The 71,668-nt window shown below is 45.4% G+C and overlaps 2 protein-coding genes across 2 annotated transcripts; one reads left to right on the forward strand and one right to left on the reverse strand.

The window, feature by feature from the left end:
- Window positions 1–5,137: 5,137 nt before the first annotated feature.
- MUC4 (mucin 4, cell surface associated) lies at window positions 5,138–31,225 on the forward strand. The gene is made up of 24 exons (XM_054574960.1): window positions 5,138–5,175; window positions 8,082–8,234; window positions 9,534–9,667; window positions 10,448–10,612; window positions 11,390–11,548; window positions 12,570–12,700; window positions 14,349–14,437; window positions 16,233–16,412; window positions 16,572–16,697; window positions 17,510–17,629; window positions 18,014–18,222; window positions 18,749–18,824; window positions 19,232–19,399; window positions 19,968–20,069; window positions 20,463–20,696; window positions 21,783–21,923; window positions 23,395–23,576; window positions 24,796–24,955; window positions 25,845–26,024; window positions 26,461–26,534; window positions 27,677–27,741; window positions 27,824–28,062; window positions 29,772–29,934; window positions 30,909–31,225. Exons 2-24 carry the CDS (start codon window positions 8,105–8,107, stop codon window positions 31,099–31,101), a joined length of 3,420 nt encoding a protein of 1,139 aa, XP_054430935.1. The 5' UTR covers window positions 5,138–5,175; window positions 8,082–8,104; the 3' UTR covers window positions 31,102–31,225.
- Window positions 31,226–41,999: 10,774 nt separating this feature from the next.
- MUC20 (mucin 20, cell surface associated) lies at window positions 42,000–57,741 on the reverse strand. The gene is made up of 3 exons (XM_054574961.1): window positions 57,660–57,741; window positions 43,638–43,729; window positions 42,000–42,085 (listed from the first exon to the last, which is right to left on the reverse strand). Exons 1-3 carry the CDS (start codon window positions 57,733–57,735, stop codon window positions 42,017–42,019), a joined length of 237 nt encoding a protein of 78 aa, XP_054430936.1. The 5' UTR covers window positions 57,736–57,741; the 3' UTR covers window positions 42,000–42,016.
- Between the last annotated feature and the right edge of the window lie 13,927 nt (window positions 57,742–71,668).

Below are 71,668 nucleotides of genomic sequence, written 5' to 3' on the forward strand. Positions count from 1 at the left end.
GGCACCCGCTTCATCCCCCTCCACTGGCAGCAGCACACACCTGACAACAACGGAAGTGATTACAGCCGAAACCACAACAGTCTCCACTGGTAGCAAAACGGAGGGCACGTCAGTGTCTGTAACTGCAACTCCCACTCCAGTCTCTACAAGGGTGTCAGCGATAACTGGACGAGAGACAACGCCAACAGGATCGTCTTCCAGCCCCTCTGCTCAGGACACATCGGCTTCTTCACAGAGCCACGTCACTAGCAGTGCTGAGACCACCAAAGCGCTACATCCCGGCGTCACCACAGGACCGACCACAGCAACTCCTTCACCATCAACTAGTGGACATCCCGTTACTTCCGCTGTTCCTGAGCAGACATCCCACTCAAGTGAGACCCCGGCTTCATCCCTCTCCACTGGCAGTAGCGCACACCATACAACGTCGGAAGTGATGAGACCCGAAACCGAAACACTCTCCACTGGTGGCGAAACGCAGGGCACGTCAGTGTCTGTAACTGCAGCTCCCACTCCAGTCCCTACAAGCGTGTCAGGGATACCTGAACGAGAGACAACGCCAACAGCATCGTCTTCCAGCACCGCTGTTCAGGACACATCGCCTTCTTCACAGAGCCACCTCACTAGGAGCACTGAGACCACCAAAAGACCACAGCCCAGCTTCGCCACAGGACCGACCACAGCAGCTTCTTCACCCTCAACAAGTGGAAATATTGTTACTTCAGGGGTGCCTCAGCAGACATCCGACTTAGGTAGGACACCCGCTTCATCCCCCTCCACTGGCAGCAGCACACACCTGACAACAACGGAAGTGATTACAGCCGAAACCACAACAGTCTCCACTGGTAGCAAAACGGAGGGCATGTCAGTGTCTGTAACTGCTTCTCCCACTCCAGTCCCTACAAGGGTGTCCGGGATACCTGAACGACAGACAACGCCAACAGCATCGTCTTCCAGCACCTCTGCTCAGGAAACATCGGCTTCTTCACAGAGCCAACGCACTGGGAGCGCTGGGATGACCAATGGACCCCAGACCGGCATCGCCACAGGACCGACCACATCAGCTCCTTCACCATCAACAAGTGGAAAATTTATTACTTCAGGGGTGCCTCAGCAGACATCCCACTCAGGTAGGACACCCGCTTCATCCCCCTCCACTGGAAGCAGCACACACCTGACAACAACGGAAGTGATTACAGCCGAAACCACAACAGTCTCCACTGGTAGCAAAACGGAGGGCACGTCAGTGTCTGTAACTGCAACTCCCACTCCAGTCTCTACAAGGGTGTCAGCGATAACTGGACGAGAGACAACGCCAACAGGATCGTCTTCCAGCCCCTCTGCTCAGGACACATATGCTTCTTCACAGAGCCACGTCACTAGCAGTGCTGAGACCACCAAAGCGCTACATCCCGGCGTCACCACAGGACCGACCACAGCAACTCCTTCACCATCAACTAGTGGACATCCCGTTACTTCCGCTGTTCCTGAGCAGACATCCCACTCAAGTGAGACCCCGGCTTCATCCCTCTCCACTGGCAGTAGCGCACACCAGACAACGTCGGAAGTGATGAGACCCGAAACCGAACCACTCTCCACTGGTGGCGAAACGCAGGGCACGTCAGTGTCTGTAACTGCAGCTCCCACTCCAGTCCCTACAAGGGTGTCAGGGATACCTGAACGAGAGACAACTCCAAAAGCATCGTCTTCCAGCACCGCTTCTCAGGACACAACGGCTTCTTCACAGAGCCACCTCACTAGGAGCGCTGAGACCACCAAAAGACCACAGCCCAGCTTCGCCACAGGACCGACCACAGCAGCCTCTTCACCCACAACAAGTGGAAATATTGTTACTTCAGGTTTTCCTCACTGGACCTCCCACTCAGGTGAGGCACCCGCTTCATCCCCCTCCACTGGCAGCAGCACACACCTGTCAACAACAGAAGTGATTACAGCCGAAACCACAACACTCTCCACTGGTAGCAAAACGGAGGGCACGTCAGTGTCTGCAACTGCAACACCCACTCCAGTCTCTACAAGGGTGTCAGCGATAACTGAAGGAGAGACAACGCCAACAGGATCGTCTTCCAGCTCCTCTGCTCAGGAAACATCGGCTTCTTCACAGAGCCACTTCACTAGGAGCGCTGAGACCACTAACGGACCACAGCCCAGCATCCGCACAGGACAGAGCACCTCAGCTCCTTCACCCTCAACAAGTCGAACTATTGTTACTTCAGGTGTTCCTCAGCAGACGTCCCACTCAGGTGAGACACCCGCTTCATCCTCCTCCACTGGCAGCAGCACTCTCCGGACAACAATGGAAGTGATTACAGCCGAAACCACAACAGTCTCCACTGGTAGCAAAACGGAGGGCACGTCAGTGTCTGTAACTGCAACTCCCACTCCAGTCTCTACAAGGGTGTCAGCGATAACTGGACGAGAGACAACACCAACAGGATCGTCTTCCAGCCCCTCTGCTCAGGACACATATGCTTCTTCACAGAGCCACGTCACTAGCAGTGCTGAGACCACCAAAGCGCTACATCCCGGCGTCACCACAGGACCGACCACAGCAACTCCTTCACCATCAACTAGTGGACATCCCGTTACTTCCGCTGTTCCTGAGCAGACATCCCACTCAAGTGAGACCCCGGCTTCATCCCTCTCCACTGGCAGTAGCGCACACCAGACAACGTCGGAAGTGATGAGACCCGAAACCGAACCACTCTCCACTGGTGGCGAAACGCAGGGCACGTCAGTGTCTGTAACTGCAGCTCCCACTCCAGTCCCTACAAGGGTGTCGGGGATGCCTGAACGAGAGACAACGCCAACAGCATCGTCTTCCAGCACCGCTGTTCAGGACACATCGGCTTCTTCACAGAGCCACCTCACCAGGAGCACTGAGACCACCAAAAGACCACATCCCGGCGTCACCACGGGACCGACCACAGCAACTCCTTCACCATCAACAAGTGGAAATATTATTACTTCAGGTGTTCTTCAGCAGACATCCCACTCAGGTGAGACACCCGCTTCATCCTCATCTACTGGCAGCAGCACACTGCGAACGTCGGAAGTGATGACAGCCGAAACCAAAACATTCTCCACTGGTGGCAAACCGCAGGGCGTGTCTATGTCTGTAACTACAACACCCACTCCAGTCCCTACAAGGGTGTCCGGGATGCCTGAACGAGAGACAACGCCAACAGCATCGTCTTCCAGCACCGCTGTTCAGGACACATCGGCTTCTTCACAGAGCCACCGCACTGGGAGCGCTGAGACCACCAAAAGACCCCAGCCCGGCATCGCCACAGGACCGACCACATCAGCTCCTTCACCATCAACAAGTGGAAAATTTATTACTTCAGGGGTGCCTCACTGCGACATCCCACGCAGGTAGGACACCCGCTTCATCCCCCTCCACTGGCAGCAGCACACACCTGACAACAACGGAAGTGATTACAGCCGAAACCACAACAGTCTCCACTGGTAGCAAAACGGAGGGCACGTCAGTGTCTGTAACTGCAACTCCCACTCCAGTCTCTACAAGGGTGTCAGCGATAACTGGACGAGAGACAACGCCAACAGGATCGTCTTCCAGCCCCTCTGCTCAGGACACATATGCTTCTTCACAGAGCCACGTCACTAGCAGTGCTGAGACCACCAAAGCGCTACATCCCGGCGTCACCACAGGACCGACCACAGCAACTCCTTCACCATCAACTAGTGGACATCCCGTTACTTCCGCTGTTCCTGAGCAGACATCCCACTCAAGTGAGACCCCGGCTTCATCCCTCTCCACTGGCAGTAGCGCACACCAGACAACGTCGGAAGTGATGAGACCCGAAACCGAACCACTCTCCACTGGTGGCGAAACGCAGGGCACGTCAGTGTCTGTAACTGCAGCTCCCACTACAGTCCCTACAAGGGTGTCGGGGATACCTGAACGAGAGACAACGCCAACAGCATCGTCTTCCAGCACCGCTTCTCAGGACACATCGGCTTCTTCACAGAGCCACCTCACTAGGAGCGCTGAGACCACCAAAAGACCACAGCCCAGCTTCGCCACAGGACCGACCACAGCAGCTTCTTCACCCACAACAAGTGGAAATATTGTTACTTCAGGGGTTCCTCACTGCAGACATCCCACTCAGGTGAGGACACCCGCTTCATCCCCCTCCACTGGCAGCAGCACACACCTGTCAACAACAGAAGTGATTACAGCCGAAACCACAACACTCTCCACTGGTATCAAAACGGAGGGCACGTCAGTGTCTGCAACTGCAACACCCACTCCAGTCTCTACAAGGGTGTCCTGGATGCCTGAACGAGATACAACGCCAACAGGATCGTCTTCCAGCCCCTCTGCTCAGGAAACATCGGCTTCTTCACAGAGCCACCTCACTAGGAGCGCTGAGACCACTAACGGACCACAGCCCAGCATCCGCACAGGACAGAGCACCTCAGCTCCTTCACCCTCAACAAGTCGAACTATTGTTACTTCAGGTGTTCCTCAGCAGACGTCTCACTCAGGTGAGACACCCGCTTCATCCTCCTCCACTGGCAGCAGCACACTCCGGACAACATCGGAAGTGATGACGGCCCCAAACACAACACTCTCCACTGGTAGCAAAACGGAGGGCATGTCAGTGTCTGTAACTGCTTCTCCCACTCCAGTCCCTACAAGGGTGTCCGGGATACCTGAACGACAGACAACGCCAACAGCATCGTCTTCCAGCACCTCTGCTCAGGAAACATCGGCTTCTTCACAGAGCCACCTCAATAGGAGCGCTGAGGCCACGAAAGCACCTCATCCCTTATCCTCAACAAATGGAAATATTGTAACTTCACCTGTGCTTCAGAAGACATCCCATTCTGGTGAGATACTCCCTTCTTGCCCCTCAACTGGGAACAGCACACACCTGGCATCTTCAGAAGTTATGACAGTTTTATATACATCTGTCCCCAATGGTAGTAAAACATATTTTATGTCAGTGTTTATAACTACAACATCCACTCTAGTCTCTGCAGGTGTGTCAGATACAACTGAACGAGAAGGAACCCCGGTAGCATCCTCTTCCATCACCTTTGTTCCAGAAACTTCAACTTCTACCTGGAACCACCTCATTCAGAGTGCTGAGATCACAAGGAAACCAGAAAGCAGCTCTGTCACAGGTTTGAGCACATTCGGGGGTTTTTTTCCATCAATATGTTGTGTCTGAAGTATTTCTCAGGCCACCTCCTCTTCTGGTGAAACAACCCCTTCATCTTCTTTCAGTGTTAATAGCACAACTCTGTCAACATTAGAATTTTTTACTGCACTAGCCTCTATGTATGCCTCTATAGGTAATACCAGAGAGACATCACTATCTCAACCAGAAGTTTTTTCCCCGTTCACTTCTATAGTTTCTACCCTATCACAGTCCGATGTAGCATCAAAGTCACCCTCTCTCAGTTCTTCATCTCCAGCATCATCTACATTGTCCACTGTCACTAGAGCAAAGGGACGGAGATGACAGGATGGCCGCATACAGGCAGCTCGATCTCTACAGATATTTTCAGGAAACATTCACTTCAGGTGAAACAACAACATTCACATCATCCCTCTATGTTAGCCATGCCACATTGTCACAAAAAAACTTGTCAACATCGATAGCTGCTGCTATACTGGTCACAGAAATCATATCTACTTCTACAGCTAGTACTGTTTCTTGGATTACTTCTCAAGTCTCAAAAATAGACACACAGGGGAGAACCCACCACATGTTCTTATCTGAGAGCTCCTCAGGAAACAACAATAACATTTTCTCAGATTCACTGGTCACAAGCACAGGAACCACTGGAGATGTTCACGTCAGCAGCACAAGCTCCAGTGTGACTCAAAGCACCAAAACAGTCACATTTGTATCTCCTTCACCCATACTAAGTGAACACACTTCTCAACAATATGTAATAGTAGGCACAACAAGGCAGTTAACACCATTCTCTACCACCACCCCTCCTTGGGAATCATCAATTATTTCCCAGATAGATCACACCAAGGCACACAGACTGCACAAGAATCACAAACCACAACTTCAGTCTCCTCCGTGACAAACACAATCAAGACCTTCACATCTGCAACTTCTTCATTCAAGCCAACTGGATACTCATTCTCAGAAAATGTTCCTCAGTATACATCCAATGCAGGTGAAGTGACAATATTCACCCCAGCCACCCTCCAGAGAAATTCACAAAACTCAGGTTACTACTACTACCACAGAACTGTGGACAACACTAGCCAACCCAGACACCACCCTTGGAGCCTCAGGAGACACATCATTTTCCATAACAAGCACCATTCCTCGGGCCACGTCTGTAGTATCAACATTGAGAGGCCCAGGAGGAACATCAACATCTCCTGTTACCAGCACTTCACCTGACACAACATCAACCATTTTCCAGACCCACTGGGCTCAAGGCACAGTGGCAACTACAGAACTGCTCACCAGCACAGTGGTCTCTTTGGTGATGGAAACCACCTTGGTGGGCACAGCTACAGCTTCTTCCTCCAGAACAAGTAGCCAAACAACTGCAGGAAATGCTTCCCCAGAAACATCCTCCTCACATAAGATCAAGAGTTTCTTATCAATTTCCTCCAGGGAAAGTCATACAACTCAGTCCACAAGTGAAGTGCTGTTCACTGCAACCAGTCTTGACACTACTCCAGGAACCATGGGAATCATGCCCACTATTGTCACCACCACCATTTCAATCATCACCTCTGAGGTCTCAACAGCAGAGACCAAAAAGACAGTCAATCCTAACTTCTCCCAGCACCTCTCCTCAGGGCACATCCCCTATATCCCAGTTAGCTCAGACTCAAAGTACAGGAACCACTAGAGGATCTGAAACTGTCAGTTCAGTCTCCCAGGTGACTAATACCTTCTCAAGAGTCACATCTCCATTTACACTGAATGTGCACACACCTCCACAAACTATTACCCATTCTCTGTCACCTTCAAGCAGCAGCAAAACAATAACCTCAAACCCAGTCAGAGACAGCCACAGGACTCAAACATTGGTGCCAGCCTTGTCCTCTTGGGCAACTGAAGGGCTAACTATAGTCAGTTCTACCACCCTGTGTGATGCAGCCTTTTGTTCTCCTTTCACTACTTTGTTCGCAAGTGGAGAAGTTCTGACAACAACTTCAAGCTCAGTAATCCATGAAAACATGGTCGCAGCGGTCATTCCCACTGTAGGCTCTGGCAGTAACTCTTTGACAAATACCGTGCAAGCCCCAGCTTCCTCAGTGAGCAAGCCAAAGCACATCCAGCCCTGAGCATCCTGCAACTATTCAAATGGTCGCCTCCACCACCAACCTTCCTACAAGGCCAACATATATGAGTTTTACAAGTAATCACAACAGCATAGATGGAATCCACACTAACTTTGTCATTTCCACATGCAACCTACCCTTTGATCAAGACTACTCCTGATGCTTCTTCAACATCTAAGTATTCTAAAAGTACATTGCCTACACTACAGCCATTAATAGGCTATGCTTACTCTGACTACTTCTTCTGGTAATGTGAGCAAAGCTCAGACCATACTGAGTTTCTACACTTCAACCAGTAATTCTTTATTATCTCAAGCAGCCCCTGTCCCTGCAGTCACATGGAACTCCACCACCACCATATTCACAGATCATCCCACACTTCAGTCTGATACCAGCACTTTCTCACCACCCACAGCACCCTCAGGCTCTACCGTGAAGACTGAGACATCAGGTAGGAGGGGATTCCAGTGTCTTGGCGTCTTACAGTGGCCCCATTGGCTCAATATGGCCTAGAGGAGTGCTTGAGAGAGGATGGTGAGTTAACACCACCAGGCTAGGACTGGGTTGTGGTGGGTGACAAGGTCACCATCCCCTCTGCTCTACCAGACAACTGCTTATCTGCAGGGAGTGGTTTGGGTATGAGTAGAAGACAGACAAGAGGATTTCTAGTTGTCTCTTCCAGCCCATTAAGTCTATGACTCTTTTAGATTATGCTCTTCTGTGACTGTAAGACCCACTCCAGTCTTCTCTCCCTGCACGCCAGGAATAATCGCAACCTCACTGAGGATGGACAGTGAGAGAAGCACAGCAACCTCACTACCCTCAACAACTCTCCATACTCTTACAACCTCAACTCCCAGCACATCCACAGGCACACACTCAACAGCTACCCCATTCCCTATCAACCCTGAGAAAGGTAAGTGATGTCATAGAGCTGGGACTTTTCCTCCCTGAGGTAGGGAGGATTGAGCTAGATGTGGAGCTTGTAGTTGTAGCAGCTGAATTGGATCTACCAATGAGGTCCCTTGTAGTAAGTTCTGTGGATATCGCCACTGCCCCTCCTGGGCCATGGGAAGTCAAGCTGCTCCCCATATCTTCTATAGGATGATGTAACTGAATGTTCAGTCCCAGCCTGCTTGCTCATAGACTCTGCTCTTTCACATCAGAAGGGCCTCCTCACAGGGAACAATGAGATAGCATCAGAGTTGGGTGCTGAGGGCAGGCTTTGTACATGGCATCAGAGTAGGAGGTGAAGGTAAAGAAGTGATCAAGGTGCTTTCCAGAAAGAGACAGATCTGCTGCCTCAGTAGGTGCAATTAGAAGAATAAGCCCACAGTATTAGGCACACACAACAAAAGGCTCCTATGGGATGTGGGGTGGGTTCAAGGTGAAGAGGAACCTTCTTAGAAAGGATTAATAAGAGCTGGGAAATAAGAAACACTCTAAGCCATCAGGAGGGCCTGAACAGCTGGAATAAAGGTATAGATGTGAAGAATGGTCTCAGCATAGCATGGGGAGAAGATCCCCAAGTCATATGGGGTTGCTGGAAGTAAGGTGAAAAGTGTTGAGAAGTGAGGCTGTGATGTAAGGGAATCTTGTGGATAATGGGAACCAGGGAAGATGTGGTTAGATTTGCATTTATGAGTGGTGCTATGGTGGCTGGGGTTGAGGATAGATTCGCAGGCCAGGGGAAGAGTGTAAAGATTACTGTAAGTTCCAAGCAAGACCAGGTGAGTATGGAAAGGAGGCCCATTTGAGAAATGCTTAGGACAAATTTTCTCAAAGTGCCCAAACACCTCTAGGGGGTCCTAGGACAAATTCTAGGGCATCTTCAAGTTTATCTAGAGAAATACCATCTCAGGAAATATCTCATTCTATGAAGTGATCTTTCAATTACTCAACTTCACTACATTGGAGGAATTTTGTTTTTCCCCCCTTAAAACAATTATGAGTGCCATAACAGAGGCAGAATAATGTTTTGGTATTCTGACAGAAGGACTTGATTTTCTCCAAACTGGGGAAGGATGACGATACCAGTTTAAAGGGTAAAATGAGGAGATGGGTATAATGCAAATAGAAAGGGAGAGAGAACACAACTTGATGGCTCCTAGTTAGGGGAACAGAAGACAGGGTACAGGAGCAGCTGGGGGTCCCTGTCAGTGCGAATAAAGTGGGAGCCCATAAGAACTTTCTGCTCTTCTTTGTTTTGGCCCAGGTGTTTCCCTCTTCCCTTACGGACCACATGTTGGAGACTGGGAGTTTGTCAAAAGGAAAGTAGACTTCACCTCGCTGCTCTTCAAGCCCCAGATTGGATTCCCTTTTGGCTCCACTCTCCGAGATTTCCTCTACGTGAGTCCCTGGCTACAGCCCAAAAGGCAGGACTTGTGACCTGTGTTCCCTGGGCCCTGGTTGACTCTCTGGAGCTCCAAGATGGCCCTGTGACTATGACCATGATCTTGATGAAAAGGAAGGGAGAATGAAAGCAGCATTTGATAGGCACCTACTGTATCCCTGCCTCTGTCTCAGTTTGAAATCAGTCTTCAATGTCAGAGCATCAGCAAGGAAGACAGGGAGCTAGGCAAGGCTCACCTATCTCCATGAGCAGAAGTGTCTTTACCACAGTAAAGAGGTTACTGGGGCCCAGTAAGCTCTCTACTGTTTCTGCAGGGCCCTTTTTATGAACAGAAAGCTCCATTTGGGAAACAATAGTTTGATGCTGTTTACATTTTCTGTAATTCTATGAAAGTGATGATGTGAGGGTTTCAGTCCTTTTAACCCCATTTGTTGTGGCACCAGCTTCAGGATGCGGCCAAGGGAATATACCAAGAAGAGTCTGCTCTGTGACAGGATGGTCTGGAGATGGAGTCTGCTCTTGAAGCAGGATAAAACATACCACCCTAGGAAGGACTTGAGGAGGAATGTCCTGAGGGTGAAGTGTAATTTGTGTGAGAATTAGGTAAAGGGGCTCTCCCAGCAGGCAGGGAGATGGATGACATGACCTTCCAGAGGTTGTTGACACATCTGAAGTTCTTCCCAGAGAGGCCCTTGGGGGTCGCACTTCTGAGGAGCTGTCCCAAGGCTGCTCTGCTTCCCTCCCTGAATGCTAACTGGAAGAACTTTTGTGCTCAGTTCACAGATAATGGTCAGATCATTTTCCCGGATTCAGAGTACCAGATTTTCTCCTATCCCAACCCTCCCCTTAGAGGCTTCACGGACAGGGACCAGCTGGCCATTGTGGCTCCATTCTGGGATGATGCTGATTTCTCCAGCCACCAGGGAACCATATTTTATCAGGTGGGCCTTTCAAAGTATGGCATTCAGGATCCCCCAGAAGCCAGCAAGGAGAGACAAAAGGCTGTGTGGAGGGAGATGCAAGTACAATTGCTGTCAGAGCTCAGCTCAGTTTGGGCAGGGATTGGTGCTTAAATGTGAGAGTGGGGAGGAAGCAGATTAGGACTATTACACAAACTCAGGAATATCCTGACACAACCATGAGAAGACCTACAGGTGACAGGGATGGGGGTTGGCCATCCAGGGTTTTAGTTTAGAATAAGGTTGTAGGGGTGTTTTCTACTAAGCCTGAGTCAAGCAGGGCCCCTGCGTGTGCTCCTGGATTAGGTTAATGATTCCAATCAGTGGGAAGAGGTAACAAAAGCTTCTGCGGGGGAATGTAGACTCTGCCCCTGCCATGGACAAGGCACTGTAGAAGGTCCAAAGATGGAGGAACACCTGCCTGTCCTCGAGGAGCCTTGGATATGGAGAGGTTCAAATAGGCACAGGTGGTTTACGCTGTCCAAGCCAGTTTGTCCTGAGAGATACATGAGTTCAGGTCTGTTAAGACTTGGATTCTGGGCATTGACTCCATTCTACACACCCCAGGCTTCCCTGCTGCCACATTTGAATTGATCTTAAGGTCCAAGGAGCTAACTGAAAGTGTAGGTCTGGAAAAAGGAAGGATGTTGTATGTGGGTAGACTAAAGTGGTCAGGATCATCATGCAGAAAGTGCAGTCCCTAAGGGGTGTTGAGCTGGGACCCTCATTTCCTTGTCCTTATCTGTCTTCCTTTCTTAGGAGTATGAGACACTCTATGATGCCTACAAACCACTTGTAGTCCAGCAGGTAGAATCTTGGATTGAAAAGTTTACAAACACCTGGAACTACAAAGCCAGGTGGACCCTAAAGGTCACATGGGCCAATGCCCCTGCCTATCCTGCCCAGTGGACGTATGGGGTGAGTGGACAGCCCCCTATGAACATCTGGAAGCCAGACAGTGCCAATCTTCTAAAACCCTCTCTGACTCAAGGACATATTGTTGATTACAGCACTCAGCGCCCCCCTCCCCCACCTTGATGCTGAGCACTTACCATGAACAAGGCTGCCCCAATATTTTACTTTCATGAACTGAGCAGCTCAGGTCACTGGGTACTAGGAGGTTGGATGTAGGAAATGGAATTTTTGTAAGTCAAAATGGCTGGCAATTGGCAATTTTATATGGCTTGACCTGATAGTATTATCCACATTTTAGAGATGAGAAAGATGACAGAGAGGTTAAGCAACTTGCTCAAGGTCATGCAGCTAACAAATAACATAGCCAGGCCCAGAACCAAGGTTTTTCTGCCTTCAAATGCTGGCCCTCAACCATAAGACTTCCAATGGAAATGGGCATACCACACAGTCCACCTGGTCTTCCCTTTGGGAACTCACAGCTCTTACAGTCAGAAGTTCTCCCTCATGTCTTGTTTAAAGTCTCTTGTCTCTTGATTGGTTCAACAAATTCATTGATTACCTACTTTGTACAAGCACAGTGCTTGGTGTTCACCTTTAGAGAACCTACAGTCTCAACTGCTATGGTCCTCCCCACTATTCAGGTTGAGGAGACATTTGGAAATCATCCTTAAATGTCCCTGAGGAAGCTCCATAGGCCTCTCCCAGCTCTCTTGTGTCTTGGCTAATCTCTCAGGTTCCTGATTCTTTCTTACACAAATTGTCTTCCAACTGGTTTCTAACCCAGAGCCTTTTATGGCCCCTTCCTGGAAAGAAGTCACAAAGAAGGCAAATCTACCATGCTAGGTGCTTTGACACCAAGGGTGAAAGGTGTCCTACACTCTCCCATACTTGTCAACATTTTAAGCCCATGCCTTTCCTCTATGTGTGCATCGAGCCAGGGATGTGGGATGAATGATGGGACATCTGGGACGACACTCCAGATCTCTCACAGGCATCTCTTTGTTTGTCTCCAACCAACCTCCAGACCAGTACCTACCAGGCCATCCTCTCCACAGATGGAAGCAGATCCTTCGCCTTGTTTCTCTACCAAAGTGGTGGGATGCAGTGGGATGTGACCCAGCATCCAGGCAACTGGGTCCTCATGGGCTTCTCCAGGTAGGACGGGGAGGGGCTGTCAGCACTAAGCAAATAATAGGAAGCGGTGCAGAGCAGTTTTTTTGCTGCACACACATTCCCATACCCCAGAACCAGGCCGATTCCTCATTGCTGATGCTTCTGACTCATACTGGCACCAGTTCCCATTAAAAGATCTTATTTCTTGCTGTTTCACATGAAAAGATCCCTATTCACTGCCATTTTCTTTCCTCCCCTAGAACCTATGCAATGTATTAATTTCCAGAGCCTTGATTTCTCTAATTTCTGCTGATATTGGCTGGTCTCTCTTGACTTCTCAAATATTACAATAATGATAGCAAATATTTATTATACTAAGTACTTAATACATGTTATTTCATTTAATTATCACAACAACCCCGTGAAAGAGATATTATTTATTACACATTCTACAGGTAAGAAAACTGAGGTACAAATAGATCAGTAATTGCCCAAAGTCACAGAACTAGGAAGGGACAAAGCAAGAATTTCAACTCAGACATCTGAGGCTGAAATCTGCTTCCTGACTTCTGGTGCCCTTGGTGGAGAATTAACTCCTCCTCCAGGGCCATCAATAGCTTGTGTGGGGTCACTGGGAAAGACATAGAGCAGAGGGAGAGAGCTGTAGAGGGGGGCATAGGTTCCTATGTGTGAAGGTAGCTTAGTCTCTGATACAACAGTTCTCAATGACGGTATTTCCTGGTCCTGGTGTGTGTAATCAGTTGTGAATGCCATGTGTAATTTGTTACTGGTAATTACTGCAAATGATTTTCCTTTAGAGGGTGTTCAGGATTGCCCCTATAATTACACTGCTTTTACTTGATTTTTAATGCACTGTGAAAGAGAAAGGAATGGAAATATACAACTACCTAGGAATTTCACATCATTCTGAGTGTGCCTGACCCCTCCCCCAAGGTGCCAAGCCTGTGTGAGTCACCCATCCTGTGCCAGACAGGAGTAAAGATCAGGAGTCACTGCTCTGAGACATGCACCCAGAGTGAGGCCACAGGCTCTGTTCCTGGATTTTCCCCTTCCTGTATTAGAGAGCTTTGAACCCCACACCTGGGATGAGGGGCGCACCTATTGCATCAGGTCCTGAGTTTTGAGGGATTTATAAATGTTACTACATTTCATCTTTGCAATACTGTGAGGTAGATGCTACTGTCATCTCTTTTACACAGATGTGAAAACTAAGAATCAAAGAAATTAAGTAACTTGCCCATGGTTACCAACCTACTAAGTGTTGGAATCAAGGATTGAATTCATGACTGCCTAACTTCAGAGACTGGCTCTTAACCTAACCATCCCAACATACTGTCCTCTTCAATTCCTAGTTGAAGGGAAACAAACCTGAAGGCAGCCTGAACTCTGCTGTTTTCACACCCCTGCCTCATGAGCAGTTTCTGGCCATTGTTGATCAGATGTGGAATGGGTTAGTCTCCCCACCTACCTCTTCCCTTTTCCCGCTTAGTGGAGGGTATCAGTGATTCTGGCTGGCTGACTGACCAGCTCGTTGAATAATTGCCTAACCAGTAGATAACTAATGACTAGTTAGACTGAGTGAGCAATTAACTGGCTGAATGAATAACTTGCCAATTGAGAGGAAAGACTCTGTGTGACAGAGGCCTACAATTCTTTCCTTTGCCTGCAGTGGAGATGGGCATTTTGAAAACAGTCCACTGACATTCCAGCCAGCATGGGAAAAGTATCGTCCGGACCAATTCCTGAATTCCAAGTCAGGTAAAAGTGCCACTTAATCACATTTGAGCTGGACTTAAATTCTCTTCTGTTCTCCACTTTGTGGGCTATGTCAGTCCTAGAGGGGCAGCTCCTGGCACCTCCACCATCCTGAGGGGTGTCACCGCCACAAACTGACCTCCTGCCGATGTAACTGGGGCTGGGCACTGCCCAGGGGTACCTCATTTGGGGCTCTGCCTCCTTCCTGGAATGAGCCAAACTTGGGAGGTCTCTCAGTGGGGGCCCAGATCCTGACAGTGAGGACAGTGGTATGGCAGGGTGCAGGAATATGAATGGGTAGTTGGAACAACACTCCAAGTGACCTGTCCCAGAAGTGGAATGTGAATCCAGATGAGATCCTTTAAGGGAATGTACCAAGAGAGAGCCCTGATGGTCATTTAGTCATTATTTAATTGAGCATCTGCTACTTGCTGGACACTGTGCTGAGAACCAGGAATATGAAATAAGAGGGAAAAGATTGACTATATTTGCTCTCAATAAGCTCTTACTCTGGTAAGAAAGCTAGTACTTTAGTGTCAGGAAGAAGCCCTTAGGGCCTCCTCCATAACTCAGTGTACTGTCCCAAAGGGAAAGAAGTATCATTTGCAAAATGAGATAGAACAAAGGACATTTTAACATTAGAAATCAGCCATGTAAATTATGAAGCATAAGTCCAGTTCTATTTGTTCTGTGGCAAGAACTTTTGATAAACAGAAGCTAAGTCAAATCATGGGTGCCGTCTTATGGAGAACGCCGCCCGGTCGGATTAGGGCTCTTCTATCAAGATGTATTGGCTTGTGACCGAGGGGACACAATACAATAGAGAGGTGTGGGGAGAGAAAGAGAGAGAGAGAGAGAGGGAGAGAGAGAGTTTGGGGGAAGAGTATCTGATATGTTTTCCCTGATACCAGGTTGTTGTGGAGAAGATACATGAACAGATAATCATAAACAATGATTATCCTTTTCAAAACCTTAACACATTGTAGTTATCTTGACAATTACTTCTTTTGTGTGAGAACAGGGTAAAGATCTAATGTCATATCATATCTTATTGGACTCTGGAGCCCTCCTTCTCACTCACGGAAGCTGGGGTGGGCAGTATGTAACTTATAATTAATTGAAGGTCTATTTAATGTTCAAACTCCCCATCAGGGTTTCTTCTCCTGCCTACTTTCCCCATCCAAGGATGGTGTCTGGACACAGAGGACTCTTCCTCAGCCTTGTGGTGTTAGAGCAAGTCCCAGTGTCACATGCCAACTTCTCTGTGGCTCCCCAGCTGGCCTCTGAGCATCGGCCTCTTCCCTGACTGCTTTGGCCACTGACATGTCTGGGCTGGGGGAGCCGGAGGTCAAAGTTAAAAGCCAAGTGTCTGAGCAGATAGCTAGTGGCTCGTGGTATCATTCACTGACATATAGGACGCATGAAGAGGAACTGTTTTGGGGGGACTGGAAGGTGCTAGAGCTTAGAGTGACAGAAAAAAGGGTAGAGGGTGGGGTGAGCTGAAGTTCAGGGCCAGGCTTTGGCTGAGATGGGTCCAGGTGAGGCCTCCTTGCCCAGTCCTTGTCCCTGGGTTTTGCCTTAATATCTAAGCTTTGAGGGCTTTTGGAGGTCACATCAAATGGGGCCCTTGGGGAGGAATTGCTGCCAATCTGGATTGGGTCCCCTCTGTGGAAAAGCTGCCCAGGGAGGGGAAAGTGGCATACAGAGGGTGCATTTCTGAGTTCGGATTTTCCCTAAAGCTAAAGCAGAACCTATGGTCCTAAGCCCTGGGATAACCCCTTCTTCCTTTACTCCTCAGGACTCAGGGGTCTACAGATCTATAAACTACATAGTAAAGAAAGACCCAACTACCGTCTCAGGTGCCTGCAGCAGTTGAAGAGACAGCCTCAGTTGCCCAGTTTGGGCTGGGACCACATCTCCTGCCCTTGCTCCTGGCAACAGGGACTATGGGACTTACGATTCCAGCCCATCCACATAGGTGACAACTCCTTCTGGTCTCTTGGAGCATCTCCATTGTCCCCACAAGCCCACTCACCATCCCTCTGGTCAAGCCTTCCCCAGAAACGCGCCCCCGCCCCCGACACTCCTGTCCTTACCACAGGCATCCTGGGCCTGAGTGTGTCTGGACTTGTTGCAGGCTGGTGGGACCTTGGCAGCAGGCAGCTGTGCAGCTTTTCCTCCTGGCGCAGGGGCGTGTGTTGCAGCTACGGACCATGGGGAGAGCTTCTCCAAGGCTGGAGAGTGCAGAGTCCTTGGCAGCTTGGTATGTGGGTCCACAGAGACCTGAGCCCTTCCTCTGGAGTTCTCTGCTCTTCTCTCTCAGAGACCAGCCCTAGGTTTCACACCAAGCAATGGGACTCACAGAATGATGGCTTTTGACCCCATTTTCTCCCAGTTCCTTCTCCTCTCTGGCCCTCAATTTCCTGATCCTGTAACCTTAGGCAGCTCCCAACATCCTGTCCAGCTGACATCTTAGGGATTTATGACTGAGTGCCTCTTGCCGCATCTCCACTTGGCTCCATCACCCCAGCTTAGAGTGGAAGCATCTTTCTAGGGAAGGAGAGTGGTCTAGTCTGACTCTGTTCCTCTGGACCCATATTAGCAGGCTGTCTAGGAGAAGACATGGGATCATCTCCCTCAGAGACTGACTCTTGAAAGGAGCTAGAGGGCACGAGTGTGGTGGGGCAGGTAATATGTGCACTCCCCCTCCTCCCCGTAATCTGAGCGGCCTCCACAGTCCTAGACCATCGGCCAAGCCCTCCCACTCTAGCTCTTTGAGACTCAGCACCCCACCCTTGAAGAAAGAAAGTTCTTTATCTCTTACTCTGTACTGGCCCACCTGGGGGCTTGGCTGCAACAAGCCTACAAGGGAGGCAGTAACTGGTCGATGGCCTAAGGTCACTGAGCGGGGTGGGATCTGCACAGAGGGATGCCTGATTCCCAAGCCGTCCCCTTGCCACCCGTCTCATCCTGCCCCATGAACCTTCCATCTGGGTTCTGCAGGTCCTCTGTGTCTCGTCCCACCCCTGCTCCACAACACCCCCACACCCCTCAACACGCTGCTCTTCTCCGCAGAGCAAGAACTGGAACTGCAGGACTGGTGCTGCCGCAGGACTGGCCAGCCCTCCTTCTGTGCCCTGTATCACCAGAGGCAGCCCCGCATCAGCTGTGCTTGGTACCATCCCCCAAGGCCCGGTGAGGCTGCTGGGGCTGCCCTGGAGCAGATCTGAGGAGGGGTAGAGTCTCGGGGCCCGGGCCAGGGCAACACTAGATTCCTGGAGCAGGGCTGTGACCACAAGGGAAGGTGGGGATGGTTCTGGTTTTTGGTGGACGGCAAACAGAGAGACTTTGTACATGGTATTGGGGACGGGGTGGCAATGGGGGGTGGGAGTTAATGAGGAGACATAGGTAGGGCTGGGGCACAAAAATGCAAGAGGGCTTCCAAGGAGGATTCTATAAGCCATGATAAACACCTCCCCAGGCTTCAGCCTACCTGAGCAAATGCCCTGCCTGGGGGTGGTGGGTAACCTCAGGCCTTTCCCTTGTCTGCCATGCCAATGTGGTATCTCCTTTTTCTAGCCTGGATGTTTGGGGACCCCCACATCATCACCTTGGATGGTGTCAATTACACCTTCAATGGGCTGGGGGACTTCCTGCTGGTCCGGGCCAGGGACGGAAACTCCTCCTTCCTGCTGCAGGGCCGCACTGCCCGGACTGACTCAGCCCAGGCCACCAACTTCATTGCCTTTGCTGCTCAGTACACCGCCAGCAACCTGGCTCCCATCACGGTGAGTGAGACTAAGGGTGTTAGACATACATTCCTGCTGCCCTCCTGCCCCTACACCCCCAGAGAGCCCTCCAGGACCTTCACCTGGAAATCAAGGCCCAAGAGGAGAAAGAGAAGGAAGAAGGGAAGGGGGCAAGAAGTGTAGAGGATGCCTCCTGCCACTGTACAGTTTGAGAGTCAATCCTGGAGACACAAGGTTAAGGTTCAGATTCCACCAGCTATGTGACTGAAGAGATGACTTAACTTCCAGTGCCTTAGTTTTATTACAGAAAAAAGGGGATAATAATATTGCCTACCACACAGGGCTGTTGTGAGATTTTAATGAGATGATCTAAGAAATGTGCCGAGCTCAGAGCCTGTCCTATGCTAAGCAGTCCATAGACGTTAGGTAGAAAAACCTTATCATCACACTCTTTATCACCTTCATCTCCATCCAGGGCTCAGGTTCTTAGCTCCTTGCAGCCTCCTTTCTCAGCCTCTGGGACCATCTTCAGGTCAGGCTTAGTCCTCCTCCAATTTCCTTCCAGATTCAATGGCTCCTTGGTCCCAATGACACAATCCATGTGCGGCTCAATAATCAGACTGTGACCTTTGAAGATGAAGGTAAGCTGGGGACAGCCGTGAGGTTCAGAGCGTGCCCCACGCCTGCGAGCAGAGTGATGAGGGTGGAGGCAGCGGGACTGGGGCAGAGGAGGGTGGCCTCCCCTGTGCCTGAGTAGCTTCTTCACCCAGGAGCTGGGCATTAAATGTTCAGAGGAGGTCCCTTCTCTCCTTCCTCCAGTGCTGTGACAGCTTGTCTGTGGTAGCCCCTGTCTTTCGGTAGAAGTGGGTGGTGCAGCCTGTGAGGTGTTCTGTGGGTTAGTTTCGGGATCCCTGGAGAAGGCACCTGCAGGATATCCCAGAGCTGCTTACGGTCTCCTCTCTGCATCCTGAGCCTTCATTACTGCCAAGTTTTGGGCCTGCAGGGACCCAATGCTGGCTTCTTCCTCATCTGTCTCCCAACATTGCAGACCAGGAAATCTTCAATACCACTGGAGTTGTAATGACCCGCAATGGCTCCTTCGTGTCAGCCAGCTTAGATGGGACAGTGGTCGTCTCAGTGACTGCTCTCTCCAACATCCTCCATGCCTCCTGCAACCTCCCAGAAGAGTATCAAAACCACACGGAGGGCCTCCTGGGTAAGACGCAGACAGGATCCTGCCTCTGAGGCAGCAGCCACAACAGGAGCTCAGACCCCCAGGCTCCAGGTGGCTCCCCCTCCCATTGGCGGTGGACATCCCAGGCTGTATCCTTTTCTCAGCCTCCTTGGAACAGGGTCCTGTGGGCACAGAGTGGCAGGGCAGGACTGGGACCTCCTCAGCAACCTTTGAGGCCCACGTCCTATCCTCCTAAAGCTCCACTTGGGGGGCAGCCAAAGGAACATCCAGGATGGGCTCTGAGGAGGGTGGGGCCAGTAGCTGTCCCTCTTCTCCCTGCCCCTCACACCCTCCCATCCCTCCCTCCATTGCCTCCATTCTCCCCCTTCTTCACTCCTCCTCCCTCCCTGAAGCAGACGTGTGAGCTCTGAGGTTATGGTCCATCCTCTACCCTCCTCCTGGAGGACTGAACCAAGAACAGATGCAACAGAAAGAGGCTTCCTGGGCCCCCTGCTCCTCCTCACATCTCGACTGTGACCTGCGGGATACTCCCCAGGGAAGGGGGAGAGCCATAGTCCCTGGCGGGCTGACCTCCTGCTCTGTCCCGCAGGGGTTTGGAACAACTATCCAGGTGACGACTTCAAGATGCCCAATGGCACTGTTATTGCCCAAGGGAGCACAGAAGAGGACATTTTTCATTATGGAATGACCTGTGAGTTTGGACTTCCGAGTGCTGGGGTATATGGGACAAGGCCAGGTTGTCTCCCTCAGGCCTGTGGGAACCAGACCTCTGTCCTTCATGACAGACGGGTGGGAAAGTGAAGAGGAGATGCTGAGAATTCTGGTGCCACCCCAGACTCGTCCCTTCCGCCCACTCCCACCCATGTCTCTCTACCTGAAAGAGAGGATGAGGGAAGTGGGCAGCCCTCAGTCCCCTCAGTCACTAGAGCAGGTATTTCCAGGCTCAGAAACTGGAAGCCAAGCTGTCTTTCCATGCCCCCGTCCCCCACCCCAAACCATATAAAGCGAGGGTAAGGGGACACTGCAGAAATATAGCTGGAGTCCCACCTCTGGTACCACCACCATTGAACCTCATGTGTTATAGGGGAAATCAATGGAACAAGCCTCCTTGGCAAGAGGGACAACCATCTGCCTTCCAATTTCACCCCAGTCTTCCTTTCCCAACTGTTGCTAAACAACACCTTGAGTGAAAATTTGACTTCCGAATGTAACGGAGACAGACAATGCATCTATGACACCCTGGCAACAGGAAACACAGGGACTGGACTTCATACTAGGATGCTCTTGGGAAGATACCAGGAGATGAACAACACTCTCAGTAAGTGGCACGAAGCTCTGGGAGGTGTTTCAGAGTTAGGGGGCAGATGAGGCGCCCTTTCTGTGACATTCCTTTAAGGTACGCCTTTTTAAAATGTACCAGATTTTTTTTTGACTCATGTTATTCCTCTGCTCAAAACCTCCCATGGCTCTCCAGCTCATTCTGTCCTTAGAATGACCTTCAAAGCCTTATCCAATTTGCCACTTGAAATCTTCTGGTACTGCCGCCTCGCTCCCTTGGCTCCCGTCGCATGGCTTCTTCGTGTCCTTCAAAGTGCCAAGCTCACTCTCAACTCTGAGACCCCACATATGCTGTTTTATTTGCCTGGAATGACCTTCCCCCAGGCAAGCCTCAAGCTAGCTCCTCACCTCTTCAAGGCTCTATTTAAATGTCATCTTTCTTGGTTAGCCTGTCTAAATTCCACATTCATCCACACTCCCTATTTACTTCCCCTGGTTTATTTTTTTCCTTAGCATTTATAATTATCAAACATATTTCCTAATTTTCATAGGTATCTTCTTTATTACGTGTTCATTGCTGTGGCCTTGCTACCTAGAACAGTGCCAGCCATATAGTAGGTGTTCAGTAAAGACTTGTTAAGTGACTGACTGAATTAATTAACACAAAATCAAATGGAAATAGCAGGAGTCCAAAAACCAGACACAACTGAAAAGGTTTAACTTCCTATTTCCTGGCAAATGCAATGTCCATTTAGATACTGTTCTCATGGTTTTCAGCCCTCTTCCAAAGGTAAAACTCTGTGGTGGTCTGAACAACCCTGTTTTCGGATTCACCCCACACCAAACCCAGCATAGCACTCTGATCAGGAAAGAACTTGAAATGAATCCTGTTTGAGCGGAAGAAAAAGGGAGAATAAAGATTTGGCCATGTGGGCAGTACAACCCCAACCTGCCCTGCATAGGTCTGAGAGCATGTACGCAGAATAATTCCTGCTTCTGGAGGTGGGTCACAGTCCTGCGAATGCCTCACACAGGCTAGAGGACTAGAGAAAGAGAGAAGAGGCCCGCAAGGCTAGACAGTGTCCTGCCACAGGCCCCACCCCTCCCCCGCCCCTCTGTATTTCAGATCAGTATCCGCCCTCTATCTACGGTGCCCAAGAGTTGAAAGCCTACGTGGGGAACACCATGCTGATTCAATACAACAGCAGCTCTGAGAACGTCACATTCACTCTCAGAGACAATTCCACTGAAGACTTCAAGCTTTTTGGTAAGGTTGCTTGACTGGGGTCATAGGAGATGAGTTCAGAGTCAAACTTTGGATGATTTTGCATTATTATACCCTTTGCAATTTCATGTCATTTTTCAATTTGAATATCAAGGACCAGCCATTTCTTGAGAATGACTCCATAATTTAAATAGATACCTATCCCTATGTGAATAGTGACAGGCTGATTGAGATTTGGCTGGCTGGTCCAGCTAGCTAGACTGACTCTGGGCATGTACAACTGATGAAAAGGTCATTTCATCTCAGTCTAATAATATGCAATCGCCTTTAACCATCTCTTTGTGTAATCACCTGATTTTTAGAATAAAGTGTAACAACTAACAAATTTCTACATTTCAAGATGTTTTCATACCTACATTTTTGAAGGACATAATGTGGAACAAGATTTAAAGAAAAAACAAACACCATGATTTGAACCGTTTGTCACTATTTTTGTGTCTGTCAACCACATTTACCTAACTTTGTCTCTCGTCTTTTATGTGCTGAGACAAGGCAAAGCTTCACCTCTCTTTCTCAGCAATGGTGTGGAAACCCCCATGCCTGCAACCATGATCTGGGTCAGCGTCAAAGCCTATAGGATGCAACTTGCTTTCTGCTGCCAGCTCTGACTACGCTGGTGACTGTTTTTTGCTAAACCAAAGCTCTTGGTTACCTTATTCTGAGCTCTGAGCACCTCTCTGCCTCATTTTCTTTCTTCTGAGCATAAGAAGGGACTCCTTTGTCTGTACCCTTTTGCTCCATGTGGCATCCTCTCAGGGGCTAGACAATAGCATCAGGAGACTTTCTCCTCCACTGGACTCTTCTCCTGAAGAGTGATGGCCTGGAAGTTACTCTTGTCTTACCTCCTCTCAGTCCCTCTTAATTTAGTTTTGAGAAGACGTCCCTATTTTCTTGAAAAACATAAGGTAGGTTCGATCAGAAAAGTCCTAACTGATGTAGCAGTGTTTTTAGTACAGTCTGGTGTCTGAAGGGGTGGCTGGTCTAAATTCCAGGAAGTGAGTGGAATCGGCAAGACACCAGGGCAAGGGATGGAGCCGCTGTGAAGGTGAAGCCAGTTTGGCCTGCAGCGTAGCCTGGGGATGTGTCAGGAGGATCCAGACCTTCATCCTCCATCCCCTCCCCTCCTCACCCCACTCCCGTCCATGTCCCATCCTCTGCAGGCCCAGGCAGGTCGCCCTTTGGGAGTTTCTTCAGGAGGCAACTGCCTTCCCCTCTATGGAGGTCACTCTACAATCAGTTAGTTGCTCTGGTGTTACCTCCAGATTGGAGCATGTCCAGGATCACCCCAGAAAACCAGACTTGCTCAAGAAATGCCTGATGAGGTTTGAGGGGTGGTCTGAGAGAGGCAGTGGAAGTCTAGTGTCAGCTGTCAGGGTATTAGATGCCAAGGTGTGTCAGGTGGCAGAGAAGAAGAGTCTTCCACCTCGCAATGATCTCATCTTCCCTGGGGCAGAGAATGGGACATTGCTATGGACACCAGGCTTGCCGAAACCCTTCACTCTGGAGATTCTAGCAAGAAATGTCAAGGACAACTTATCATCTGTACTCCAGCCGAAGACCGTGGTCTGTCCTTGCAAGGAAGAGAAACAGTGCTTATACAACCAGACCAGCTGGGTGGGCCATTCCTCCCTGGAGGTGAGTGCTGGGAGGAGGGTGGGAAGGAGGTTCCATTTAGAGGGGAAAAGAGGTGGAACTGGAAGGGATGTCATCAGCTCCTCTGTGGTAATGTCTGTGTTGGGAGGTGGGTGGAGCTGTGGTAGGTGAGTAGAGCAGATACCAATCTCAGGCCACAAGCTTATTCATGTGAGAAATAGAACTCTCCTTACTGCTTATAGCTCAGCTGAATTTCTGCCTCACAGCTCCCATTCTCCTAGGCTGGCAGGAAACTTCCTCCTCAGACTTTCTTAGTGGCTCCCAGCTTCATGCTTCTGGAACAAGGCACTGAGGTGTAGGGTATGAAGATGTGGTCCCTGGGCACGTGTCTGCACTGATCACAGGCTCCATACCCATTCTTTGTCAAACCCATGCAGGTGCTCTGCACTTCTGTGCCTTGCTCGGACACAGGGAATCTTTTGTGCGGTGGCTTAATGTCCTAAACAGACATTTCTCTCTGGCATCCCACCATCATGGTGTTGGGAAGGAAAGGTGAGGGGAGCCCAGAGGCTGGAAAGTGGAAAAAGCATAGAAAGTGGGGGCGGGGGGAGAGATTAAAGTCAATATATTATTTTAGATATCCCAAAATATCCAGTCTCAGAAGAAGAAAGTATTGGAGAGTTGCTTTTCAGGGAGATTTTCAGAGTCATCTCAGTAGAGGGGTCAGAAAAGAGCAACCAGGGAGCTTGATGAGGCTTCCAGAACCATACCTTCCCTGTGCCTTTGCTCTGGTTACATGTGTTATTGTGCTAAGCAGTGAGGCTCTGTCTTCTTGGTTTGGGAGTCAACAAGGGAACAATGAGCAGGAAACTCCAGCTTTCAGGGGATCCAGTTTTCAAGGGATTAGTAGAATATTTATTTACATTTTTAGCCCTCATCTTTCTCTAGAAAGGATTTCAGGCAAGGAGACATAGTGTGAGAGGGAAGAGGTTGAGAACTTGGGGTAGGGGCCAGGCAGACAGAGGGGTTAGGGGAAAGAATGGCCCAGGGCAGTGACTAGCAGGCTAGAGGACAATGTGCCTTTGGGCAGAGACGTGCCAGCCCAGGGCCTGGTAAAGAAGGAGCTCAGTAGACACTGGCTGAGATAAGACAAGGACACGGGATCCATAGGTTCTCAGACAGGAGGAGTCAGTACTTAAAGATCCTGATGCCCTTCATGGTTCAGCCCCCTGGCTGCCCAGTGATCAGCAACCCATTTCAGGTGGCCGGCTGCAAGTGTGACAACAACACTTTTGGTCTCTACTGTGAACGCTCCAAGGACCTCTGTGACGAGCAGTGCTTCCCAAATGTGAAGTGCATTCCTGGGCAGGGCTGTGAGGCTTGTCCCTCAAACTTAACTGGGGATGGACGTCACTGTGCACGTAAGCTGGGAACAGGGCGTTGGCAGGGAAAGGCTCTGGGGACAGGTGACAACTGGAGGCTCTAGGACAGCCACCAGCAAACCATTTCTCTCCTTTTTCTAACAAGTATTTAGAATGATCAATATAGGTGGGTGTGGTAACGAGGTAAGTTGGCATGGTAGGGTGTGAGACTGAAGGAGAAGAGAAGGTATAGGCACGGTGGAGAGCAGGGCAGAGTAGCCCTGAGACACTAACGGGGAAAACCCAGGGAAAAAGATTGAAGGTAGCCTGGGGAAGACAGGGCACTTCTGGCAGAGCCAGGGTACAAGAGGCAAGTTGGGCGCCCTGGTTCCTTGGGGTCTTCTGAGATGCAAGACCAGGAGTCTCCACACCCCCCAAGGTAGGACATTTGGAGGGACTGTCATAGGCATCTGGCAGAAGGGGCGCCTCATATTTCCTTTGAGTCCTGCTCCAACCACCAGTTCCTTGACTTCTGAGCCGTTGGAGTCGTGATGAGTGAAGTCACAGTGAGGCCTCCACTGAGCCCAAATGAAATCTGAGCAGAGGCCAGAGTGGATAGAACCACAGCCTTAAAAAGGCAGAAAGGGGGATAGAAGTGGGGAAAGCCTTCTGAGTCCTTTCCCAATTTAGAAGGTCTGATAAACAACGCTTTTCCCTCAGCAGAAGTGGGAGAATACCTGCCTAATAGAGGAATAGGGGTTTCCAGTATAGAAGTTTCCAATCTAGAACTTGGAAAAGGCAGAAGGATAGTTTGGGGTTCAGAAGCAGAATGTAGATCGCGCGGGCTTCGGGGGAAGGAAACAAGCCTGTCCTGGGAGCAGATTTCCATGGGCAGGAGGCTCCTCTCTGCTGTCCCTCATGGTGTTGCTGACCTCTGCTATCTCTACAGCTCTGGAGTACCACGCACTCTGTGAGAACATGTCCTGCCCTGTGAATTACTGCTACAACCAAGGCCACTGCTACATCTCCCACACCCTGGGCTGCCAGCCCACCTGCACCTGTCCCCCAGCCTTCACAGATGCCCGCTGCTTCCTAGCTGGGAACAATTTCACTCCAGCCCTCAAGTCAGGTATCACCAGATACCCCCACCATCCTCGCTGCCACTCTTTTCTCGCTTGGGGGAAGATGGGAGGACTCTGGGTGCCAGGACAAAGTTCCTCAAACTCACAGGAGAGAACTCCAAATTTCACTTGAGCAGTGGTATGTTGTATGTTGTGGACTATGGGAGCTGGTGGTGGGATCTGTGCCAGCATGAACCACGGGCCTGAGTGATCTTATGAGAAAAGACTGAAGGTGACCTTATGGCTCAGTGAGAAGAGTCAGGGAAGCCATGATCATAGTCAAGTGAGCTCTCGGGTGAGGGTCAGCGGACTCAGCCCCTTCTGATTCCTCTGGTTACCTATCACTGTAGAACAGGGCAGTCTCCCTGGACTGGCCCAACCGTCTCTTTGGTAAGTCTGCGTAAACCCATGAGGTGATTATGAATCTGTTTCTCCTACCTCCAGAGCTTCCATTAAGAACCATCCAGATCTTTCTCAGTGAAGAAGAAAATGCCACCATGGCAGACGTCAACGCCTCGGTCAGTAATGCAGGTGGCTCTGAGTGGGCAGGAGGATCTTGGCAGGTTCTGAGCAGGGTCTTAGCCATCACTTGTGCGTCCTGCAGTTTCATCATCCATCTAGATTTAATTACCAGAGGAAATGGGAGCCTCCTGCCTCAGGAAAGTCCAGGGGTGAGGAAGGCAGGAAGTCCCAGGACAGAGACTTCTGAGGGGACTGGAATGGAGAACTTGAAATGAACAGAATCTAGGGTGGCCAAGTCACCCAAGCCTCTCCATCTTAGAGTCCTTGGGAGCTGCACTTGAGTATTATACGGAAGAAACACAAGAAGGCCTTTCACCTACAGGAAGCCTTCTCTGACCTCCCAAAGGGAACTGGGGGCTCCTTCTCCCTGACCATTCCTCAGTTACAGGGAAAGTAGCACAGCGGTTGAGTTATTGTGCTCAGTGGTTGAGGCTCTAGAATCCTACATACCTTGGTTCAAGTCCAAACTCTACCACCCATTAGACAAGATATAATAATTAGACTATTTGATGTCTCATCTATAAATATGGAAATAATAATTTTACCTGTATCCCACAGTGTGTCAAGGTTTAAATGATAATGTATATAAAGTATTAAGCATGATGCCTGAAACACAAGCATTCAAAAATTAGAATAATGATTCCTCCTCCTCCTCCCTCTCCTCCCTCCCCCCCTCCCTTCCCCCACTCCTCCTCCACACTCTACACTCTGGTAAAATCTGTGGACATTTGTTTACTGCACCAGACTATGGGTCTTTGCACATGGACCCTCCCCTAGGTCTGGCTAAACATAATCTACGTTCAGTATAATGTGGGGAGAGAATGAGTGGGTGAGTCAGGAATCAAAGGCAAGGTGGGGGCCATTCATTTTAGCGTATCCCCTGTAATAGGAGGCTGGGAGTGTGGGTGCTGGGGAAGTCTGTAAAGTCTTTCACTTACCAAGAAACTTTTATTAAGCAGGAACCCATGCCAGTGCCAGGGCTAGGCTGGGGCATAAAGATGCGAAAATGGATGCGATAGGGTCATAGGGCTTAAAGATGGAAACAGACAGGGATGAATAAATGTATTAAAGTAGGAGATGTCTCCTCTCTGGGCTGAGCCTCACTCCCACCCCCGTTACACCCAACCGTCTGCCTTAGGTGGCCTATAGGCTGGAGAACCTGGATGTGCAGGCCTTTGCATGGAACAGCGAAGTGCAAAAAGTGTAAGTGGGATAGTTCCTGTTGGGTCCCTGAATCCCTCTTACCCCTCGCCTCTTAGTCCCTCACTCTGCCTCTCCCACACAGTGGTCCTCCAGAACCCCTGACCTCAGGAAGCTTCCTTCAACGATGGAAGGTCATCTCGAAATTCCAGTACCGCCCTAGGGGTCCTGTCATTGACTTCCTGAACACCCGGCTGCTGGACTCAGTAGTGGAGGCATTTTTACTACAGGCCCCGCAGGGATTATGGAAGAAAAGTGAGGGGCCCAGGAAAGATGTAGTCTTCCACGCCATTGCCAGGAGAGACGTGCACAGTTTGATGGCCTGTGAGTCACTTTCTTGGGGAAAGGACAGTCACAGGGATAGTTGAGGGAGGGGGTACACACCTCTGTGGAGGCTGTCACAGATATTCAGACTACACAAACCCATGGTTTAAAAAAAAAAAAAAGTATTCTACTTGCACGAAGCAAGATAATTTAGGGTTTTTGTTTTTTTTTTTTTTTTTTGGTTTGTTTGTAGTTTTTGAGAGAAATTGTAAACACTTTACCCACAAGCTCTCTAGATTTAAGAGCAAGAGCACAAAATACTACTTGATGAATTCCCATGTGCATAGTGTTACAGAGCAATTACGCCAGCTGCTGCCTTCCTAACCACTGCTGCTAATGCTTTAGTTTCTTGTAATAAAATTGTTAGTGATTTTGTTAAAATACCATTGTACTTTATATACATAAACAAAGACATCCTTTTGCCTTTGCCCTTCAGCTGGAGGATATTAAGTTGAAGGCTGGAGAGCCAGCCCAAGGGCAGAGATATCCCCTCCCTGAAAGGGAGTGTGATCCTTTGCAAAAGCCGTCTCCAGTCCAGGCCTCAGCTCCCCGATCTAGAAAATGAGATAGGATTTCTGACATCCCTTTCAGCTCTAACAGCCCTTGACTCTCCGGGAACAGGAATGAGATAAGTTGACAAGCTTGCAGAGAAGGAAAAGAATAGCTTTGGGAATGAGACAGAGAACAGGGCAGTGACCATGCCAAACCCAACAGAAGCTGTTGTGTTACTTGGGTGCAGGACCAAGCAAGAGGTTCCTCTAGAATGCAGGCTAAGCCTCATCTCTCCTGGGGGCAACAATATGAAATCCTCCAAATAACTACGAGTATGTGTGGTAGGGTAGTAGGGGTAGGGGTAAGGGAACAACTACCCTAGACCAGATTACACCTTTTGTTCAAGAAAACAAACAAGCCCCATAGTTTTTATTATACAAGTACAATATGTTTACTTTATAAACTTTAGGAAATAAAAATTAACAAAAAGAATAGAAAAAAGTCACCTGTATTTCCAATCCCCAGAGACAAATCCATTTTGCACATATCCTTTGATTTTTCTTTTATGCATAGGCACCTTCAGACTATCAGACTTTTTTTATGGTAAAGCATTCAAGTTATACTAAATTTTTCATAGCTTTATTAAACAGTTGTAAATACATTACCTTGAATATTGTGTGCACATTCCCATTTAATATATTATTTTATAATATATCTTAGTATGTATGGTATAATATATTTTAAAGGTATTATACAAATCATGATCATTGATTTAGTGCTTATTGTGTCAGGCACTGTACTCTCATACATTATCTCATTTAAGCTTTCCCAGGAAGGTAGGTGCTATTAACATTTTTTTTAAGATAAGGAAACTGAGACTGAAAGAACTAAGAAATTTCCCCAAATCACACAAGTAGTTAGTAGTAGAGTTTGAATTTCAACTCAGGCCTGGCTGACTTCAAAGCATATGTTCTTAACCAATGCACTTTCCATACCAGTGCTTACTTGGTTGCACAACATTCCTTATTTAACAAAACATCTGTTAAACATTGTTACTATTTAAACCACGCTGCTCCAGGCATCCATGAACATAAGTATTTGGGCACTCTTCCAATTATTTCTAAGGATAAATATCTAAAATGGAACTCTTGATTGGAAAGGTATAGATTCGGTGTTAATCAATTGCTTTCCGTGTTCATCTGTGTCCTACCTAACAGTGAACATAAGCACGCTGCGGAGTTACTTAAAATGCAACGGCTACCCGGGCTACGAGCTGGTCTACAGGCCGCAGGGCGGCTTCACTTGCGTGTCCCCGTGCAGTGAGGGCTACTGTGAGCACGGAGGCCAGTGCCAGCACCTGCCCGATGGGCCCCACTGCAGGTGAGTGGCGCAGGAGGCAGAGGGCAGTGCTGGGGAATCCAAGCTCGTCAAAGATACTGCAAGGGTCCAGAAAAGTCATGGTACCTGAAAATTATGACGGTTCCCTTGGTAATTGAGAGAGCAGAGATCAGAGAAAAGGGGACAATGGAAAAGAAAAGGTGTGAATGCCTACTCTCTGTGGAGAATAAAGGTGTTATATTACCCTTGAAACTCACACTGGCTAATAGGTAGGTATTATGACTATTTTAAAGATGAGAAAACTGCAGTTCAGAGATGACGGCCCTTCCCAAGGTACCCAGTAAGTTAAGTAGCAGGATATGTGTTCCAAAGTCAAAGTCTTCCGCCTGATTTTGCTTCTTGGAAAATCAGGTCTCCCCGTGGAAAAAAGGAACCCTTTATCTGTGTGTCTGCGGGCCCTGCCCCTTCTTAAGAGTACCAGGCATGGAAGACCCTCTCAGACTGGCGCCTTATGTCCCCTTGGTCCATCAACAGTCTGAAGGGCTCCAGTGAGGAGAATGCACTAAGTTTGCAGGCCTGCTAAGGAGGAGAAGGGCAGCGCCATCTGGGCCCTCTTGGCACGTCGGTGCCCTCCGCCCACCCTCGCCCCACGGCAGTTGCAGACCCGCCTAGGCCTCTCTCAAGGAGAGGGTGGGTGGAGCGGAGGGCGGGGCCCAACTCCCCTCATCCCCCACCCCGACACTCAGGGATGGGTTTGTGACTGGGCACGCTCACCGGTGGCCAGTCCCGCCCCTCCCCCTGCTCGGGTGTCGCTGATGCTGTGTGAATTGGTACCACCTGTGCTTCGGTTCCCCAGTGGTGGCTCTTCAGCCCCACCTCCGGGCTAACCCGGCCTCTTTCCGTAAAAGGGAGTCCCACCACAGAGTCGAAAGCCTTAGGCCCCGCCGCAGGAGCGGGTGGGGAGGCTGAGCGCCCCACTACCCACTGCTGACCGTGTCTCGTCTCTCCGTCCCCAGCTGTGTGCCCTTTTCCATCTACACGCCCTGGGGCAAGCAGTGTGAGCACCTGAGCATGAAACTCGGCGCCTTCTTCGGGATTCTCTTTGGGGCTTTGGGCGCACTCTTGCTGCTCGGGGTCGTGGTGTTTGTGGTGCTGCGCTTCTGGCGCCCCGGGGTCCGGTACTCGTACCCCCTGGACTCAGAAAGCTGAAGCCTGGCCCCAAAGGGGCAGCTATGGCCGAAGACCCGCCCCAGCTTCACCCGCATATTTCCCGGAGCCTTTGCTTTCGTCAGATTGGAAAAAGGAAGATGACTGAAGTCGATTCAGGATTCTTCAAGGAGAATGAATAATGGGAATGAATACTGATAAAGACAAGCACAATTTATCAGTAGACACAGGTGAAATGGAAGAGACTGTAAAGACCTACTACATAAACCAATGGATTCTCACGAGGACACTAACACACACACACCACACACACACCAGAGTTAATAATAGGGTGATGGCTCCAACTTAAAAACCAAAATACATTTGCACGTAAAACTCTAGTTTACTTGTAATTAAAGTCTATTTAAATAAAATCTCTGACTTTTTGTGTTTGCAAAGCCATGGGTTCCATTTGTCATTTTCTTCTGTTTGCTAAAGGGCTGGGCACAGGGGATGGAGGAGCAGAGGCAGGTTAGACCCGGTTCTGCTTCAGCTCTCAGTACTCCGCGTTGCTCCAACCCAGACTTGGATCCTTGCTTCTCCCTCAATATCACTTTCTTCCCGTCACCCCAATACAAACCAAGGCCCCTGAAGGACCATAGCAATACCTCTCATATTTTGTCCTTTGCTGGATTCCAGACACAGTCTTCTGAGCTTCTCCACCCCACAGTCCCTCAACCCCACTCTGTCTGCTTTTTCCCAGCAACCAGATCAGTGTCCACTGTATCCTTCTCTCTTTGCAGGCAGAACTTTACACCTCTTTCATGTACAAACTCTGATGACAACTGGTCCAGAACTCCTGTTTCTCCCACACCTCGATTCCAACTCTATGCAGATGCTGGCTAACTAACTGCCTCTTGGTTCTAAATACAAAATCCCTAAAGAGATCATCTGATTGGTCCAAATTATGTCAGTTGTCTGTCTCTGATCCAGTGTGGCCCTAGGGTAGGAAAGGAGGTCACAGAATACAAACCTGGTGCTCGGGCTCACTCCTGTAGGTGAGTGAGTAGTGGCATTGGAGGAAGTTCCCACAGAAACATGGTCTTTGATCTGAGCAGAGACTCCAAACCGCTTTAGATAGAAAATGACTTCTCCCAGCAGGTGAAGCCCCTCTCACTTGTACCAAGCTGTGGCTTTAAACTCAAATGCCCCCAAACGTAATCATATCTCCACATAAGCCACATTCGTTTAACCCCAATATTCATTTATCAATTCAGCACAGGGCCCAAGTGGGCTCACTGTGAAGTCTACGAAAAAATTGCAGGAAGTAATTCTACCAATTTTCTGTAATCCTTTCAGAAGATCGAAGCAGAAGGAATATTTCCTAACTCATTTTATAAGGCCAACATTATCTTAATACCAAAACTAGAATAAGACATCATAAGAAAACTATGTACCAATAACACTCATGAACATAAATGCAAAAACATCCTCAACAAAATATTAGCAAATTGAATCTAACAATGAATAGAAAGAATTATACACCAAGACCAAGTAGTATTTATCCTATCCTACGTATGCAAGCCTGGTTCAACACACAAAAAACAATTAATGTAATCTATCACATGAACAGACTAAGGGAGAAAAATCATATGATCAAATCAATAGATGCAAAACAAAGCATTTAACAAAAACGCCCATATATGATCAAAATTCTCAGCAAACTAGGAATAGAAGGGATCTTTCTCAGGCTAATAAAAATAAATCTGTATGGTGTTAGGTACTAGACTTATGGGCTGATCACTTTGTAAGTTATATAAATGTCTAATTATTATGTTGAACATCTGAAACTAATATACTGTATGCCAACTGTAATTGAAAAATTAATTTTAAATCTACAAAAAATCTAAAACTATTATCATACTTAATAGAGAGAAACTCAAAACTTTTCAGCTAAGATTAGGAACAAAGCAAGGATGCCCCCTTTTACCATGGCTTTTCAACATCATACTGGGAGTCCTAACTAATTCACATATCAAAAAAGGGGGGAAGGTAAAAGATATACAGATTGGGAAGGAAAAAATAAAACTGGCATTGTTCAACATGATTATCGATGTAGAAAATCTGAAACTAATAGTGATTTTAGCAAGGTTGTAGGATACAAGGTTAATGTACAGAAGCCAATTGCTCCCTTATATAACAGCAATGAACAAATGGAATTTGAAATTACACATTACCATTCACATTAGTAAATCCCAGAATTAAATACTTAGGTATAAGTCTAATAAAATATCTATTTATATCTATTAAGGAAAAACTACAAAACTGATGAAGGATTTCAAAGAACTAAATAAATGGAGATATATTCTATGTTCATGGATAGGAAGACTCAATGTTGTTAAGATGTTAGTTCTTCCCAACTTGATTTATAGATTCAGTGCAATCTCAATAAAATACTCAGCAAGATTTTTTTTGTAGATATTGACATGCTGGTTCTAAAGTTTATTTGGAGAGTCGAAAGACACAGAATAACCAGCTCAACCTTGAAAAAGAACAAAGTCAGAGGACCAACACTACTCAACATCAAGTCTTACTCTTAAGCTACATATTTTATAAGCTGCAATAATCAAGACAATGTGGTATTGGCAAAACAAAAACAAGAACAACAACAAAAACCCACAAGTAGATTAATGGAACAAAATAGAAAGACTCACATAAATATAATCAACTCATCAACTCCATTGATGAAGGAGCAAAGGCAACACAATGAGCAAAGGTAACCTTTTCAACAAATGGTATCAGATGCATGAACATCTTCAGGCAAGAAAATGAACGTAGACACAGATCTTACACTTTTTACAAAAATTAACTCAAAGTGGATCATAGAATGAAATGTAAAACACAAAACATAGATTATAGACTTAAATTTAAAATTCCTAGAAGATAACATAAGAGAAAACCTAGATGACCTTGGGGATGGTGATGACTTTTCAGATACAACACCAAAGATGTGATCCATGAAAGAAAGAACTGATAAACTGAACTTCATTAAAATTAAAAACTTCTGCTTTGTGACAGATAATATCAAGGGAATGAAAAAGCAAGGCACAGACTGGGAGAAAATATTTGCAAAAACACATCTGATAAAGGATCTATTAGAATGCTCAAAATAAACCAAGGACTTAAAACTAAACAATAAGAAAATGAACAATCTGATTTAAAAATAGGCAAGCAACCTGAACATAGACCTCATCAAATAAGATATAAGATGTCAAGTAAGGATATGAAAAGATGTTCAACATCATATGTCATTAGGAAATTGCAAATTAAAATAGCAATAAGATGCCAATACATACCTATTAGAATACTCAAAATTCAGAACACTGGCAACACCAAATGTTGGTGAGCATATGGCACAAAAGGAACTCTCATTCATTGCTGGTGGGAATGCAATATAATGCAGCCACTTTGGAAGACAGGCAGTTTTTTTTACAAACCTAAACATACTTTTACCACTTTATCTAGCAATTATACTCCTTCATATTTACCCAAAGGAGTAGAAAATTTATGTCTACAGAAAAACCTGTTACATGTAGCTTGATTCATAATGGCCAAAACTTGGGAGTAACCAAAATGTCTTTCAGCAGATGAATAGATAAACTATTGTACATCCAGACAATGGAATATTATTCAGTACAGAAAAGATATGAGCTTTGAGTCAAGCTATGACAAGACATGAAGGAAACTTAAATGCATATGATTACATGAAAGAAGCCCATCTGAAAAGGCTACATACCTATGATTCCAGGTATGGCATTCTGGAAAGGGCAAAACTATGGAGACAGTAAAAAGATCAGTGGTTGCCAGGGATTAGGGAGCAGGAAAAGATGAACAGGAAGAGCACAAGGGATTTTTGGGGTAGTAAAAATATTGATACTACAGTTGTGGGTGCATGTCATACATTTCTTCAAATCCATAGACTGTACACCACCAAGAGTGAACCCTAATGTAAATGATGGACTCTGGGTGATTATGATGCGCCCATGCAGATGACAAATGCACTCTGGTGAGGAATGTTAGTTGGGGAGGTTGTAAACATGGGGGTGGAGGAAATATATGGGAATTCTTTGTACTTTTGGCTTGCTTTTGCTGTGGACATAAAATTACTTTTTAAAAAAAGCTTATTAAATTAAAAACATAAAAAATTTTAAATGAAAAGAATGAAGCACATATAGCACTGGAGAGAGATAGGGTGGGGAGGTGGGGCACATTGGGCCACGGTTAGAAAGAAGGAGCTGTGAAACCAGGAGGGCGGGGCACCGCAGGCAGGGAGCACTGAGGAGACTGCTCTGGCCCCGACCCTCGACCCTCGCAGTCCTAAGTTAAGCGATGAGGACTTTGTAATGTGACTCCAGGTCAGGAGGGGAAAAGCTCTCTTTCCACATGAGGTCCAAATGTTACCTCTCTTCCTAAACCCAGTGAGGACTCTTGACAAGGGATTGACCCATGCTGTGCAAGACATGACGGTTATAGTTACTTTGTGTCATCAAACACGGGAAAGGACAAGCTGAAATAACAAAAGCAAAGTGGCAAATAGGGAGCAAGTCCACCCAAAGTTCTTCCTCCCCTCACCCGTCTTCACACACTAAGCTGCTTCTCTTCCCACTGAGCAATGTAGATGGAGCGGGAAGGCAGAATGTGTGGCAGGCCACCCTGCTGGGGCTGGTGGGGGTGTTCAAACCCTAGGAGGAGGCCGGGGGCTCGCTGTAGCAGGAGGAAACCCACACGTTGGGAAGAAGAGAGGAGACCTACCTTTACCCTGGTGGGAAAGGACATATTAAAGGGAGGGTAGTCAGATTTAGGAAATAAAAATACAATAAACTCAGTTAAATCTAAATTCCAGATAAATCATAAACAATTTTTTAGTGTAAGGATGTCCCATGAAATATTTGAGCCATCCATATACTTTAAAAAATATTCATTGTTTATCTGAAACTGATTTATCTGGTGTCCTGTGCTTAATCTGGCAACCTGGTCAAAACAGCTGAGTCACTGAGCACATAGAGAAAGGGTGTCATGAGAAAGGAAGAAGGCACCTGTGGGGGACAGCCTCCTCTGGCTGGGAACAAAAGGCGTCTTCGTAAATGGTGCAGTTAGATCAAGGACACAGTGTGAAATTTTCATCAGCCCACTCCCTGACTGTCTATGGTTTGGATCCTACCATTTGTGCACCTGGATTGAAGAACTGATGAGCACTTCTTCAGTGGGCACTTCTTCAGGGCTCCAGGTATCATATATTTGCTTGGCAGAGAGAAGTAGACCACCCACCCTCACCCCGAGTTGGTGGCAGGCAGCTGAGATACCCTCAGTGGGCCCCGGGAGAGCTCTCTGGGAGATGCTTTACCAAAGACACAAATTCCCTTGCCCATCCTTTCCTGCTCTCAAAGAAGCCTTTCAGAAACAGCCCATGAGCCAGAGGCAACAGCTTTTAATGACGAGTAATAGATAACTGGCATAATATGCCAATATAAATATTTATTGATGCCAAAAAATGATGCCCACTCATTTGAATTTGGGGCACATCCACGGGATTACTTACCATTCACTGCTTTCCACTAGCTGGTAAGTGGCCAGTCCCTCTCACAAGGGATGAAAGAAGCCAGCCTCTGGCAGAAGCTTTGGTTGAAGTCTCTTGTCAGAAAAGTTTCACCTCACTTTGTCCTCATGATGGCCTTGTGTTTTTTCCCCTCTGGGTTTGTGCTGAGTCACAGGTGACTTTAGACAGGCTATCTTGTTTAGGTCCACACCCACCTTTGTCCTTATAAAATATATGGACAAATTCACCTCATATGCACACAACTTTGAATCTTAAATAACTACAGAATTTTCTCTAGGTACTTCTGGTTCTTGTTGGCTTTGTAACATTACTTCCTCTAATTGTGGTCATCTCCAGTAATTCATTCTCTCTCTCCCTCCACCCCTCTCTTACACATATGGAAACACATACACACACACACACACACACACACACAATTATACACTTTGATTCCCAAATGCTTCTATTTAGCATATTCCATATTTTACAATTTTTTGGCTTTCAATAACAGTGATCAGCATTGTCTGTACCTGTATGTCCTTAAATGTATGTAATTAAGATTAAATTATATACTTTATTAGGTACCACTGATTTGTATAAGTGCAAAGCAAGAAAAGAAAAATTTTTTAAGAATTAGATTTATATAACAGCAGGGTTATAGTCATTTATGCAAACTGCTCTCCATTTATGCCTAATTATAGTGCAGCTTAATAATAATCACATCATAAAATTTATATTTTGTTTGACTTCAACATTGAATGCCATTTTCTTTTTTTAAAGACTTTTTAAAAATAATTTCCACCTGAGGACATGATTATTGATTTTAAAGAGAGGGGGAAGGAGAAAGAGAGGGAGGAAAACATTGATATGAGAGAGAAACATTGATTGTTGCCTCTCTCATGCACCCTAACCCAGGACCAAACCCGCAACCAGGCATGTACCCTGATAGGGAATCAAATCCACAACCTCTCAGTTTATGGGACAATGTTCCAACCCACATTCAGCCAGGGCTGAATGTCATTTTCTTAATTTTCTGAACCTAGGTCCCATATTTCATGGTTGTCTGCTCACTGGTCCATCATCTCAGTCATTCAGCAAACATTTGAGTGCCCTCCATGTGCAGGGTTTATGACTACAGAGATGAATACTATCTGACGCTTGCCCATATGAAGCGCATATGATTTAACAAACTTGTAAATAAATAAGTCATAATAGAGCATGTTAACTGTTATAACAGAAACATAAACAGACTAAGAAACCCTCCCTTTTGGAGAATTTGAGGAAAGCCACCATGAGAAGGTGCTGAATGAACTGAGCTTAAAAGCATGAGTAGGAGTTTTTCAGATGAAGGGACCAGAGGAAGGGAAAATATTCCAGGGACAGGAATCATGATGTGCAAACACTCTTGATCAAAGAAAGTGTGACTGGGAAGTAGTGAGAAGTTCTCTGTAGGAGGAACATAGGATACAGGAGATGAGGGCCGTAGGACACAGAGCTAAGAAATTTGGCTAAGGCCATATCACAAAGACACTTATAATTAAAGTTGGAGGGTTTAATCCTGTAGTTAAGAATAGGACTAGCTTTAATTTTGGAAAAGGGAAGCTCTGGATATAGTGTGAAGAGTATCTCAGAATTTTTTAAAAATGGTTTCATTGTAAGAAAGTATAAGTGAACAGAAAAATATTTCATGAATTTCTTTCCATGTAAATAAATATACATCTCAATAACATTTCTATAGATTGTGTAAAATAACACTATTATTGACCAAATGGCTACACTGGGGTATCTTATTTGTGTTTTGTTTTGTTTTTTATTGGCTGTTATAAGTAGTTCTGTAATGAATATTTAAAAAATAATTTGTTTTCCGATTATAGTTGACATATAATATTATGTTAGTTTCATGTGTACAACATAGTGATTAGATGTTTATATACCTTATGAAGTGACCACCCCAATAAGTGTGGTACAAATCTGAAACCATACATATGTGATGAACATATTTATTTATTGGCCTTTGCACAAATTCCTAATTATTTCCTTAAGATAAACTCTGAGGAATAAAATCTGGGTTGAAGGATTGCACATTTTTAGGACTTTGGATAGCCAAATTGTTCTCTAGAAAGGTTGTGCCAATTTATTCAAACCTATTAAATAAAAAGTTGTTTTATTTAAACAAAAATTTAAATGTGCCCTTTTCTCATACCCTCATTAAAACAAATGTTATAATTTTTATAAGTTTTTACATATTGACGCACAATAAAAATATCTTGCTGTATGAATTTACCTTTTTGCTGATGAAGTCAAGTTTTTTGTGGAAAAGAGGCACTTATACTTCTTTGTGAATCGTCTATCTTTGTCATTTGTTTACTTTTCTATGGTGTGTTTGCCTTTTTATTGCTTTGTAAGAACTCTTTGTATATTAAGGACATTTTGGTTTTGCCTTATATGGTGTAAATAAGTTCTTCCAGATTGTTATTTCTATACATATCTAACTTACTCTACTAACTTTAATTCCTGTGTTTTAAGACATCTTTGAGTCCTCCATGGCATAACATAATGTAGGTGCTCAACTGTCGGGGACTCTCTCACCTGGTTTCAGGGACTGTAGCCTCGCCAACAAGCGAGAGGGCCCCAAGGCTGGAGTTGAGCAAGGAGGCTTTGGGAAAATACGCCACTGAGGAGACAAAACCTGTCCCCCTGACAACGGGGCAGCCCCTGCCTCCCTCACATCACCCTGCTTGATCCCAGAGGATGGCTGGTTAGTGAATGACAGGTAAGACCCCTTGATGGAAGGGGCAACCTAAGACAGGCACAGTCGCATGGGGGCCATGAAGGGAAGGACTTGGGGGACATGGAGAAGGGCCAAAAGACCCTCACCCCTTGGTTTTGTCATGGCCAGAGTCCTCATTCTATCTGAAAGAGACCTCCTTATCTCTTGGCTGCTCTACTCCACCCACCTGGCTCAGGCTTGAAATAATACTAAAGGCAGGCTAAACTGGATCAGGCGGTTCCTGGGGGAAATTAGACCTGGAAAAGGAATGCATTAAATCCTATGAAATTTACTTTGTTAAGAATGCCCTCAAGTTAATGGAGTACTGATGTTTGGGATCAAGCATAGAATGTGATCAGTTTCCCAGATTTCAGGGCCAAATGGGCGCCACCCTATCAGACCCTGACCTGAGGCAAATCTCTGTGTTCCTTCCACTGTTACCTATGACCCCTATCTGTTTTCTGTAAACATAACCTTTTGCTATTGATTGATGAGCTTTGCATGCACACTGTATACCCCTGTGCATATCCTTCTCAATAAAAGCCACTTCAAGAGAAGGGCTCGGGGCATTCTCCACTGGAAGGAGTCACCACCCCTTTTTCCTAGCAGACCAAGAAGTGTCTAGAACGACTTATTTTATTTTCTTCCATTCGTGGCGACCCAGGGGAACTCTGTGGGAAGAGAGTAACCTCATCATCTGGCGCCCAACGTGGGGGCCCCCTCATTCAACAAGTATACCAGGATGAATGTTTTAATTAATTTTTTCCAACCTACTTTATAAAACTCTTTATTCCCCCACTCTGCAAGAAGAAGAGGGTCAATTGAATACACATACTCCCTTTATTCAGAGCAATATTCAAGTTGCCTTGTTTCCTTCATTCATTTAACAAATATTTACTGAACACCTTTTATGTGTTAGTCACTGTTCTAGACACTAGGGATACAGTAGTGAGCAAACTCTTTCATTCTAGTTGAGGGAGACATATAATAACAAGACGAATAAATAATATATGTATTATGTCATGTTGTGACAAGTGTTATGAAGAAAATTGAAGTAGAAGAGGGTGATCAGGTAAACCCAATGAGGGGGTCAAGAAGGTGGAGGAGTTAGCTGAGTGGGTAACAGAAGGCAAGGCATTCTAAGCAGACTGAGCAATGCATGCAAATGTCCCAAGGCAGGAGCACGTTTCCAAGGCCTCATGCATTCAAGGAACAGCAAGGAAGTCAGTATGGCTGGAATGCACTCTGCAAGTTAAGAAGGTTGGTGGAGATAAGAAAGCTGAAGATCATGTACAGCTTTGCAGGGCATTGAAGGAAAGTAGCTTTTTCTCTAAATGAAATAGAAGAGTTTGGAGCAAAGGCATGGCATGGCATGGTCTGCCTTACATTATAAAAAGACAGACCTGGCTGATATACTGGAACTACACCGGGGATAGGAGGCAAGGGTAGAATTAGAGAGACCTGTTAGGAGGATATTAGTAATCTAGGTAAGAGATGATGGCAGCTTGGACCAGGATGAGAGTAGTGGAGATGTCAAGAGAGGTCAGATTCTGGGCATATTTTTATAACAGTAAAGCCAACAAAAGTTCCTGATGAATTGGATATAAAATGTGCAATTGACATTAACTGAGATGAAGAAGATGCATGCACTACAAGTTTAAGGAAAAAAAGTTAGGACTGTGATTTTGGAAATGTTGAATGTGAGGTATCTCAGACCAAGTGGAGATGTTGAGTATATACATTAACAATAGCTGTATATAAGAAATGAGATTTTAGAAACTTTTTTCTTTCTCTTCCCCTCCTCTTTCCATTCCTTTTTTTTTTTTTTTTTTTTTTTTTTTTGCTTGGTCCTTTTGAATTTTTTTAAAAAATTTAAATCATAAACAAGTTCTACTTTTACAATATAAAAAAGTCACATTTAATTTAAAAAATAACATAATATGATTTATGAGATATAAGTGGAGGAATAATTGAGTATTACAGACTTTTTAAAAAGTCTGCCTGTGTCTAGAACTTGCAATCCAAGTCCATTCAACAAATATTCTCTGTGATCTTACTACAGGCCAGGCACTCTGCTAGGTTCAGAGGATGCTGAGATAAACAAATATAGTCACTCCCCTGAAGGAGCTCACAGTTCAACAGGCTCCAGTGCCAGCCTCAGTAAATGCTGTAATCCAGGTCCAAACCAAGAACCAGGGGAGCATGAAGGAGGAAGGTAGAGGTGAGGCTGTATCATAAAAATGTCAAAAACACACAAGTCAAATATATGACATTTAGGCCACATTGAGTGTCATTTTATTGTAAGATGGAAGCTCATGGTCAATGACAGATGGGTGATCAGGTCACTCTTTACTAAAAGACAATCTATATGCAAGGTAAGTCCAAGGACATATGGAACAGAGAAAGTCCCACTGCCCATGTAACTCAGGCATTTGTGAACCAGGGTTCCACTGCCATATTTGGGGTTAAGATTTAGGCCAGCTGACCTTCATGGGAACCTTCCAGGAACATCTTGGTGTAGTAATGGGCTTCAGTCTGCTGTGGGTCCCAGGCCATAAGCAGCACAGCCCTCCTCTTGGCACATGACCATGCCTGGCTGCAGCTGATGTTCTTTAGTCCCTTCTGACATGCAGCAGGGAGACTTGGGTGGGAGGCATGTGGGCATGCATTTCACGGTGGAGCTGGAGGGCAAAAGGAGCAGGTGAGTACTTCCAGCTCATCTGGCCCATGAGCTCCCCACAGACCAAGTACAGGAAGGGACAGTGGGAGAAAACATATGAGGAAGCCAGCAACATTTCTAAAGCCTCCCATGAGCTGGGCATGGGCTAAGGGCTTTGTGCATATTATGTCATTTAAACTGCCCAGTGAACTTTTAAAGCAGGTAGTATTAGCCTTATTTTATAAGAAAGGAGAGTAATGTGGAGTAACTTACCTGATTTCACATGTAAGGATTTACACCCAGATCTATCTGGCTCAAAATTTTCTTGTTTGACCCCTGGGCCATACACCATGGGCTGGCTCCCAAGAACTAATGCCAAACACCACTGTGACCTGGCTTCTGTACCTCTGCTCCTGATCTGCTCTTATCTCCCTGGTTTCTTCCTAACTCCTGAAATAGTTTCCAGTTTGAGGGGTGGGGCTCAGATATGACATAACCCTGACTTTCCTCTTTGACTGGAATTCAAACTTGTTACTTTGATTATCATGTGCAGTGGGCATTTGTCATTTATTTGGCTGTCCTGCTTCAAACCCTCCATGCCACATTCAGGAAAATACTTATTATGGGAGTCTGATGGGTCTCCATCTCCCTAAGAGAACTTCAAGGGCCCCAATATCCCCATCCCCTGGTAGCAAGATGTGGGCACAAGAGCTAAGTTGAGCTGACCCATTTTAACCTTCCAAAAATTCAACCATTCCCAAAAACTCTAACCCCAGAACTTTACCACTAGAAATTTTGTTCAATGATCTGGGTTTTAGCAGAATTTTCCCAATTCGTTGTACAAATATATTCCAGTCTTGGTCTCCATCTACATTATACATCAATGAGGCTTTCTTCTGCCTAGCATCCCTATTTCCTTTGGGGCCTGTCCTGCCCAATCCATGTGGTTCAAATTGGGCTGTCAGTCATGGTGCCCCTTGTAGATCAATGAGATCAGTCCTAACCAAATATGATATGCAGATCTTGGGAGAGGAAGTGCCTTGTGAATCTAGGGTTGTCATAGCTACCTTTTCTTACATATGGAGAGAGCCTCTGAAGAATGGAGAGAGAGAGAGAGAGAGAGAGAAACCCTGATGATCATGTTTGAGCTGTTGGATCCAGCCATAATTGAAGCTGAAACAGCCATTTCTAAGTTTCTCAGCCAATACCTTGCCTTTTCTTTAAAAGATGTGGTGAGCTGGGTTTCTGCCACTTGTAGCCAAAAGTCCTGCCTATCTGCCCATTAATATGATTGGCCTTCTCCCAGAAGACATGACCTTCTAAGAGGCTGAGGAAACTGGGGGTGAGGAAATGAATGTTTTTACATAGCAAAGAATGGGGGATTCAGAACTCAGGAAAAATAGGCAGAAGTAAAGCCAGGTAGAGATTTTTAGATTTAGCTTTTAATACTTCATAAGAAACTAGACTCCCCCCAAGCATAAGAGTCATGCTTCTGTGTCCTGCAGATCTTCCCAGGAGTTCCCAAGAATCTCTCACTCTCCTCTACTCTCCTGGCCCAGAAAGTGTCCACTTACGTGGTGCATCAGTCTCTTTGCCACTCTGAGGTCAGTGAGTTCTTCTGGGGAGGCCACACTCAGTTGCAGGAGGAGGAAGCCTTCATCTCTACCTGCAAGGTGAGAATGGTAGGAAGAAAAAAATATGGGGAAGTCAGTTCAGGAATCAAGACATGAATAGTGCTACCCAGCCTGTCCTCCTCCACCTATATGTACTCATTCTCACGTTTAAATATGTCTGTGTTCATAAAGGATCTTACATTTACTCACTGCAAAGAGGAAGAGTACTTCCTCTCTCTGAACAACCTAAATGTCCATCCATAGAGGACTGGTTAAGTAAATTATGATAAAACAAATGGAATACTGAGCAAAAAAAAAAAAAAAAAAAACCCCAAAACAATAGCTTTATCTCACAGATCTGTATTTATCATGCACTCTACTTGCATAAAAAGGAGGATATAATATATCCATCCAGCCCTGGCTGGTGTGGCTCAGTGGATTGAACGCTGGCCTGTGAACCAAAGGGTCACTGGCTTGATTCCCAGTCAGGGCACATGACTGCGTTGTGGGCCAGATCCCCAGTAGGGGCCACTCAAGAGGCAACCACACATTGATGTTTCTCTCCCTCTCTTTCTTCCTCCCTTTCCCTCTCTAAAAATAAATTAAAATCTTTAAAAGAAGATATCCATCTATATCTTTATAGATTTATATATAATAGGTATAGATAGATATTAATGTCAGTGTCATATAGATATCTTTCACCCACTTTTTTATACTTCCATATGAATATTTCATGTCCAGAGAGGATTCAAAAGAAAGTTATACCATCAGTTATGTGTGCAAAGAACACTGGGTGGTTGGGGCACAGCAGTGGAAGAGAGACATTTTATGTTGTATCCTTTTGTACCTGTTGAATTTTAAATCATGTGACTGTATCATCTAATCAACAACAACAATAACAACAAAATAATAATAAAGAAAAACATTTTAGGAGATCCAAGGTGGCAGAGGAGTAAGCAGAAGCTATACTAACCTCCGCCCAGGATCAATATGGAATTTCATCTAAATTGTAGAGAAATCATCCAGGATAACCAACTGAACACTAGCTGGAGAGAAGAACCAAGGACAGACAGAAGAAACCACTTCACCAAAACAAGACTGATAGGCAGTGAAGAGGCAGTGCAAGAGTCCTGGCTGGGCTTCCATGGGCAGCAGCTGAAGTTCTGGAGGGATATTTCAGTGGCCAGGGGATTTCCCTTGAGAAGTATAGGGTCTAAACCCCAAACTGGGCTCCTCAGTCTACAGCATCAAAGCTGAAAATAAGCCCAGAAAACATCCAGCTGTGAAAAGCAGCAGGGTTTCTGTCTGCCAGAGAGAGATGGCTGGAGGTGCAGAGAGCCTCTGAAAGGGTCAATGTACAAATTTGCTTGCAGCCACTTACCCTGGCCTCTGGCAGAGGGAGGACAGAGTAGACTAGAGATGCTTGAGGATAGTCTGTGGCCGGTGGCTCTGAGGAGAGAACTGAAGGAAAAAATACCAGGATCCCCATGCTGAATCATTCTCCATACTGCAGAAGCCATCTTTCTCAGAAAGCATTTCCCTCCAAATGGCATCAGCCTGAGGGGAAGCAATAGCCCCTTGGCAAGAATTACTCTGCCCTACCCTGTAGTTCTTAAGATGGACTACTGATTACAGTTTGATCAGATTAACAACAGATGAGCTTAAATGAGTGATTAGTTTAACATTTAAGGCAGAAAATACAGAGAAGCAGCCAAAATGGGAAGACAAAGAAACAGACCCCTAATGAAAGAACAAGAGAATTCTCCAGAAAAACTAGATGAAATGGAGACAGGAAATTTATCACATAGAGAGTTTAGAGTAATGGCTATAAGTATAATCAACAGCATGGAAAAAGACATAGAAACTATGAAAAACGATGAGTCAGAAATAAAGAATGCAATATCTGAGGTAAATAATACACTAGAAGGAATAAACACTAGGTTATATGAAGCAAGGATAGAATCAGCGTTTTGGAAAATGAGGTTAAAAAAAACACACCCAGGCAGAGCAGCAAAAAAGAAAAAAGAATTTAAAAAAATGAGATCTTAAGGAACATTTTGAACAACATGAAAGGTAACAACACCCACACCATGGGGACACCAGGAGAAGAGAGTGAGCAAGGGATCAAGAACCTACTGGAAAAAATAATGACTGAAAAATCCCCTAATCTGATGAAGGAAAAAGTCACACAAGTCTAGGAAGTTCAGAGAGTCCCAAAGAGGCCTACACCAAGGAACATTATAATGAAAATGACAAGGCTTAAAGACAAGGAGAGAATCCTAAAAGCCACAAGAGAAACACAGGTCATTACCTACAAGGGAGCACCAATTAAACTGGCATCTGATTACTCAACAAAAAAACATTTCAGGCCAGAAGGGACTGGCAAAAAATATTCAGGTGATGAAAAGCAAGGACCTACAACCAATGCTACTTTACCCAGCAAGGCTATCATTTAAAATCAAAGGAGAAATAAAGAGCTCCCCAGACAAGGAAAAGCTAAAGGAATTTGTTAACACCACACTAGTACTGCAACAAATGTTAAAGGTCTTACTTTAAGAGAGGAATAAGAAGAAAGAGAGGAAGGAAAAAAAACAGGGAGAAACAATCTAACAATAACATGGCACTACATACATATCTTTCAATAATCACCTTAATAGTAAACGGCTTAAATGCCCCAACCAAAAGACATAGGGTAGCTGAATGGGTAAGAAAACAAGACCCATATATATGCTGCCTCCAAGAGACCCATCTCAGATCAAAAGATACACACAGACAAAAAATAAAGGGATAGAAAAAGATATTTCATACAAAGGGAAAAGAAATAAAAGCTGGGGTAGCAGTACTAATATCTGATGAAATAGACTTTAAAACCAAGGCTATAGTTAGAGGCAAAGAAGGTAAATACATAATGATAAAGGAAACAATCCAAAGAAGAGGATATAACTGTAGTAAATATTTACACACGCAACATAGGAGCACGTAAATGTGTAAAGCAAGTCTTGATAGACACAAAAGGAGAGATTGACAGAAATACAGTCATAGCTGGGGATTGTAACAGCCCATTGACTTCCATGGGTAGATCTTCCAGACAGAAAATCAACAAGTAGACTGCGGCTTTACACAACACACTAGGTCAAATGCATTTAATGATATCCTCAGAGCATTTCACTCCAAAGCAGCACTTTTTAAGTGCACATAGAACGTTTTCTAGAATAGGCCACATGTTATGACACAAAACAAGTCTCAATAAATTTAAGAAGATTGAAATCATATCTGACCACAACGCTATGATACTAGAAATCAATCACAAGAAGAACACACAAAGACATGGAACCTAAATAACATGTTATTAAACCATGAATGGGTAAACAACAAGATCAAGGATGAAACCAAAAGATCCCTTGAAACAAAAGAAAAGGAGAACATAACAATCCAAAATCTGTGGGTCACTGGGAAAGCTATCCTAAGAGGGAAATCCATAGTGTTATAGGTCTACTTTAAAAAGCACAAATAAACAATCTAACTTCACACTTAAAGAAACATTAAAAAGACCAACAAACAAAACCCAAAGTGAATAGAAGGAAAGAAATAATAAAGATCAGAGCAGAAATAGATGAAATAGAGTCCAAAAAGCTGATATAAAAGATCAATGAATCCAAGAGCTGGTACTTTGAAAAGAGAAACAAGATTGACAAACCTTTAACCAGACTCATCAAGAGAGAGGACCCAAATAAATAAAATCAGAAATGAAAGAGGAGAAATAACTGACACCAAAGAAGTACAAAGGATCGTAAGATAATATTATGAACAATTATATGCCAATAAACTCAACAACCTGGATGAAATGGAAAAATTCCTGGAAACATACAATCTTCCAAAATAAAGCAGGAAGAATCAGATAATCTGAACAGACAGATTATACTAAATTGAAGCAGTAGTCAAAGAACTCCCAACAAATATCCTGGACCAGGTGGATTCACAGGTGAATTTTACCAAACGTTATGAGAAAAATTAACACCTCTCCTTCTCAAACTATTTCATAAAATTCAAGAGGAGGGAAGACTCCTAAACTCATTTCACAAGACCAGCATTATCCTAATTCCAAAACCATATAAAGACACTACAAAGAAAGAAAATTATAGGCTAATATCCCTGATGAACATAGATGCTAAAATCCTCAAAAAAATATTAGCAAACCGAATACAGCAATGCAGCAAAATGATCATACACAACAATCAAGTGGGATTTATTCCAGGAATGCAAGATGGTACAACATTCACAAATCAATAAATGTGATTCACCACATAAACAAAATGAAAGATAGAAACCACATGATCTTATCAATAGATGCAGAAAAAAGCATTTCATAAAATCCAGCACCTATTTATGATAAAAACTCTCAGCAAAGTGGGATAGAGGGAATATACCTAAACATAATGAAGGCCATATATTTCAAACCCACTGCCAGCATCATACTCAACGGGCAAAAACTACAAGCATTTCCCTTAAGATTGGGAACAAGACAAGGATGTCCATTTTCATCTCTCTTATTCAACATAGTACTGGAAGTCCTAGCCACAGCAGTCAGACAAGAAGAAATAAAAAAACACGTAAATTGGAAAGGAAGAAGTAAAACTGTCTTTATTTGCAGAAGACATGACACTATACATAGAGAACCCCAAAGATTCCATCAAGAAAGTACTAGAACTGATCAATGAATTCAGCAAAGTAGCAGGATACAAAATTAATATCCAGGAATGAGTTACATTTTTATATGTCAATAATGATGTAACAGAAAGGTAAATTAAGAAAACAATCCTATTCACAATTGCTTCAAAAAGAATAAAATACCTAGGAATAAACCTAACCAAGGAGGTAAAAGACCTGTACACAGAAAATTATAAGACACTGAAGAAAGAAATTGAAGAAGATACAAATAAATGGAAGCACATGGATAGGAAGGATTAATATCATTAAAATGCCTATACTACTCAAAGTAATCTATAGATTCAACACAATTCCTATTAAGATTCCAGTGACATATTTCACAAAACCAGACCAAATATTTTAAAAAATTATGTGGAACCACAAAAGGCCCCACATAGCAACAGTGATCCTGAGAAAAAAGAACACAGTTGGAGAAATCATGCTACCAAATACCAAAGTATTCTACAAGGCCATGGTACTTGGTACTTGGTACATGGTACATGGTAAAACAGCATGGTACTAACATAAAAATGATCAATGGAACAGCATAGAGAGCCCATAATTAAACCCACACCTTTATAGTTCATTAATATTTGACAGGAAGCAAGCATACAATGTGGGCCAAAGATAGTTTATTCAGTAAGTGGTGGTGGTGGGAAAATTGGACAGATAGTTGCAGAAAAATGAAACTAGACCACCTTCTTACACCACACACAAGAATAAATTCAAAATGGATCCAAGACTTAAATGGTAGACCCAAAACCATAAAGATCCTAGAAGAAAACATAGGCAGTAAAATCTTGGATATTGCTCAAAGAAATTTTTTATCGGCTGTATCTCCCCAGACAAGGGAAACAAAATAAAAATAAACAAATGGGACTATATCAAACTAAAAAGTTTTTGCACAGCAAAGAAAGTCATCAACAAAATAAGAAGACAATCCTTCAAGGTGGAAAAACATATTCACCAATACATCTGATAGGGGGCTAATATCCTAAATGTATAAAGTACTTACAAAACTCAACACCAATAAAACAAACAACCCAGTTAAAAAAATGGTCAAAGGAACCAAAGAGACACTTCTCCAGAGAGGACATACAGATGGCCAATAGTCATATGAAAAGATCCTCAACATCACTAATCATCAGAGAAATGCAAGTTAAAACCACAGTGAGATACTATCATCAATAAATCAAAAAACAAGTGTTGGCAAGAATGTGGAGAGAGAGAAACTCTTTTGCACTGTTGGTGGGAATACAGACTGGTGCAGCCATTGTGGAAAGCAGTGTGGAGATACCTCAACAAATTAAAAGTGGATCTGTCTTTTGACCCAGCAATCCCACTTCTGGGAATATATCCAAAAGAACTCAAAACACTAATTTGAAAGAACATAATCATCCCTATGTTCGTTGCAGCATTATTTACAATAGCCAAGATACGGAAGCAGCCCAAGTTTCCATTAATAGATGAGTGAAAAAAACAACTATGGGACATTTACACAATAGAATTCTACTTGGTCGTAAAGAAAAAAAAAAAAAGGAAGAAAATTTTCCCCTTTGCAATTGTAAGAATGAACCTGGAGAACATTATGATAAATGAAATAAGCCAGTCAGAGAAAAACAAATACCACATGATTTCACTCATATGTGGAATCTAGTAAACAAACTGAACTAACAAGCAAAATAGAGACAGATTTCATAGAGAGCAGGATAAGAGGGTGGCAGGGAAGATAGGGGTTAGAGGAATTGAGCAAAGAAGTAAAAGGGCTCATGGTCATGAACAACAGTGTGGTGATTGCTGGGGGCAGGGGAGTGTAAGGGGACTAAATGGAAATGGAAAAAATAATACAATAAAGATTAAATTTTAAAAGGAAAAATAGAAAAAGAAAAAACAAGTTTTAAAAAAGGAAAAGCATTTTAAAATAAAAATATACTGATAAATTGAGTTTTAGAAATAAAAATACTATAGGAGACTATGAGTTTGGGCATCAAAAAGACTTTCATTTCGAACCCTACTGTGCTCTCTCTCTCTCTCTTTTTTAAGATTTTATTTATTTTTAGAGAGAGGAGAAGAGAGGGAGAAAGAGAGAGAGAGAAACATCAATATGTGAGAGATACATCATTCAGTTGCCTTTCGCACACCCCCAGCTGGGGACCTGGCCTGCAACCCAGGCATGTGCCCTGACTGGGAATCAAACCCTTTGGTTCACAGGTCCACACTCAATCCACTGAGCCACACCAACCAGGGCTCTCTTTTTTCTTTAAATCTGTTTTCCTCACCTGTCATATGGGGTAATAATACCCACCTCAAGTGATGGTTTTTCTCATTATCATTTCAAATTCTATTTTTCAATTTCAGTTGACATTTAGTCTAATTTTATATTCGTTTCATGTGTACAGTGTAGTCATTAGACAATCATATAATTTACAAAGTGATCCCCCCAGTATCTCAAGTACCCATCTGGCACAATACATAGTACATTATGGACTAATTCTGTATGCTGAACTTTACATTTCTGTGATTATTTTGTAACTATCAACTTGTACTTCTTAAGCCTTTCCCCTTTTTTCACCTAGCCCCTCATCATATGGTGGATTTGAGTATTTAATTAGAGGAGATAACATGTGAATATCATAGTACACTGCCTGGCATCAGAGAAAACATTCACTGGTTGTGAAGTATTTTTATATCACCTCTGCCTGGATACAAAAGAAATTCAGCAAGGTGGTTGTGATTAATATTTTGATTTTTACCTTCCCAGAAAGGCAGGGCAAGCTGAGGATATTGCAGAGATGAGGCATGAGGACTGAATGATGGGAAGTGGAGGTGGTGGCCACAGGCTGACCAGGAGCTGAGGCGACCAAGCAGCCTTGGACAAGGGATTTCTTCTCTGAGAAGTATCTGTTGTCTCAGAGATGTAGCTTTGAACTCCCAAACCTTCACCCAGTTTATTTATTTTGTCACCATTTATGACACCAACTCCAGCAAGTGCATCCAGTGAGCCTCCCTTTCATGGGGTTCCCAGCCGCTCAGAGGGTAGCAACTTGGGCCAGATGCCCACGTGGTGCTCCTCTGTGTGACTCTGGCTGAACCAGAGGATTGCAGAGCATGAGGGCTACGTCTTCTAAATAAAGTTTGGGGCCTCGCTTGGTGCACACTAGTTACTCAACAGTTAACTTCATAGAAGAGAAGAGCTGGAAAAGACCTCATTGTTCACCCATTGCAACCCCCTCCAGCTACAGGTGGAGAAACTGAGGTTCCAAGAGGGAGAGGAACCTGTCCTAGGTCACTCAGGTTAAGGGCAGAGCCAAGACCTCAAACCCTTCCTCCAGACTTCCAGCCTCGTGCTCTTTCCATACACCACCCTAACTCTGCTTTTACTGATTTTAGCAAAAACCACTAGAAGATCACGAAGAGGGGAGACATTGGAGACAGGGCTCAGAATTGGCCCTCCAGATTCTTCCTTCCTCCCTGCTCCTTAAGCATGTGACAGCCTGGAGGCTCTAAAATCCAAATCCCCAAGATCACACCTGGATAGCCTGTTACCTGTCGTAACTTCTGTGGTCCACCTTGTCCGAGCACTGGTAGGTGTGGCTGTTGGGCTCGTCCCTCTGGCCATGCTGGTCGTCTTTGAGGTCTTTGCTGAGGCCGTGGTCTTGGCTGAGCTGATGTCTGTTTCCTGGCTGCTGTTAGTTGTAGTCAGATGGACAGAAGGAAGAGGGCTCCTGCGGATGGCAACAGGCCCGCTGGTTGTGCTGTGTGTGGCGGAAGTCTGTGAGCGGGTGGATTTCTGGATGGTGGCTACTTCTGAGAGGCTGTAGACCATAGCTGGGGACCGAGCAGAGGAAGTCGCTGTGTCCACTGTTGACCCAGCCTCAGTGGAGATTGTAACCGCTCCTGAGACCTTAGTGTGACTTGCTGTCTCAACAGAGGGAGGTAAGGTTCCTTCCGAGGGGTCCATGCTTACTTCCATCAAAGTCCCACTGGAGGTGGTGGCCTGGGCTGCTGTTGTTTCTCCTTTTGTGGTGCTATGGGCAGTGTGTGGGGTCTCAACTGTGGTATCAGGTGTGGCTGATGCTGTGGTACTTGCTGCTGACAAGGTCTCAGAAGAGGTCACGATCCTGGTGAGGTGTGATTTTGCATCAGTGAAGTCAGGCAAAGCTGATGTCTCAGGGGTGGACAGGGTCCCCCTTCCTCCTGACGGGCTGTGAGCTCTGTCTGAGGTCCCAGCAATGATGCCAGTTGTTTCTAGTTCTATAATGCTGCAACTGGCAACCGCAACGTCAGTGACGGTGTAGGCAACCAAGGCTTTAGGTGGAAGAGTGATGTCAGGTGCCAGGGCTTGTGAGCTGGTGATGGCTGGAACTGAGTGGCCCTCCAAAACCAAAGCCCTGGCTTCTGCGGAGGTGTCAGCCGATGGCCAGGCATCAATTGTGATCCTCTTTGCCTCTTCAGAGCTGTCATCAGTGCAGAGGATGTCAAAGACAGCTACCGAAAGATCACTAACTATAACAGTCTCCGCAGTGGTCACTCCACCTGAGGAGCTGCCACTTGTGGCTGATGTCTCCACAGGAGTGGTCATCACAACCATGAACTTGGAAGGTGCTATTTTTGTGAGATCCCTGGTCTTTGTGGCAGAAAATACGGTTGTGGTCTCCCTGGTCTCTGCTTCTGAGATGGTGCTGGCTGGGACTGAGGTTCTGTCAAAGGTCTGGGTGCCCAGCATTTGAGTTTCTAAAGGGGTGTGGCTTGGTACAGAGGGCTCAGCAAGGTCAGTGGTCTGGGAGGCTCCGTCTGAGCTTACCTTGACCCTCAGAGTCACAGCAGGCAGTTCTGTGTGGTTCATTGCCACTAGGGGGCCTGGTTCACTGATGCTGGGGCCTGTATTGAGTAAGATAACTTCGTGAGCCGTGAGTTCCCGTGGACTGGACTCACAGAAGTTCTTACGTTTATGCCCTGGGCACTGCTGGGACGAGGTTGGGAGGGAGAATTGCCTTTATTCTATGGGTCATCTATGTTTACAAGGAAGAAGGGGGTAGTATTGGGAAGACCAGTTCCATGTGACAGCCACAGAACTGGGATCGCCCTAACTGATGTCCTCTGACAGTCCACTTGAGGCAAGCGAACCCCACAATGTAGTTGATTATTGGTCTGAAGGCTTCAGAGAGACTGTGTGGGGCCAGGATCCAGCCTTGCGGGGGAGTAAAGAGGGCAGAAATCCACATGAGCCTAGAATTACAGAGCAGGGACCTCAACTCTCAGAACTTTCTAAAAGAAAGCTTGTCGCTTTCCCATCAATACTCTTCTCACCCAGTAAATGTTTCCCCGTGGAAGTTAAAACATTTCAACCATGAGAAACATCTGTGGTTTTGTGTTTAGAGGTAGCTGGGGGATTAGGAGAGAGGAACCTCCAGAGACAGTGTGAGAGGTGGCTGCTGCAAAGGGGGAGGGGAGCAGGCAGAGTCCTTTCGGCTCTCGCAAGGGGAAAGGGGTGAGTCTCCCATTCCTGCTCAGAACTCTCCTAAACATGTGCCTGAGATGGCAGGGACAGGACCCCGGAACTCCAAAAATGATTCACCGGCATTTTTCACAGGTAACAGGGAGCCAGGTGGGGCAAAATTTCACTTTTTAGAGAGAGATGCTCCTAGCATTTCTCCATAGGGTACAATGTCTCTGTTCACTTGCCAAGTCCTCTGAGGTTGTGTGAGTGGAGGGCCAGTGGGTGCTCATTGCCCTGGGAGAGGTTACAACAAGTTCTTTCATAGGCTCACAAAGGCATCTCTTCTGTCTGCCAAATGGGAGGGGCTCTCTCTGTAAGTGGACCAAGGCACCTCCTGGGAGAGTTGCCAGAGCTAGCAAATAAAAATTCAAGATGTTCAGTTAAATTTGAATTTAAATTCCAGATAAACAAGGAATGATTTTAATGACAAATAATTGTTTTAGTATGTGTATTTGTTTCCCATGTAATATTTGAGACATACTAAAAAAAACTTCATTATCTGAAATTCAAATTTAAGGGGACATCCTGCATTTTACTAGTAACCCTACCCTTGGAAGGAAGAGGATCAAAATATAAGCCCCTTTTTGCAGAATTCTGATAATTTGAGATGGTCTTTACTGAGATCTACTGTCTCAAAAGTGTGTAAGGACATAAAGGAGGTCCAGAACCACGTGGTCACATCTACCCAGGGTGTCGGGACAGGGCCCCGGGTCCTCAGCTTGTCCTCCTGTGTCTCCCACTGAGCGGGGAGAGAGCACTGGGTTCCAGTCCCAGGTCCATTGCTTATTAGGTTTGGAGTCTGGTGGTTTAATGATTCCGACCCTGACCCTGCCTCCCGCTATGAGGCCAGTCACCAGGCCTCTCCAGGCCTGTGAAAGACACCCCGGTCCCGGCCTTGCTGTGGTGGCAAGGACAAAGAGGAGAAGGGAATGGGGAAGTTCTGTTATTCCGAAGCCTGCCAAGGGTTATTAAGCATCTCTCCCCCACCGTGTCCGCTCAAGGAGTCACTCAAGAACGCACTATCTATTTTAATACAGTGAGAAATTCCAGCTGTACCCACATGCTTATTAGGTGGGCCACAGCATCGGCTCTCGTGCCTTGTTCAGTGCAGTCTAACTACACACACAGATCATGCTTGTGCAAGAATGTGCTCTCAAAGCCCAAGATATTTCTCCGAGCCTCCCCACACAATGGAAGGAAGCAGAGACTTTCTGGGTCAGCCCTGAAACCCAGAGAGCGGTTTGGGTTCTCGGGGTCTGACCACTGACCTCCCCTGACACTGTTTTGTCATTGTCCAGGAGCCATGTGGCATCCTCCTGCTTCCCAAACCCTTAGCCTGTTCATCTCCAGGGCTCACAATCCCCTACCCACATCTCTTACCCACAAGGGGTCTTCTCAAACAGAAGATCTCAAAACAGAGGTCTTCTCAAAGTCCACCCTGGCTTCTATAGCTCTAGAATGTTGCAACTTCCTTGCTTCGTGCCTCAAATCGAACTAGTGGAGTAAAGCATGTGGACTTTAGGCCCTGAGTCTGAGTTTTCTCTTTTCTGCTCACTCTGTGGCATACAGCCTATGTGACGTTGGCCATGTCTCCTGGCTCCCAGGATGCACTTTCTCCTGTATGATGGAGCCAGGGGTACCTATTCATAAAGTTGTGAAGATTAAATTAAATTAAATGTAGAATGTGCAGCACAAGCCTTATAGATCAGAGCGCATTCAAGAGGTGGTTGGTGTGTATGCTGGTTAGTCATGTGTAGCATCAAAATCTGGCTCTGCAGCTATTACTTAACCCTGGCAAACTTCAGTCTCCTCACTTTTAGTGGGAAGGGGAGGGTAAGAATTGTATCTCTCTCATAGGGTTATTGTGAAGATTAAAAAGATAGTGCACTGGAGCATATGGGATATCTCTGTACTTTCCTCTCAGTTTTGCTAACCTAAAATTGCCCTTAAGAAAATAAAGTCTTAGCCCAGACTGGTGTGACTCGGTTGGTTGGTCGGTCATCATCCCACAAAGCAAAATGTTACTGGTTTGATTGCTGGGTTAGGTTCCTGGTCGGGGCATGCACAAGAGGCAACCAATTGATGTTTCTCTCCCTCTCTTTCTCCTTCCCTTCCCCTTTCTCTAAAAAATAAGATAAAATAAAATATTTAAAAATAAATAAAATCTTTTAAAAATCCTGGGATAGTGACAGCCTCGTCAAGGTAAGAAATGAGCCCAATGACCAAGAACTCCACTCCCAGAGAAGAAGTGGATCTGTGTCTGCACTGGTGTTTGAGAAGCCGGCTTGGAGTCCAGAGCACCCCTCTCCTCGCCCAGTAACATGTGTGGTCCCCTCTGCATCTGTCCTCCCAGCCCTTCTCAGAGGAATGGAGACTGATGCATTTCCTCCTCCCTGTGTTCACCAGGGTTGTTGGGACACTGTGTGATTTCTCAGTGATATCCTACAGTGCTGGTTCCTCTCTCGAGGATGGGAGGCGATAACTATCTCAGAAATTCCCAATAATTTTTTATTATTTAAGCTAGAAAAGAAGATAAGGCATGATAATGACTTGTCAATGGAGGTTTATTGATTGTAGCACATGTACTGTTCTGGTGCAGGATGATGAGAGCAACGAAGGCTCTGTGTGTGGGGTGGGGGCGGGGTATGTGGGAATCTCTGTGCTTTGTGCTCAATTTTGCTGTGAACCTAAAACTGCTCTAAAAATTAAATGCCATTAAAAAAAGACAATGCATGTGACCAGCTTGGCACAGTTCCTATTATAGATCAATGTTAGTTCTCTCATAAAAGTCCTGCTTCTAGAATTCACCCTCCCCAGTCTGTGACAGTCAGATATTTCACACACAAACTGTATTTTAAGTATAAACTTGAAGGAGTTAGAATCATGTTTTTTCATGTCAAGCCATGTTTTTTGGCTTTAGTTATGTTTATCACGAGCTGGCACCTCCCTGCCCCCCACTTGCTCACACTCCCACAGGCAGAAAGGCAAGCCCACAGTGACCTCACAGTGACATCGCTCATTTGTATGAACCGAAGCGCCATGCATGCTTAAGGGCACACACTGCCATTTGTGTATTCTTTATCAGTAATAGTGAAGCTGGAGGTCCTTATAGTTTTGATTAATTTACCTTTAAATCCTAGTTCTAGAAATCTCTCTCCCTCCCTCTCTCTCTACACACACACACACACGCACGCACGCACGCACGCAAGCACGCACGCACCCCCCCCCCCCCCCAAAGACCTAGCCTTTCCACAGTAATCAACGACCCCCGAGGCAACAGAAGTCAATAGCCTGACCCTGACTAATGATCACAAGGTACAGACCTCTGGCAGGCTAAAGATAACATCTTGATCTAAGTTCTGTTTCAGTTCCTGAGCCCTAAGGTGAGCAGGCCCCCTCACTACTTTCCCAGGAAACCAGAACAGACCTTAAGATCTGAAGAAATGATTTAGTACAACCCCTTAACCCATGGTGTCTCATGATTTTGCCATGTATAATCTGTGACCCACATAATATGATACAGTTCAGGCTTTTGAGCATTAATTAGCTTCCCATTCCCCTGGATGGCACCATTCATAATAAAATAGCCAATCTTTCTCTACTGCAATTCTCGGTGTTTAGTGTTTGGCTCTGCTGGTGCCAGGTGGATGAACTCTTTCTGTGAGATAACAAAAGTAGTGCTTCACATAACGGTTATTAAATTAGCCCAAGTTAGCTACCCTCACCCACAAAGTCCTGCCAGGAGAGAAGCCCACAGGACCCTCTTGCCCCCTTACCTGTAGAGCTCCCAGCAGCCCCAGCCTCCCAGCAGCAGAAAAAAAGGGGCAGAGCCAGGCCGTGGAGAGTGCCCATCCTCACTGGGACTCCAGCCACCGCTGAGGAGCAAGCCTTCCTGCTGCCTCTCACAGCCACCTGTTCCTGCTTCTTCTACCCAGGGAGGAGGAGCCAGCAACCTGCGTAGGTGTGACCAAGCACTTTCCAGATGCAGCCAGCTGATCACAGACACACGGGCTGAGAGTTGGCAGGGTCATACCGGGGGCTGTCAGCAAAATAACACTCCTGCCTTCCCTTGCCCGGTGCCTCTTCTCTCTAGGGTCTGATAGGAAGGTATGGAATCGTTTCCACGGTGACACCCTGTAGTCCTGCAGTCCCGGAGGTAATGGGAGACAGTGCTTCACACTCCTTCCCCGTCCCCACCCTCTTATGCCTCTGGCTTGGGCTATTAGTTAAACAGACTTGGGTCTCATTCCTAATCTTAGACTTTATTAGTGTAATCTATGGCAAATTAGAGAAACTTTCTGAACCTCAACTTCCTGGTTGTTAAATGGGCATAATTCCCACCTTGCTGGAGTCTTTTGTAAGGTTCATGAGAGAGTGAAGTCTTACACAGTGCCTGCTACACACTTGGTGCCCACCAAAAACATGCAGCTTAGGCACTCAGTAGGTGAGGGAGGGCCCTGGTGTTTGCTCCAATCCTCACACAGTAGAAAGAAGAGACAACCCCCCGAGGTCCGGAGGAGACAGTTTTCCAGGGTGGGGCAAGCAGGACTCTGATTCTAACAGCCTTCCAGTGTCACATCCTGTGATTCTGCATCTGAGTCGGAGGCAGGAACATGTCCCTCTGCTGGCCTGGAGGTGCAAGGTGGAGAAGGCACTAGGTGGGAAAAGGGAAGGGGTAGGTGTGCTGGTTTCAGGCACAGCATCAGGGAGGAGGAAAGTGTGAGGGTGATGACTTACAGAAGCTTAGGGGATGTGGTCACAAAGAGGGGAATGAAGCTGCTGAATACACATCCAAATGTCTTAGAGAAGACTCATCCCCATGAGGAACCGATGAGCTGTTAATGCCACAGCCAGGGGTCAGACAAAGTACCCTGGGCATTTCAGGACAAGAGTTTTATGGTAAAAGCAGCTCTAGAGTAGAGGAAAGCTGGCTGGATTGGCATCGAGAAATCACAAAACCGCAGGGCTGAAGGAACTTTAATGTGGAATCAGAAGGTCTAGCTAAGTTCTATTTCTTGCTTCTTCCTTAACAATGGCCCAGGACTGTGTGATCTTAGACAAGTTATTTGTCCTCTCTGGGATTTGGTCAACAAGAGCTCTGAAATCCTCTTGGGCATGCAGTCTGACGTTCTGCATTGAGTCTGTGATTGCCTCCTAGAAGTTAACCCTGAATTGGAAAAAGGGATCTGCTACTGGAAGGAAGAGCGAATCATTCCAGGGCATTTGATGAGGGGAGACTCTATGAGAAGAGACTAAGGGGACTCCATCTGGGACACAGTCCAGCGCTTGGCGTCAAGGATCCTGGACTCCAGTTCCAACTGCACTGTTAATCTGTAGAGTACTTCTGGAATGGGCTGAGCCCTCCCATTTAACCTCAGTCCTTCACTTTATAAAGTGGGAAGATGGATTCCCCTTTGGGGTCTTCAGGTGGGAGAGGGGACCTGGGATCACAGCAATGACCTGAATTCTGCTCAGCCCTGTCCAGTAGTAGAGTATGATCTTGTGAGAGCCTTCTCCTCCTAGAGAAGATGGAGAGAAATCCAGCATGAATGCAGCTCCTTTCTGCCACCTCCCTTCTTTCCTGGGCTACCACCCAGGCCAGAAGAGGGACTTCTGCATTCCAGCAGCCAGTGGCTTAATCTACAAACAGGTGTTCCGGGCCTTTCCCACTCACATCTTGGACTCCCCCTCTCCATTTCCTTTTTATTTTCATCGTGTAAATGGTCCACATCCCAGCTCCAGCCATGGCAGGTGAGGAGGCGAGGAACTCTCCAGGAGGGAAGAAGCCTGGCTGAATGCTTCCCTGGGTTTGCTGAATTTGTCTGGTCCATTCTCCTCTGTTTCTGGGGAAATTTCTAAGCCTGGGCAATGAATGTTGGCTTCAGGGCCATAATAATCTATTCATGTAGTTCCTGGACCCCTTTTTTCAGCCAAACTCAGCTCTCACCCAGAACCTGCATAAGAGGCTAGTTTCATTAACTTAATGAACATAGCTGAAGCACCTACTGTAAGCCAGACACTGTTCAAGGCACTTGGAATACATCACTTAGTAAAACAGATTCCTGCCACACGGAACTAACTTCCTATTGAGGAGAAATGGCAAACAATAGAGGTATAAATAAGTGAATTACATAGGGATGAATACTACAGAAAGAATAACTGGGGTCCAGTAGTTGGAGACCTGCAAATAATTAACAGGAGAAAAGAAAAAGTTTATTTACATGTACACCAGGAAGTTGCTCAGTAGTGACTAACTCACTGAATAACCAGAAATAAAGATGTATTTACCAAACTCAACAAGGGGGTGGGAGTGGGGGAGGGAAAAGTTTAGAAAATTCTACTGGAGGTGAACTGGCTGGAAAATCCCTCTGAGGCAGAATAATGACAGCTGCATTTTTGGAAGGCAGTGTTTTAGTCAGATAAAGAAAGTTCAGATAACATTTCTTTCTGTATTGTCAGTAGTCAAATGTTTCCACTTTTAATCTTTACACCAAGTCTGGGGGTCCGAGTGGATCCTCACATTGCTCAAGATGCCGAGTGTGCACAGACTATGTAGATAGGACCCTGTCAGGCAGGAGAGGCGCTGAGAATCATCTAAGTGCACCAGGCGCTGAAAGTGGGCCCCCTTCCAAGCCCTGCTCCCTTGGATGGCAGCCTAGGGAGCTCTCTGCTCATTTCTCCATTCATTTCTTTTATTCGGATGTAATCTGCACACGGTAAATTATATAAACCTTAAGTGGTATATTGCTTGATGAATTTTTATATATGTGTGTACCCAGGATGTATCTGCCACTCAAATCACAATAAGATGACATTTTCAGCACCTCAGCAGGCTCCCTTGTGTTGTCTTCTGGTCAATATCCCCTCAAAACCACCATTCTTACCTGTATCACCATAGATTAGTTCTGCCTATTTTTGAACTTCATATAATGCATAATTCCATTATATGGTGTCTGGTTTATTTCTATTAACATTATGCATGCAAGACTTACTCATGTTGTATATAACAGTACTTGATTCTTTTTTGTTTTTTGGTAGTATTCTATTGTATAAATGTGCCACAATTTATTTAGGTATTTTTCCTGTGGATGAACATTTGGATTGTTTCCAGTTTTTCACTATTTTGCATAAAGCTGCTATGAACATTCTTTTATGTCTTGGGTATACACACAAGAGTGGAATTGCTGGGTCTGTGGGTATACGTATGTTTACTTTAGTATGTAGAATCAGTTTTCCAAATTAATTGTGCCAGCTCATTCCACACCAGCAAAGTATAGTTCCTGATGCTCAGCAGTCTCATCAACAATTGGTATCGTTGGTCCTTTTAACTTTAGACATTCTTGTGGATGTGGATTTCTCATTGTGATTTTACTTGTGACCCTCTGTTTTCCCAGGCAGTATGCTGCTGCCAGGGAAATGACTTTCACAGGGAAGGTATTTGGAGGAGACAGGAAGGGAGAATGAAGGACCAGGTAGAAATAAAATATGCATACATGCCCTGGCTGGTTCACCCAGTTGGTTGGAGCATCGTCCCGTGTACCAGAAGGCTGCGGGTTCAGTTGATGGTCAGGGCACATAATCTAGGTTGAGGGTTCAACCCAAATTCAGGGATGCATACGGGAGGCAACCAATTGATGTTTTTTCCTCTCCCCCCACTTCCCCTTCCCTTCTCTTTAAAATCAATAAACATATCCTTGGGTGAGGATTTAAAAAATGCATGCACACATGCACACACACGCACACTCAGCTAGAGAGGAACCTGTGTCAGTACTGGAACATCTCAGAAACTGTTTCTTTAGTTTGGATAAACTTAGCTGATGAGGACCCAGGATGCCCACAAGATGATACATCCCTATCGGAGAGGCCATATCTCACAGTCTCACCTGAAAAACTCTTCCTAGAAAGGACGGGAGAGCTCAAGCTCTGGAAGTATAAGTGGGGTACACCCAAACAGGGCCCAGCACTGTCTCCACCCCAGGCTCCTCTGTCCCTGGCAGGAAGAGAAACCTGTGGCTGGAAGAGCTGGAGGGAAGAAACATGTGTTTCTGAAAGCCCGTGGGGGGGTTACCTTACATATACCATTTCAAATCCTCTTGGCCTCACTCCCTTACTATAGCCTCTGCTACAGAGAACATTTTCCCAGAAGCAACCAGGCAATGTCCTGCCACATGCCATTTGCTCTCTGCCCAAGGGTTTCCCTGACACCAAGGCTTGAGATGCTTCCAGGAGCTGCTCGGCTCTCACACACCAGCAACAAAGGACTGGGAGGGTTATCACCTATAGAACAATCCACAGACCATAGGAATGGGAGCTGATGGACAGATGTTTCCTGTGTCACTCCTGGGTCAGACACTTCTCAGACACACTTTATAAGGCTTCTTAGAAGGTCCCACAGGATCAACCCACCAGTCAGCCATAGCAGGAGCCAACTGGGTAAGCATCTTTGTATTGGGTCTCCTTTGTTCCTTGTTCTACTGTCCCTTTCACTCACCCCCACTCACTGAGACTGTGTTTCTAAATAAATCATTTATGTTCTGCTTTCAGAGAAATTAAGATTAGCAAAGATGTAGAGCAAGGCTTGAGTGGGGGTAATGGGTCATTCCATTCATGTGGAACATAGGAGTGAGGAAGGGGATGGCTAGCAGGTGGTAAGATCAAAATGTGCCTTGGGGCCATGAAGCCAGTGATGGTTTTTGAGTAGGGAACTGGCAACACCGGAGCTCTGCTTCGGGCACTACAACATGGGCAGGCACCAGCTAGGGGACAGTCAAGGGCAAGAGGGCCAGTTAGGAGGCTGTGACCTGGGTCTTGAGCAGCGTGACTATAAAGGGAGCAGATGTGAACCATGCTGTGAAGTAGAAGCAGAAAAACTTGGCACATTTCAGAGGGCAGTCAGGGGCAGGGAGAAGTAAAAGATGACCTTCTGGAGTCCAGAAGGCTGGAGGGCAGGGATCTCTTCACAGAATAGGAGGAGCAGCAGATCTGGGAGGGAAAGCAAAGGGCTCAGCAGACCCCCAAAATTCCCTGTCGCCACTTTGCTACAGCTTGCAAACTCACATGTGAAGACCCTTCCCCAGAGGCCAGTCCCAGCCCACCAGAAGATGGACTCCTGCCTCTCCTTTCACCCTTGGAAGAGAAGGGGTGGTCATGAGGTTACAGGACTCAGACCATGCTAGTACAGGACTTACAGGCAGTTATATGGTACCTGGGAAGGAATATTGAAGAGAGAGGCACAAATTACTTAGCCAAAGGGTGCTAGGTTCTTACTTCCTACTTTAAAGAAAGGTTTGCAAGATTCACTGTAACCATCACAAAATAACAAATACCATGAACCAAATTTATGTGTTTCAATTTGTATAGCTGATTCTATGCAGATTTAAATGTGTTTACAAGAACTGCAGATTTCCATCTTCCTCTGGTTGGACAACTGTGGAAGCACACAGGATGGCAGCTGAGAGACAAGCACCACTCTGCCCAGCAGGTCCAGGTGGGCTAGGTGAGCTCTACTCCATGGGCCTCGGGAGGAGCTTCAGGAGCAGAGTGAGGCTTTCTTCCTGATTCCCTTCACGGAGATGGTGAGGGGCATCCCTGGGAGGCTGGTTTGGAGAAACTGCTGGACCTAAGTGAGCAGAAAGGGAAGGCCTCTCTAGCTTAGTCACATGCCCCCAAATAACAGCTACCAAGAACCTTGCCCTTCCACACAGCCCTTCCACACATCCCTACAAGCCAAGCTCTAGGACAGGGGTCTCCAACACCCAGGCCATGGATGAGTACAGGTCTGTGGCTGTTAGGATCCAGGCCACACAGCAGTAGGTGAGCAGTGGGTGAGTGACTGAAGCTTCATCTGTATTTACAGTCTCTCCCCACCGCTCTCATTACTGCCTGAGCTCTGCCTCCTGTCAGATTAGTGGTGGCATTAGATTCTCATAGGAGCGTGAACCCTCCTGTGAACTGTGCATGTGAGGGATCTGGGTTGCGCGCTCCTTGTGCGAATCTAGTGCTTGACGATCCAAGGTGGAGCGAGGTGGTGATGCCAGCCCCAGGGAGCCACTGCAAATACAGATTATCATTACCAGAGAGGTTTGACTGCACAGAGACCGCAATAAATCAATTGCTTGCAGACTCATATCAAAATCCTATCAGTGAGTGGCAAGTGGCAATTAAGCTGCATCTGGTGGCAGGCTTTATAGTGGCAAGTGAGTTGATGTACTTCAGTTGTACGGCTGCATCTGGTCTCATGCTTTAAGTTGGAATCTGGCACTTATTTCAGTCTGCACATGACCTGCCCGTTATTTTATTTACCATTTCCATCTGCCTCTCTTTCCTACACTGCACACATGTCACAGTTTTGGAAGCCCACATGTTCACCCTAGACAAAATGAGTGAAAAACAAACATAGCTGGAGAGTTTCTTCGAAAAGGGGAAAAGACCCAATGATGAGACGACAGAAGACTCTTCAGTCTGCCAAAAAAAAAAAAAAAAAAAAAAAAAGCTGCATGTAAAAGGAAACACCGAGAGTCCTACTTAAATTGTGGGTTCCTTGCAATAGGTGAATCACATTCTCCAAGCCCACTTTGTATAATATGTGGTGACCAGCTATTCAACATATTCATGAAACCTTCAAAACTGCTTCGCCACCTGGAGACCAATCATCCTGCATTAAAAGACAAGCCTTATTAGGCATTTTTCAAAAGAAAAAAAAACATGAACACAAAGAACAGAAGCAATTATTGAAGGCTACCACTTTATCAAATGTGTCTGCACTGAGAGCATCATTCTTACTGCCTAAGCTAAGAAGCCCTTTACTATTGGTGAAAAGTTGATCCTGCCTGCTGCTAAGGACATTTGTCATGAACTTTTAGGAGAGGCTGCAGTTCAAAAGGTGGCTCATATTCCTCTTCTGGCTAGCACCGTAACTAGAAGAATTGATGAAACAGCAGATATTGAAGCACAATTATTAGAGAGGATTAATGAGTCACTGTGATACTCAATCCAGGTTGATGAATCTACCAATGTTGACAACAAGGCAACAAGGCTTGTTTTTGTGCAATATATTTTTCAGGAAGATGTGCATGAGGACATGTTATGTGTACTTTTGTTGCCAACCAACACCACAGCTGCAGAACTATTCAAGTCTTTGAATGGTTACAAAGCAGGAAAAGTGAATTGGTCATTTTGTGTCAACGAATGCATGAACGGATTGGCTGCCATGACTGGACGGCTTTCTGGTTTCACTCCTCAGGTCAAAAAGGTCTCATCTGAATGTGAGTCTACACACTGCGTCACATCCATAGAGATATGCTGGCTAGCTGAAAAATGTCACCTGAACTTAACAACGTTTTGTAGGATGTGATTAAAATTATCAACCACATTGAAGCACATGCCCTCAACTCAGGTCTGTTTGCACAGCTCTGTAAGGAGATGGACAAAGAGCACACACGTTTTCTCTTATACGCAGGAGAGAGATGTTTCTAAATGTCAATCACTGGCCAGAGTTTTTGAGTTATGAGAGCCACTCCAGGGCTTTCTTTTAGAAAACCATTCACCACTGGCAGCACATTTCAATGACACAGAATGGGTTGCCAAACTTGTTTACTTGTGTGACATATACAACCTGCTCAAGGAACTCAACCTGTCACTTCAGGGAGAACGACAACTGTGTTAAAGTTGACAGATAAAGCGGCTGCATTCAAAGCCAAACTGGAACTCTAGGGGCAACAAGCGCACACTGGGATTTTTAACATGTTTCAAATATTAGCAGAGATTTTGAAAGAGACTGAGCCAGAGCCTTCTTTCTCCCAGCTGGTGCATGATCACTTATCTCAGCTTTAAAAAGAGTTTGAGCATTCCTTCACCATCACAAAAGACCCCTGAACTGGGAAGGAACAGATCTGCCACCCATTTGTGAATAAGCCAAGTGAATCGACTTTGTCCAGGCTAGAAGAGGATCAACTGCTTGAGATCGCAAATGATGGTGGCCTTAAAAGTATGAGAAAACTTCAAAACTCCACACATTCTGAGGTAAAGTCAAGGTGGAATATTCTAAGATTGACACAAAGGCACTGAAAAACCTGCTTCCATTTCCAACATCCTATCTTTGTGAAGCAGGGTTTTCTGCAGGGACAGCAACAAAAATTGGATTACAGAGTAGACTGGACATAAGCAACACACTTCTGGTGTCACTGTCTCCCATTACCTCCAGATGGGACCATCTAGTTGCAGGAAAACAAGTTCAGGGCTCCCACCGATCCTGCATTCTGGTGGGTTGTATAATTATTTTATTATGTATTACAAAGTAATAATAATAGAAATAAAGTTCACAATAAATGTAATGCGCTTGGATCATTCGGAAACTACCACCCCCTGCCCTGGTGCATAGAAAAATCATATTCCATGAAACTGGTACCTGGTTTGGGGACAGGTGAGGAAGGGGAGGCTCAAAAAGGCTGAAGTAATTGCAGGAGGTCACCCAAGTAATAAGTGGTGGAACCAAGGTCTATTTGGCTTTAAGTCCAGGCTCTTTCGATTGTATTATGCTGCCTTTCTCTCTTCTCAGGGTCATCACATTCTAGGATGGGGCCCAAGGCCTCTCCTCCAATGCTCAGCAGAGAGCTCTGAACAAGTCAGGGCTGAAGTCAGGACTCAGAAGAAAAGTAAAGAACAGAAGATGATTTAAGGCAGAAAGCAGTAAAGTAAGGTCTAAGAGCCAAATCGGTCTTGCTGCCTGTTTTTTGTATAGTCAACAAGTTATGATTTTTTTTACATTTTTAAGTGGTTGAAAAAAGTCAAAAGAAGAATAGTATTTCATGACGCATAAAAACTATATGAAATCCAAATGTCAGAGTTCATGAAATCCAAATGTCAACCGAAAACCATGGCTGGGTTGGATTTCTGCCCCATCTCAGGTCTCTTTCCCTCCTTTGGCAATTGTTCCCTGACTTTGGGGCCTGGAAGCCAAGGAGGCAGGAGCAGGTTGTCACTACCCTTTCTAGGAGAACCTCTAGGGCACTCACCATGCTCTGCATCCCATTGACATTGCTTCTGGCCGTGATTGGTGCGTTCTCCACCCTCAACACCATCTGCAGCACCATCTTGGTATTCTGAGAAGCTGAGAAACATGGGGTGAAAGCCTGTGCTTGTCCCTGCCTTCCAATGCCTTGCCACTGCACAGCATCCTCTGCACCTCTCTGCAGACACCTGTCTATCCTCAGAAGTCTACATGGGACAGTCAAGAGACAGCTATACTGCAAGAGAAGGTGGAGTGGTTAGGTAGAACTTAACCATCCTGTTCCCCACCCGAATTCCCAACAACCAACAGCTTTAACCTCTCCCTGTGGGACCTAGATAAGTAGCTCAGAGGGAACAGCGTGTGATAAGGAGCAGTGGGGAAACAAAGCTGGAAGGAATGTGGACAGACATAAAATGGACAAAATGCAAGGATCACAGGCTTGTTAGGGACCTCAGGAATTCACATAATGGCCTGGGCCTGATATACATATGAGGGGCTTGACTCTGTCTATCACAGCATCCAGCTCTGCCAGTGGTCGAAAAGAGCCTGTGTTAGAGTTACCAGGGTTGCAGAGGACGTGGTGGTCTGGGCAGCAGTCAGGTACCGCATGGCAGAATGTATCACAGTAGCAGCTCCCTCTCTTGCAGTGGTGATCTGTTCCAAGGCAGCAGAGGGGCTGGGGCTGGGAGCAGCTGTCTATAGAAAGAGAGACATTAAGAATATTTGTATTTAACAAATGGTGCTGGAAAACTGTATATCCATATGAAAAAGAATGAATTCGGAGCTCTGCCTCATACCATATACAAAAACTAACTCAAAACGGATCACAGATCTAAATGTAAATAGTAAAATTATAAAACTCTCAGGCAAATATATAGATGTAAGCCACCATGGCCTTGCATTAAGTCATGGTTTTTCAGATATGATACCAAAAGCACAAGTGACAAAAGAAAAAAGTAGATAAACTAGACTTGATCAAAATTTAGAAGTCTTGTGCCTTTAAGGATACTATCAAGAAAGTAAAAAGACAAGCCATGGAATGGGAGAAACAATATACAAAACATATATGTGATTAAAAAAAAATCTAGAACATGTAAAGAACTCCCACAACTCAACAACAAAAAAAGACAAACTACTCAATTTTTAAATGAGCAAAGAATATATCCAGCCCTGACCAGCATGGCTCAGTTAGTTGAGCATTGTTCCGCAAAGCAAGAGGTTGCTGGTTCAATTCCTGGTCAGGACACTGCCTGGGTTACAGGTCCATTGGGGCATGTGTGAGAGGCAACTGATCAATGCTTTCCTCCCTTCCTTCCCCTCTCTTTAAAAAGGAATAAATAAAAACTTTTTTAAAAAAAGAATATATCCAAAGAAGATACACAAATGACCAATAAGCTCATGAAAGGAGACATCATTAGTCATCCATAAAATGCAAATCAAAGCCGCAATGAGATACCACTTCATACCAACTATGATGGCTAAAATAAAAAGGGAAAAAAAGTGTTAATGAGAATGAGGAGAAATTGGAACCCCATGCATTGCTAGTGGAATTGAAAAATGGCATAGCCTCCTTGAAAAACAGTTTGACAGTTCCTCAGAATGTTTAACATAGAGTTAACCATATGGTCCAGCAATTCCACTTCTGGGTATATACATAAGAGAACTGAAAATATATGTTCACATAAAAATTTGCACATGAATGTTCTTAGCAGCATTATTTATAATAGCCAAAAAGTGGAAACAATTCAAATGTTCATCAACTAATGAATGGGTAAAACAAACATGGTATATCTACACAATTCAGCCATAAAAAAGAATGAAGTATTGATTGACCTACCATCCACTTCATGATGAAGGAGTTTATCTTCTTTAAGGGATGGGGAAAGCAAGGCATTGGCAGGTAAGGATCATGGTCCAGGTTACCTGCTAATTCTGTGGCTCAAGTGGAAATAGGCCCAACGTGTTCTCATGCCCAGGACTCTCAGTGCTATTCTCTACTTTACCTTGACCTTCCCAGTTGCCTCCTGGAAGGTTAGCACCTGCCTGGAGCTTTGTTTAGAAATAAACTTGAAGGCCTTCCAAAGTTGACATGATCAACAGGAAGCAAGACTCTGAGAGGATGTAGGGTTAGGTGTGGCCAACCCAGCCTATTATGGAAACAGGAGCTAGCAGGTGTCTGCTGAAAAGGGAGGAGTGGCCCAGAGGGTCAGACTTCTCAAGGTGACGGTGAGATGGGCTGGACTGGGCTGGGGTAGCATGGAGGCTCTGAGTTTGGCCTGGCTGCTGCCTCGTGTTTAGCTCAGGGGTCCCCTGCAAATGGTCAGTTTCCCCTCTCACATATCCCTCTTCCCAAGTGTCTGGTCCAGCCTCAGGTTGTCACCAATATCAAGGATGGATCAAAGATGGCTGGAGCTGGAAAAGAGCCCCAGGGACCATCCAAATAAGGATTTTAGCCCATTTGTGAGTCAGAGGTCAATTCAGTGGTCATGACCAACATTTTTTTGGAATGGAATGGAATAGAATAGAATAGAATAGAATAGAATAGAATAGAATAGAAAATATCTACATACATTGTTTATATAAATTGGAGTTCAAAATTTTTGTCTTTATATATACATATATGTACTAGATCACAGTATAAAATATATTTATTAATGTGGGTTATAGCCAGAAAAGTTTAAAAGCCACTGATCTAGAAATAGAAAGGCCATTTTCCCAAGGTCATGTATGAGAAGGTGAAAGCTGGAAGTAGAACCAGCAAACCTGACTTTTCACCTGCTTTTCCCACCACTCCATGCTCAGGGTTCACACTTAAAAGGCCTCTGATTGCACTTGCCACTAATCTCTGCCATTCTCTAAACACCTTGCATACTTCTGCTTTTGAGCCTTTTTCAAGCTGTTTCCTCTTCTTAAAAAACCCTTCTTCCCATAGACACTAGCAAAACACATTCTTATCTTTCAAGGTCATGTTTATATTCAACCTTCCCAGGGTTGCTAAGGACCTAGCTTATTATTCTGAAAATGACAAATAAAGAATCAAACATTTATCCAATCTTTTCATACCAATCAAAGGGAAATATCTTCTTTATAGAAGAATTCCAACTAATAAATTCAGAAGGAATGACAGAATTAGAAAACCACAATTTGGCAACCACTAATGAAAAAAAAATTAATGGGCAATCATCAGTGGAGGCTAAAACCATTAGAGAACAACCAATAGGGAACTTTATAATAGACTTAAAATGGATGCATCAGGCTGATCAAGTTTAACAGCACTAAAAGTAGGACAACTAAACATTGTGTGTCTCCTTCAAGATGCAATAGGAAGTACATAGTCCCACTTATGAATATTCCTGCCAAAAGAAATGAACCTTAATGACCATATTTCAGAAAATGCAGAGGACAGAGGAACATCCACAAGGAATTCAATTAGACAAATCCAGAGTGTAGGATATTCTGCAGGACAAATGACCTGATTTCTTCAACAAATTAACAGTATAAGAAAGAAGATGTGTGTGTGTGTAGGGTGGGGTGGATATATATTCAAAGAGACTTTAGGAAATATATCAGTTAAATGCAATGTATAGACTTTGGATCCTGATTTGAATAAACCAAATACAAAAAGTCCTTTTTGATAGTTGAAGAAATATACACACTGATAGGCATTAAATAACTAATTATTTTAATTATTTCAACTCTGATACAGTATTGTGGTTATAATTTTAGTCTCCTTTTTTCTTGTTGCCTTTAACATTCTCTCCTTATCTTCAGTCTTGGGTAATTTAATTACAGTGTGACTTGGTGTGTGTCTTCTTGGTTCCAACTTCTTTGGGACTCTCAGAGCGCCCTAGACTTGCATGTCTAGTTCCTTCACCAGATTGGGGAAGTTCTCCTTCATTATTTGTTCAAATAAGTTTTCAGTTTCTTGCTCTTCTTCTTCTCCTTCTGGCACCCCTATGATTTGGATGTTGGAATATTTAAAGTTGTCCCACAACCTAAGCCTCTCCTCATTTTTTTGAATACTTGTTTCTTCATTCTGTTCTGGTTGAATGTTTATCTCTTCTTCTGTTCCCAATCATTGATTTGAGTCCCAGTTTCTTTCCCTTTACTGTTTATTCCCTGTGTATTTTTTTTTTTGTTTCACTTTGCGTAGCCTCCACTTTTTCCTCAATTTTGTGACTATACTCAACCAACTGAGTGAGCATCCAGATTACCAGTGTTTTGAACTGTGCATCTGCTAGGTTGGCTATCTTTTCATTGCTTAGTTCTATTTTTGGAGCTTTGATCTATTCTTTCTTTTGGGCCATACTTCTTGGTCTTGGCGTACTTGTTACATTGGAAGGGGTGGAGCCTTAGGTATTCCTCAGGGTGAGGCAACTCACTTCCCTGTGCTGTGGTGCTATATATAGGGGAGGGGTCAGAGAGGGAATAATGCGGCTTGCTTGGCTTTAGTTCCACTTTCCATCACTTCCCTCACTTCCCACAAATGGATTGTGCCCTTTCAGGTGCTAATTCCCAGGTGGGTGGATTTGTGTAAGTTCTAGGATGCTGTGGGCCTCTCCAACAGACTCTCCTGTAAGACTGGCAGTTTTTCCCACTGCTGAAACCCCCACATGTTTTTACAGCCATAGGTTTTGAAGTTTTATTTCCCCAGGCTGGAACCCTGGGTTGCACGGTTTTTCTCATTCCCCAGTTGTTCCTCCCGCTTTATCCGCACGTAAATGTGGGACTTCCCCAATCACCTCACCCGCCCTGGGTGCCAGCCACCACCTTGTC

Source organism: Pteronotus mesoamericanus, unplaced genomic scaffold (assembly GCF_021234165.1).
Source record: "Pteronotus mesoamericanus isolate MK-2021 breed Mesoamerican mustached bat unplaced genomic scaffold, CSHL_Meso_final contig_27, whole genome shotgun sequence".
NCBI classification, from domain to species: domain Eukaryota; kingdom Metazoa; phylum Chordata; class Mammalia; order Chiroptera; family Mormoopidae; genus Pteronotus; species Pteronotus mesoamericanus.

Excerpts from the sequence above, each read along its gene's own strand:
- MUC4 (XM_054574960.1), top strand. The coding sequence starts at position 8,105 with ATGGACAGTGAGAGAAGCACAGCAACCTCACTACCCTCAACAACTCTC. Across the intron at positions 19,400-19,967 it reads CCACACGGAGGGCCTCCTGG|GGGTTTGGAACAACTATCCA; the intron begins GTAAGACGCAGA and ends TCTGTCCCGCAG. Across the intron at positions 26,535-27,676 it reads TGGCAGACGTCAACGCCTCG|GTGGCCTATAGGCTGGAGAA; the intron begins GTCAGTAATGCA and ends CGTCTGCCTTAG.
- MUC20 (XM_054574961.1), bottom strand. The coding sequence starts at position 57,735 with ATGGGCACTCTCCACGGCCTGGCTCTGCCCCTTTTTTTCTGCTGCTGG. Across the intron at positions 43,730-57,659 it reads GGCTGCTGGGAGCTCTACAG|GTAGAGATGAAGGCTTCCTC; the intron begins GTAAGGGGGCAA and ends CTCACCTTGCAG. Across the intron at positions 42,086-43,637 it reads CAAAGAGACTGATGCACCAC|CTCCACCGTGAAATGCATGC; the intron begins GTAAGTGGACAC and ends TTTGCCCTCCAG.